Below are 72,089 nucleotides of genomic sequence, written 5' to 3'. Positions count from 1 at the left end.
TATCAAAAAGCGATGGTTTAGACAGTGTTGCGTTAACATGTCGCCGTCATCTTTTGATAATTACTGAAACCTGGCTTCACACCGATATTAGTGACGATAACATCACGCCTCAGGGTTACTGTATCTACCACAAAGAGGAAAGTACTCCAGGCGACGGAGTAGCAGTCATATTGAAGGAAACCTTACAAGTTGAAATCTTAGCCGGTATACCGGATCTTGAGTGTGTTATCATGAAGGTAGACTCGGGTAACCTTTAGTTCAAAGTCAGCGGACTTTACCCCCCATGTCCCTGGCACAGACAAAGCATTCTTTGATAAGCTTCATGAATTTATTTGTGCGGTCCGCGGTTGCTCTAGCAATATAATAGTAGGTGGTGACATAAACGTGCCTTCACTTACATGGGATACTGAGTTTCCTTTACCGTCTTTAAATGCAGCCAAACGCTTAGTAGGTATAGTCATTTTTCATGATTTAAGCCAACTAGTTAAGCAACCCACTCGCATCCAGAGTACCACTGCTTCAACTCTGGACCTTTTTTTCGTTAGCAACACCATGCTGCGTCGTGAAGTAGAACTACTAGACACATTAGACTTACATTTTTCTCGATTTACTTTACTTTCTGAATGTAGTACTTGTACTGTTGATGGCCCTTGGCGTTCCTTCAAGAAAAGTGGATGTATGGGCCAGTTGGTGATTCATGATCGAAGAGTACTGCGCGGTAGACAACACGGGTAACAGGAAGACGGGGACAAGCGCAGACTATCGATTGAAGCATTCGGACGGTTGTCCGTGTTGTCTACCGCACAATATACTTCGTTCTTCAAGAACCTTATATTGCAGTGCGTTCATGATTTTGTAAAAAAAGTGACAATATGAATAAATGTTAGCCCGTGGATTACTATGCCAGTTGTTCGCGCACAGAGTGAAAAGACAGTATAAAAAAGCAAAAGATGATTATTACAACGCCACTTTAGAAAACTTCTTGCTTTCGCCTCCAGCGAAATTCTGGCAGCATTTTTCCTCTAAATAGAAGTGTTTTCGTAACGTATGTGTAAATGCCACCATCATTACTAACAGAGAAACTATTGCTGAATCATTTAATACGCTTTTTGCTCGGTCTTTACTGACTACGATAGTGGAATTCCATGTTCAAAAACGGTCCATGATATCCCACCAATAAGCGACATTTCAATATCAGAGGAAGGGATCTAGTCACTGCTCCTTAACCTTGATCCCAAACAGACGCCTGGTATGGATGGTATACCTAACGCGTTCCTTGTCAGGCATGCTGAATGGTGCTCTAAGTACTTGTGCATCGTTTTTATGAAATATTTGTCAGAGCGCGCGCTTCCAAACGACTGATAATTTACAAAGATCGTTCCTATCCATATTTAAAATTTTTAGCGCGCACAAAAGACAAGGACAAGAGAGAGACACACTCTCTTTCTTGTCCTTGTCTTTTCTGCGCGCTAAAAAAGTTTAAATATGGATACATACCAACTTGCGCAGTTATCTGTCTTACTGCAATCGTTCCTATACCCGAATCACCTAACACATCTCTCGCTTCCACCTATAGACATATTCCTCTGCCGTGCTCATACCAATACCCGGAAACCCTGCCGCTCCGGCGTCCCGTAGAATTACGTCATGATTACGTCACCGACACCATCTTGAATAATTCGCTAGTTCGGTGACCTTTTAAAAGGGGCCCTAACTGAAGGCGGAATTGGAGCTAGGGTCGATGGAGATTCAAAATTAAGGCAGCCAATGGCAGCCTGCCGGGCCCGCCTCCGTGCCGACAAAGCCGTGCGCCCCGCGCCGGCCGCACGCGCGCCGCAACACTAGTTTGGAATTCCTCTAGAGATCCGTTGTAGCACGAAGCGAGTGTCGAGAGCGCGCACCAGGCTGGCCGTGCAGGCAGGCTATGCTTGGCGGACACCTGCAAGTCTCCCGTTGTGGTTGGCGGGTCATTGTTCGCTCTCGAGACTTATCGAGTGGTCGTTATGTCAGCCGTGCTCCGTCGCCGGCCTTGATATGAAGTTTCGTGATGCTCCGTTACACGAAGCGAGCTTTGGCCGGCGTGTGGAGTTTTTGTGGTGTTTGCGAGTTGTGCGCTCTTGCCGCCGTGGTGGTTAACGGCACGCACCATTTGTACATCATGCAACGGTGTACGGATACTTAAGACCGGCCGAGTTCCGCAAGATTCTTCGAGGTTCCTAAAAACTAAAGGTGAGCATGCGGCTTGCGTTCGCAGCCACATATATCCGAGTTGCAGTTGGACAACACAGTTATTGTTTTTTTTTAAATATGGCTGAATCATGAAGAGCACGATGTTGCAGTTAATATCGCTGTTCTTAGAAGCAACGAAATTAAAGCACTTGAGACTCATAGTTTAACTTTCGCGTCTATGACAGAACTGCGTGGTGCGTTTTGCTTTTTTTGCCTGCTTATCACTCGCCATCGTTTAAATACGCCTTTCTGAGACTCAATAGGCAGTTTTCGAATAGCGTACGCAAAGCTTTGCGTTGGCTTTTTGCGCAACTGTGCAGGCGTCGTACGCTAACATTTTGCGGGCTCCCGTTAAGTGACGGAAATAGCGAACCACAAACGCTAACTTAGCGTACGCTATTCTAAAACTGCCTAATGTATCGCAGCTTGCACTGAGCCGAGACGACGAAACTACGTTGTACGTCATGCGACTGCGTAATTTGTATCCTTGGAATCAATAGTTTTCAATTGCTTTATTTCAGGACGGAAACGTTTTCGGAGTATTCGAGAAGGCAAGAACTGATGCGTTTGCCCAAGGAGGGGTTAACAGCTGTAGAATCAGCTCTCTGCGAAGTCTCAATCCTGCTTCTATCCAGCTTTCTATCCTGCCCCCAGTGCTTCTTCTCGGTGCGTGAATATGCTATGTACTTACGGCTGAAGAAGTACTCTGCGTGCTTATGTATTGTCTCTCTTATTACCTATGAAAAAACCGCTCTAAGAATTCATGCGTAGAATTTTAGTGTTTGTGTTTATCACAATGAAGTGCTCAGTCTAACCGACATGACGTCCTCCCTTCAGTGGCGTTATATCCAGCTATTCATTGTATTCGCGGTGAAAGAAAAGCTGCGTATAGGCTTATTTCACCTTGTTGGGACTTCCTTTTCTTCGTCATTCGTCTACAGAAGACCAAATATCATCATTATGGATGCTCCTCACGAGCTGACGCGTGCTCACGTGGCAGCGCTGGCTCGCCCTCTTCTTTTCTTTTTTTTCTAGTTCCACTAAAGCGGTTCATCTTGCAAGACGTGTTTTTGGCTCGATGTTAACCGCGCCGCAGTTGGAAGGCTTAGAGGTCCAACACATGGTGCCAAAAACCCGGGACCTTTAGACACCGCTGACATCATCGACGCACGGAGCCGCGACAGCTAAGAAGACGCGGCGCCTGCGACCTCGGCGAGATTCCCTGACTGCGTGCGACAGAATGGAACGACAGCTTAGACGACGCAACAGCCTGCGGTCTCAACTCGATGTCCTGTTGGCCGAGGCGGAAGGCAACTTGCGAGAGAATCGAGAGGTCACGAAAGCTACTGTAAGTGTACTCCTCGATCGAATCAGCTCCTTTTACGGACAGATAGAAAAAGTTGATGAGGCGATTTTTGAAGAGACGCCAGACGACCTGTTAGACAGCGAAACGTTAGACGCTGGAAAATACCGTGACAAGGTTGTTACCCTGACAGCGAACCTACGCGTCAAACTGAATGAATGTATGTCGCCTCCAACCCCACGCCCTACTAACGTTCACCCGTTACCTTCCGGCAAGAGCAAGCTTCCGCAGCTAGAACTCCTAAAATTTGACGGGAACCGCAGACGGTGGCCGCGATTTTGGACCCAGTTTACATCAGCAGTTCACGACAACAGCGAGCTGAGCACAGCTGACAAGTTCAACTACTTGAGCAGTCTGGTGACCGGAGCAGCCGCCTCAGCTATATCGGGATTGCAAGCTACCGAAGAGTGCTATGCAGACGCCATTGAAATTTTAAAGAAGCGTTTTGGAGATGAACAGATCATCGTTCAAGATCATCTACAAGGTTTGCTGGACCTCAAACCGGTGTCATCATCAGCAGACGTCCATCAGCTGAGGAAACTGTACGACAAAGTACAGGTTCATATTCGAAGCCTCAAGGCGCTCGGCACGAACTCGACAACTTATTGCACTATGCTGCGAGAAATCCTGTTAAGAGTTCTCCCGACTGACATGGTACTTCGGTTTCACGAGGCGCGCAAGGCATCATCATCAGCTGCAGCTTCTTCGAATACAGAAGATAACGAGCTTCAAATGCTTTTGGAATTCTTCGACCTTCAACTGACTTGTCGGGAAGCTGTGGCCGAACAAGAGATACACAGAAGTCGTCGCACAGCAGAGAAAGGAGGATTAAAGCCCAGCCATCCACGAGATGTTTCCACGACAGCTGCTCTACAAAGCTCAGCTAGTAGTCCGCAGAAGTGCCTGTTTTGCCGTTCCGAAAAGCATTCTGCTGAAGTTTGTGATAAAAAGGAGATCAGCCTCTCGCTAAAAAAGGAGATGCTTACCAAAGCCGGAAGATGCTTCCGTCGTCTAAAGCAGGGCCATATGGCGAAAGATTGCAGAAGCCGGCTGAAATGTGGAAAGTGTGCGAGAAGGCACGCAACATCCGTTTGCGCATCGGAAGAGATCAGAAGCGACAAGGAGAAGGTGCTATCTGCATCGGTAAATCTAATCTCCAAGCAGCCAAGCTCAGTCGTAATGCTGCAGACTCTGACGGCCACCATATCAGGAACCAAAGCATCTGGTCGCTACCAAGTCCTTTTCGATGGCGGAAGTCAGCGGAGCTTCATTACGGCGAAAGCTTCCCAAACACTTGGCTCCGAAGTAATAGAAGGGGAGACGTTGACCGTAGGCGTGTTCGGTGGTGAAAACGCGCGGAAAACCATGCAGAGGGTGCGAGTATCGATTCTCCCTGCGAAAGAGGAAATTCCGATTTCAATCGATGCGCTAGTGGTGGACACAATATGCAGTGAATGCATTCCGGAACCAGAAGAAAACGTTTTGAGAGAAATGAACAAGATGCAATTGGATACGCAAGCTCTCTCTCTGCAAGGAGTTGAAGACAAACAGATTGCGGTCCTAATTGGTTCAGACTATTATTGGGATCTAGTAACTGGTACCGTGAAGCCTGTGCAAGAAAAGCTGGAAGCTGTCGAGACAAGACTGGGCTGGACTGTTCAAGGGCCGTTGTTTGCTACAACCAAAGTAATACAGAGTACCAGTGTCGTAGTCCTTCGAGCAACGGTGACAGAGCAAGACATCTCGAAAATTCTGACTCGGTTTTGGGATCTTGAAAGTATCGGGATCAAAGCCGAACACGAAGAAACGAAGGTCGCCGATTCAGTGCTGGAAAAATTCGAGAACAACATCAAGAAGAAAGACAATCGGTACGAAGTCGCGCTACCGTGGAAGGAAAGGGTCGACCTGGCAGAGAACTATGCAGTTGCAACCAAACGTCTGCATAGTTTGATGAAAAAACTTGACAAGGACAGCGAGCTCTTGAAAAGATACGATGAGACTATTAGACTGTACCTCGATGAAGGATCTGCTGAAAGAGTACCGGAAACAGAAGAGCATCCACTTGGACCCCTGTATTATATGCCACATCGAGCTGTAATACGAGAGGACCGATCTACTACGAAGGTACGCATCGTATTCGACGCATCCTCTCACGAATCTGGTTCAAAGTCCTTGAATGATAACCTGGAAGCTGGCCCAAATCTAAATCCTGACGTAGTGACCCTACTGCTTCGTTTCCGACGCTACAAGGTAGCGATGAATGCCGATGTCGAGAAGGCGTTCCTACAGATTGGCCTGAGAGAACCAGAGATGCGCTCCGCTTTTTGTGGTTCAAAACTTCCCCACAAGTGAACAGCCCAATGCCGGAAATAGAAGTTTGGAGAATGACTAGAGTGCCCTTCGGAGCTACTTCAAGTCCTTTCTTACTGACTGCTACTTTGAAACACCACTTCAGGTCCGTAGAAACCCTCTATCCTGTGACAGCTCGACGATTGCAAAGCTCGATATATATGGACGATCTTCTGATTGGAGCCGACACAGCTGAAGAAGCTATCCAGATGCACAAAGAAATAATTGAGATCTTCAGGCAAGCTTCCATGAACATTCGCAAGTGGGCCAGCAACGATCCTCTAGTGTCTGCCGCCTTCGAACAAGGAATCACTTCACAGGAAAAATCTCTTTGCTCACCTTCTGGACCTCTGAAAGTACTGGGACTTCATTGGAACAAGAAGAGGGATACCTTTTCCTTCAAGCCCCAGGATATCCTCCAGTTCATACAGGAGCATCGGATTACAAAACGCTTTGTGCTTCAGGCTGTTGCAAGGATTTACGACCCTCTGGGGTTTCTTTCACCTTTCTTAGTACGGGCGAAAATCTTCTTACAAGATCTATCGAAGGAAAACCTCGACTGGGATGAGACATTGCCACCCAAATTGTCTGCTGTCTGGCTGAAATGGAGCAAGGAGGTAACCATGCTTAGTGACCTCAGTATTCCAAGGTTCCTAGCAGCCGGCGGAGAAGGCCCGTACCGTTATGCCAAAAGGTTGAAGAAGGAAAATAATAAGTCTGAGGAGCCGCCTGCTGAGGAAATTCAGCAAGCGGAGTACTATTTGCTTCGAGAGGAACAGAGAGCTAACTTTGGTAAAGAAGCAGACTGTGTCGCGAGCAAGAAACCGCTCCCTTTACAAAGTCCACTTGGGCATTTTAGACTGTTTATAGACGAAAACAGGCTTCTTCGGATACAAGGAAAAGCTCCCAGGGCTGACGACTCGTACAGTTCTCGCCATGCCATCCTCCTACCAAAAGACTCACACCTTAGTATGCTGATAATCAATCGTGCTCACGCAAAGGTCTTCCACGGGGGAGTTCGAGACACTCTGACTCAAGTTCGAGAACGATTTTGAATTCTTCAAGCACGACAGTCTGTGAAGAAAACGATAAGACGGTGTGTCATCTGCCAACGCCTACAGAGTAAACCTGTTGAGCAATCTTCACCTTGTATGCCTCAGGATCGTGCTACTCAAGCCCCTCCGTTCCTCGTGAGTGGAGTTGACTTTGCGGGGCCACTATACATCAAAAGGCATCCCCACGAGCGCTCCTACATTGCTCTTTTCACGTGCGCGGTGACAAGAGCTGTTCACTTGGAACTGGTTGAAGACTTGACCACAGTGAATTTTCTTTGCGCCCTGCGGAGATTCGTATCACGGCGGGGTCTCTGTCACATTATCTACAGCGACAACGCACGAACATTCGTCAAAGCGTCCAAGGACCTACAGAAGCTTTGGCGAACGATAAGACACCCCGACGTACTCGCCTTCTTTTCCTCCTCGAAGATCCAATGGAAATTCATTTGCCCGAGCGCTCCTTGGTGGGGCGGGTTCTACGAGAGACTCGTTCGTTCTGTAAAAACCTGCTTGAAGATGCTTGGGCGAAGGCTTGTCAGTCGGACAGAGTTAGTTACTCTACTAACAGAAGTGGAGGCCGTGGTGAATTCTCGACCTTTGACTTACGTGTTCAACGACGTGGATGAACCGTACCCCCTATCTGCAGCAGATTTTCTCGTAGGAAGGAGACTGACAACGCTACCACATTACGAACTGAAAATCAACACCGAGTCTACCAACGATGCACTGAAGAAACTTTGGAGCAAGCGAGAAGATGATTTGCAAGCATTTTGGTCTCGTTGGTATAAAGAGTACCTTAATGAACTCAGGAACTTTACATATAACCAAGCCAAAAGAAATGACTCTTTGAAGAAAGGCAACGTAGTTCTACTCGGGGATAAACAGCTTCCAAGGCAACTGTGGAGTTTGGCCCGCATAGAGGAACTGATCAGCGGACGCGACAGCATTGTCAGGACCTGCTCTTTATGCTTGCCCGACGGCTCTGTTGTGAAGCGGCCCGTACAGCTACTTTACCCGTTGGAAGCCAACTAACGTCATCTGTCGGCGCGGGAGACTGTTGTGACTTCCTTTTCTTCGTCATTCGTCTACAGAAGACCAAACATCATCATTATGGTTGCTCCTCACGAGCTGACGCGTGCTCACGTGGCAGTGCTGGCTCGCCCTCTTCTTTTCTTTTTTTTTTCTAGTTCCATTAAAGCGGTTCATCTTGCAAGACGTGTTTTTGGCTCGATGTTAACCGCGCCGCAGTTGGAAGGCTTAGAGGTCCAACACACCTTGTCGTTGAGTACTACGCTTTTCTTCGAATGTCATGTGCTGCTGCATAAACTGACCATGGCGTGCATCCCGTTGCCACCAACTAACTCTCAAGCAGTGTTCAAGTACCGCATATTGTCTTGCTCTTTTTAGCGCAATGTACTACTTACTGTGCTAAATCTGATCTTTTCCAGTTTGTTTATCTGGTGAAGGTGTCCAGCATTTCATGTATATTTGTGCAAAATCTGAGCAAATATGTAACTGGTTGTTTTGTGTTTCCTATCAGTTCAACGGTTAATATAAGTAAATCATTGCATTATTATTTCATATTTACATATTTTGTACTTCGTTATGTTTTTGTCATGCACTGACATTTCTTTAAACTACATGATTACCTCTCATCAGAGGCTCCTCTGCACTTTGCTCGGTATTGCACCAAATGAAAATCGTGTTTCTTATTTGTGTGTACGTCAAGGGGCCTACACTTTTCAATGTGTTCGATTTTTAATTTCTAAATTTTACAATGAACTTTTGTGTTTAGTCTTGCACACACTGTGAATTCTTCCCTTCTGTTGTTCTCCTGAACTTGTATCGTGCCCCACTACATGCAAATCTTGAGTTTCGGAAACAGAACAATAAAAAGAGGTCACAGAAATGTTGTAGGTTGATTCATCCTTTATGCTCTAGCACATGCTGGCTGCGGGCAAACACGAATGCGCGGACAAGCACAGCACGCGCGCGAGCGCAAGCAAGCACACAAAAAAAAGAAACGGTACGCGGCATGGGAGAGGAGAAAAAGCAAGCGCACGAAAAAAAAAAGAAAACGGCGTGCGGAGAGGGAGGAAGAGGGGTGGAGGAGAGCGGCTGTTGTTACTGCTGCTCTGACGACGTAAGCAACGTAATCGCTACGTCATCGCCCCTCTGAGCTTGGCGACCTTCTGCAAGGGGCGTAACTCAATAGCGCTCTCGGCGCTCTCGGCCCTTGCATCGGCGGAGCGTTTGAATTTCGCGTCCTATGGGAGGTATACGAAGAGACCCACCAGTGCTCATACGCCAAAGTGTTCTGGATGCGGGTGGGTTGCACAACTAGTTGGCTTAAATCATGAAAGAGGACTATATCTACTGAGTGTTGAGCTGCATTTGAAGACGCTACAGGAAAATCAGTATCCTATGTAAGTCAAGGAACGTGAAGCCACCGCCTACTAATATATTGCGAGTAACCGCGGACCACACAAAGATATTCATTACGCTTATTAAAGAATGCTTCGTCTGTGCCAGGGGTATGGGGGGTAGTCCGCTGACTATGATCTAAAGGTTACCTGAGTCTACCTTCATGATAACACATTCAAGATCCGGTATACCGGCTAAGCTTTCAACTTGTAAGGTTTCCTTAAATATGATTGCTACTCCGTCGCCTCGAGTACTCCTATCTTTGCGGTAGATACAGTAACCCTGAGGCGTGATGTTATCGTCACTAATGTCGGTGTGAAGCCAGGTTTCAGTAATTATCAAAAGATGACGGCGACATGTTAACACAACACTGTCTAAATCATCGCTTTTTGCTACACTACTACGGGCGTTATTATTTAAGTATCGAAATATCCTGCTATTGATCGTGTCGTTTCATTTGTGGCGTGGTTGTCTGGTAAGCGGTGTGCGCGCAGAGACCATTTCACGCTGAACCTCATCTAGTGTTAGTAACCGATTGCCAATCTTAATTTTGTCATCCACAAGCTTGACCTTTGTCCCCGATTTCCTAATACCTGAAGTGCTGTTCCGCAGTAGCTTTCTGACGTGCCTCGTGCTTGCGGAAACATCTTCCGAGATAGATATTTCCTTTCTTTTCAATTTGAAGGAACTTTCCAAAATGTTAGCCTTTCCCTGTGGTCGAAAGACTTTAAGATCACTGGTCGCCTTTTACCGTGCTGCTTACGATACAATGTCAAGTGAATATACTCTGCCCCACACCTTGTTTATTTGACCTGTGCTATTCGTGCACATTCCTGCACATCACGGAGGCAATGCAAAGCAACGATGCCACGTGATGACTTCATCGCGTGACACGTTACGTGACGTCATGATGACATCAAAATTTCGGCGATATGTGACGTCATATGGTGACGTCATCACATGAGGATGATTTTTTGCATTACTTGTCTTGACGCCGCCGACGGTCAATTTTTGCGTTTGATGAGACATCTAAGGCTTCCGCCTTGAGAACAGTAAAGAAGCACTGCGAAAAATGCACAGTATTGCATGTGTGACCGAACTTCAAACGCGGCACGGCGCCGTAGTGATAAAACAACGGAAAAGAAAACACCAAACTACTGAAAAGCGGTATAAAGTGTTCCTTGGTGCTCCTCAATTGCTAAATTCAAAGCACTGATTCATTCAAACTGGCTGTTGGTTCCATATGTACGAGGCTACCTTAAGATATCTTCGTATACAAACACCAGGTGTATAGACTGAAAGATGTCATATGCGCGTTCAAGATTTGCAGCCACTCTACATCCGCGACGCCTTATAGGGACAATAAAGGCAAATAACAATTTGTCAGAGTGAAAGCTCAATGTATGACAACGTGTAAAACGACAATATTATCAACAGCAGTGCCCTACTTACTCAGTTAAGCTAAATGTGTCACACGATGAGCGCCACAAGCGGGACATTTTGGAAGAGATCCCGATGACGTGAGAGAGTCTGGCTACAATTATTCACCCGTAATCAAACTAGCTGCAATAAAGAAAAAAAACCTTCCGTGCATCAAGACGCGTAATAAAATGCTGCTTGTTCGTTTCTGTCTGATTTATGGAAAAAATGCTTTGGCGTTGCCATGGGGAACGGCGCGCGTGCTTCAAAGGTTCCGTTTTCGCGGAACTGCTCTTCGCCCAGCGCCCAGCTTCGCTCACGAGGTCGCGTCTCAGTGGTAGTTTCGGTATCGCGTACTGCCGCGTGTGTTTTGCGCGCTCGTGAAAGTCGCTCTGATAGAAAGTTCGGCAAACTGCCGTATGCATGTGATGTTGAAGGATGCGCGAATGGCGGACGACGCCAGTGCACGGCGCCGCACAGTAAAGGTGGGCAACATTAGGCACGGCAACAGTGACGTGTTAAAGCCCGCTTTTTGATGGGTGATTTGAAGTGCGCTAAGGCGATGCGGACCACTAAACCGTGATTTTATTTTAAAATAAGCACTTTTGGCACAAACGTAGCACTACGAGGATTCTGGACAGCTATTTTGAACAATCAAATTCGACTTATTATTTGCCTTTAGTGTCCCTTTAAGATCCGCCAGAGCCCTTGAAGGACTCTGGATCATCCGCAGATTTCCACTAGATGCTTTAAGAACACGGAAGAAACATGCTTTTATAGCGGTAGTGCTATATCGCACAGCGGAGGCAGCATGCGTTCGTCGCCGACGATTTCGTGCTGCAAGGCCTCATTCGACGCTAAACTGCACTGTATTCAAGCTTTCCTGAATGTACCTGAAGGTAGTATTGCTCTGAAGATATAATCAACGTTCACGGGTACATTAATTAAGTTTTCTGGTTCTGATGCGTGTCGTAGAACTGCAGCGCCGGCTCTGCAATGATGCCCCCACACGGGCGACGGCGCCCCTAGCAGCTGCTCCTGTCCCTATATCAAACTTGCGCGGAAGGTTCATGACCAGTAAAAGTATTGAACGACGCTGTTAATACTCTTACTTGTGATGTACTCAATGTAGTGATATGTTGTCGTTCGCACCTAATTCACGCTTATCGGTATGAACTTAAAGAGGCTAGGGAAGCGGGCTTGAGGGTATAGCTTCGTTGTGACTATTTGGAAGCACAAACAAACGAGAAAGAGTGCAACGCTACGCACACAAGCGTTATTATCACGTTTAAGTACGAACTTAGGGTGATAACGTTCATTTCGACAGATTGTCACTTACTCGTTTTTATACACACGTTGTCTCGCTCCAGACAACAGCAGTTGACGTTCCAGCTGAAACCTACGGGCTTACACAGGCGCTCACTGACGTGGCTACTCTCTTCGACTCAGAACAGTGAAGCTTATATATCCTAAAGGTGCATACAGAAGCCGCACGAAATGATATTGCGTGCGTACTTAACAATCCATCGCTGTGACAAGGGATGAGGAAAGAGGCAAGAGACACGCCGTGCTTACAAGGGCAGGAAGACATGTATTGTTTAGGCTTGGAGGATTTACATCGGTTTAAAATTAGTATAGACAGAAGAAAAAGAGACAGTGGCACAATTATTTGAACAAACCAAACAGCACACATGTCTGTTGATGTGCATGATCTGCTTTTCGTACGAAAGCTCTGACGCCATGCTAACACGTGTCTCATCTTTTTGTGAACCAGCAAAGCTTCCATATACCACTCGCTTAATCTGCTCACGGTGCGCGTACAATGGCTAAGACTTTTCGATATGCGAGTTACATTTTTGCTGCGTGATTCTTCTATCTATCTATCTATCTATCTATCTATCTATCTATCTATCTATCTATCTATCTATCTATCTATCTATCTATCTATCTATCTATCTATCTATCTATCTATCTATCTATATATCTATCTATCTATCTATCTATCTATCTATCTATCTATCTATCTATCTAGCCGCCTGCGTCTGGGTGCTCCCATGGTCGCCTCTTTAACTTTGTGTAGACAAAAATAGGCATCAGAGGATAAGAAGATTTGACGAATATGACTGTGCAGCCGTGACATGAATAACGTGAAAATCCTGTCGAGCACATCGTCAAACCCTTTCAGCCAGACAAGTGTGGCACATACCCGTTCACCACGGGCCGAGGTGTACGGGTATGGGCTACAGGTGATTCACAGTTTATATCTACTCAGGAACGGCGAGAACAGACATTGGTAAATTAATTGCCAGAGCTTAAAGAATAACCCAGAACGGCAGCGTTGGCCAGACCGAAGGGAAATAATAAAAATAAGGGTCCCAGCAAGAATCGAACGCAAGCATTCTGCGTGGCAATCAGGCATTCTAGCACAGAGCCACGCCAGGTCTATCAACTGATTTGGAAAAACAGCCTATGCAGGCGTAATGTTGGTGCAACGGCGATTGTGGTTGTGGTGCTGGCCGTCCAATTGCACAAGAAAGCATTAAACACTACAAATACACTCCTACGATACAGGCGTTATATCAGATTGATGTCGGTGGTTTCAGTGCGAGCTCCACATTTAGAGCACTCTAATAAACATTAAATTTTATTCCTATGATTCAGCAAGCTAACTGAAGCCCTGCTAGGCCCCAAAGGAATACATTAACGAAACTTAAGTATTATACTCACTCTATTGCACTATAAGTGCACATAGTTTCGATAATACTGGCGTATTTACAGTAACGCGATGGGTGACGTTACTTCGCACCATAACTTACACATTAAACGCCAGCGTTGTTGACGCACCTCGCAAGCCAACGATGTGCAGACAGCTACCACACTCACAAAAAAATCACAGCATATCCACGTGGTGAATGATGATGAGTGGGGCGAAGCGAACTCGCGCTGCAGCACGGCGATGGCACTGGCGCGAGCGTGGTCCTTCTTGATGGAAGATATTGTGACTAGATTGTTTGAGACCCACAATCTGTTGCACACACTGCAACTATGACAGAAACTATCTTTAAGGAAGTCCCGCTGGAAGCGCGCGTCGGCGCCTTCGGGCAGAGCCCGCCTGATGCGTTTTGCAGCCACTTCACGTGTCCGCACAGCCTCGGGCTCTGCCTGCCGGTACGCGCGCTTTCTCGCCGCTTCATGGTCCTTCACATTTTGAAGATCCGATTCGCGCCGCAGCCGTGCAGTTTCGGCCTCGCGGGCTCGAACGGTGGGGTCTTCGCGCCGCAGCCGTGCAGCTTGTCGAGCAGCTTCGGCCTCGCGGGCTCAAACGGCGGGGTCTTCTCGCCGCAGCCGTGCAGGTTGTCGAGCAGCTTCGGCCTCGCGGGCTCGAACGGCGGGGTCTTCTCGCCCCAGCCGTGCAGCTTGTCGAGCAGCTTCGGCTTCGCGGGTTCGAACGGCGGAATATGCTTCGCGGCGTCGACGTGGAGCTTCGGCCTCGCGGGCTCTCACTTCAGGATTCTGTCTGCGAGCGCGCGCTGCCGCCGGCTTCCGTGCCCTCCGTTCCGCAGCCTTGTCTTCCATCTGGCGACTCCGAGCTAAAGATGATGATGATTATGATGTCCTTGTCTTGATGGCGCTCACCCACAAAGGGGGATGGGCCAAGAACCGGGCGGCAGGATGCTTAAGGTAAACACCAATGATACTAAACAAACCTTTAAATTTAGGTTAAATAAAATGTAATTGTTCAAGGAGCAAGCGGTCACACTATCATTTCGGTAGTTTCTAAGAAAAATAATAACAGATTTCGAATCAAGATTGTGCACAGAGAGAAATAGACTAACACGGTGATCTTTTTGTTTCCTTCATGTAATCGAACACAGCAGAGCAGACATCCCTGTGGCTATACCCTAACAGAGTGCCGCCAAATGATAAAATTGCTGGAACATTCATTGCTAATCCTAACTTCTTAAATGGCGCTACAAGGTATCTTTTTCACTGATTAGAGTAGCGGCGACAAAATAAAAAGAAATGCTCTATTGTTTCAATTTCATTGCAAACCATGCATAACGAGGACGCCTTGAGTCCAGCTTTATCTAGGTAATAATTCAATTGCGGAATCCTACATCGTAATCTGCTGTATAAAACTTCTAACTGGCGAGAGAAACACCACTGTTTATTCCAGCAATATCTTAGACGTGCGAAGTCTTTAAATTTATCCAATGCGAATTTGCCTATTTCGCTTTGCACCCCCCCCCCCCAAACAAGCATTTCTGAATCTCAATGCTGTCGCGTAAGCCGTATCTTGTAAAATTGGGATGAGGGGTCTACTCAGGGCGATTCTGGCTAATGAGTCCGCCGTTTCGTTCATAGATAATCCGCGGTGGCCTGGTACCCATAGCAACTGAACGTTTTGTAAGTTTGCCGGTATTAGGTGACTAAACAAACGAATGAGTGTTGAATTTGTTGTCGCAGAAAGTGCAGTACATACTGAGAGATAATCTGTAATTATCACTGCTGTTGATTCACTTGAGGGAAGTTTGCGTAATGCTAGAACAATTGCCAATAATTCTGCAGTGAATATAGGAATATAATCTGGAAGTCAAACCGAAAAAGACCAGTCAAGAAAAGGAGAGAAGATGCCAACCCCAGCCTTTTCCTTTGATACTGATGCATCAGTCACAATTATATTGCTTATTTTCAGGTGAGTTATATAATCTTCTAACTGGTTATTTAGATACCGAAATGGTATTTGTTTCGCATTGGAAGGGAAAATATCGTGAAATTGTGTGTGAAGATTTGAATTAGGATTACCTGTTGAGCCAATATGTTTAAATTATACATTCAGTGGTCCTAGCAACGCTTGTACAAATATAATATGTGGGGTGTGTAGTCGCGACCAATGTTTTTCAAAGAATAAACTTGGTTCTTTAGTGAAAACGTAAAATGATCGCCTCTGGGGCGAATCGTATATCTTTAGGAATGTTTGAACAGTAAGTAATTTGAATCTATTAAACAAAGAAGGTAGTCGGACCTCCATATACAACACATTGTTACAACAAACTTTGGAAGTCCAAGGCACAAACGTATAGCTTCCCTTTCCAATAGTACTAGGGGTCTCATTGTATAAGTTGCGCTGCCAGAAAATAAAACGCACCCGAATTCCAAGATAGGCCGCAAATACATTTTTTAAATCATTATCAGCGTATCTCTTCGCAATCCCGTTCTACGGTTACCAAGCTTCCGCAGCCACCCCATTGCACGTGTTGCCTTAGAGTAGACTTCCTCAATATGACTTTGGCAGTTTAATGTTTTATTATATATGACGCCCAAATATTTAAGGGAATCTACCTGTGCAATGAGCTCTTGACTATTCATCAGCGAGATGTTGGGACAGGCTCCTTAAAAGAGAACGCAAGAAGCGCGCTTTTCTTGACGTTCAACGTCATATGAATATTTTGAAGCCATATTTCTAGCGTATTGAGATAATTTTGTAACATGTGATACAGTGAGTGCAGGGCATTATTTGACGCGAAGAAAGCAATGTCATCTGCGTGCACATACAATTGAATATCCTGATGAGTAGGAATGGAGCTTAAGAATATATTAAACAATACGGGCGACAGCACGGCCCCTTGTGGGACGCCACGTTTCTGCCTAGATGAGCAACCATCTTTAAAACAATAAAATTCCGTTTCTCTTAAAAACTCTGAAACCCACGCTGTTATGTAGTTCAGAAATAGGTAATTTTCCGTCTGTTTAATGAGTATCGAATGCTTAACCTTATCGTACGCTTTAGCTAAATCCAGAGTAACTAACGCACAGTATTCTCGCCGACGCCGAGCCAGCTGTATGTGACTTTCTAAATCAACATGCGCACACCATATTGAGCATCCAGATCTAAAGCCAATTTGACTGGGGTTTAGTATTGATTGATCATCTATATATTTATTTAACCGGACATTCAAAACTCTTTCTATGAGTTTAACCAGGTTAGACGTGAGTGATATTGACCTTATATTGTCAAGGGCACATCCAATTTCCTGTTTTTTAAGTATAGGAATTACTTTGGATAGCTTCCAATCTGCAGGTATCCAAGCATTTTTCAAAGAATAATTGACCAGATTAAGGATTTCATTTGGCGATATTTTGAATATTACTTTTATCATTGCAGAGGTCACCCCATCTGGTCCAGGTGCCTCAGGAGCTAAATGCCTTATTACATCCGCCAGTTCTTCTACATTAACCTCATCAAAATCCTCACCTGCAATTGGGTTCACAATGTATTTTGGCATAGTTGATGTAAATCTATCTTCTAATCCTTTAGCAATATTTTCTAATAATTCAGAGAGTTCACGGGATGAAAGAATTGAAGAATCCATATTTTCTGACGGTGGAGTCATCTTTCGAAAACGTGGAAATCTAAAAAGCGCTTTTTTATTCTTAGCCCGAGAAATATAACTAAATTGGTTAATATCGCAGTCATCTTTAGCTTTTCGTATAATGCGTTTGCAATCAGCTGCTATGAATTTATAATCAAACCAATTTTTGGGGCATTGGTTGACTAGCAGTTGTTTCCACGCAGCTTTTCGTTTTCTATACGCCTTCATACATTCTGCGTTCCACCATGGACTTAAAGATCCTCCTGTGCCCGAGTGTAATTTAAAAGTTGAATTTTTTATGATCTTTTCAATGCTGCACACAGGCTCATAGCCCTAATATCTTCCTGCATGTCTTTGCGAGCAATCAAAGTAGCCTTTAAGTCTTTTTGTAATTTTACATAATTAACGAATGAGCCAACTTTTTGGGCGAAACATATCCTCGGAAAGTTAATGTCAAAGGTAATAGGCAGATGATCATTATTTGTAGCGCAGTCTAAAGTGTTCCACGAAGATATACTTAAGGAGGAGCTCGAAAATGTCAAGTCAATTGCCGATTTAGACTGACCTCTAACAAAAGTAGCAACGTGCAAATTCAAGCAGGATAGATTGTTGCCAACAGCCCATTCCCACAAGCGCCTTCCACTTACATCTGTTGGGAAACCCCAAGACACGTGTGACTTGAAGTCCCCAGTTAGTAATATGTCCTTTCTGCAGGAAGCTAACATGACGTCTCGGCATCTCGTGTCTTGTACTCCTGCCGGAAAATATACGTTAACAAAAGAAAAAGGAGAACAGTCTGGCAATGTTACGTCTAACACGAGAATTTCACAGTATGTAGCCATACACTGGTAAGATATCTTGGCTCTGTGACTAAACTTAATTGATACCAAGAAGGCAAGTCCACCTCCTCTGCCACGTCGATCCAATCGAAATAGTTGATAATTTTTCAGAGAAAAATTTTTTACCATTTGTAAGCCAGGTTTCTTGGAGAGCAATGAGGTCTGGGGAAAGTTGCAAAGAAATGTATGATAAATCTGTGGCTGCCGAAACAATCGATCGGCAATTCCACTGCAAAATGTTTAGGGAGCCTATTTTCATGCTAGAACAGTAGCCGAAACTGCTTGATCCAAAATATTGGTTTTCAAGAAGTCCTTTTTAGGGAGGTTCTCAAAGTAATCTTTTTTTGGCAGGTACTTTTTTGATTTCGACTTATGAGGAGACATTTTTTCAGGGGGCGACCTAGTACGCTTCAGTGTCTTTTGAGAGTCCGCGTCCATATCTGCAATATCGTCGGAATCATCTGTTAGGGTTTCCATATCAGCTTGGGCCGCGTTTTTGGAAGGTCGTGCTTGAGGAGAGCCAGATCGCTGATGTGCTGTCGATTTTCCCATCTCCGTACGCTTTGGAGTCAAAAAGCCTGAGACTCCTGATCTCGCGTTGACACTACACCAAGGATTTGAGTCACTTGATTTGATAGCATTTGTGCGAAGGTTTTAAAAAGATTATTTGCAAGGCGTTCCATTGCCTTTTCAGTAGCCTTCTATATGGCCTCTGCTAAAGATTTTGCGAAAGATGCATCCATGGCAGCGGAATGACGCGCTGTTACGCCTGCATAGCCTTTTGATCTTTCCTGCAGTTCCGCAACTGCTTCCCTACGGGAGCAACGCCTGCGTTCCACAATTTCAAGAACCCCAAGTTCTCGTTCTTTTGCCACACAGTCTACAGAGTCAGCAGGGTGGGCTCCATTACATAAACAGCGCTTCTCTTGTTCAGAGTTGCAATCGCGGCTGTCATGATTCTCGCCACAGGTACGGCATCTAGCAACAGACCTGCACCCTTTTAGGCTATGGCCATAGCCGCCATCATTTCAAACACTGTAGGGGTTTTGGGGAAAGTGGCTCTACCGTATATATGAGTGGCCAGGCTTTAATTTCTGATGGCCTAACTGTTCCTACAAAGGTTACTATCACCGATTCGGCCGGTGGTTTCCTGTTGTCAATCATTCGGCTGCACCTGTAGACTGAAACTACACCGGCTACCCAGAATAAATCCAGTATTCCTGCAGGTGTCATGCTCCTATCTACACCGCGGACTATGCCCTTCGAACATGCAAGATGTGCTGGAATAAATGGGCTCACCGGATGCGCTGCAAACTCCGAACAATTGAGGAGTTCTCGAACGCATTCCTGATCTGCAGAACAGCACAGAATGCCTCCACGACCGAAGTGGTGAACCTCGGTGATATGCTGGTAATGCGAAGTGGCTTTACGAAGCTTCACTTGAAGCGCCTTTCGATTCTTCAACGGTATAGTACCCCCATTGCAGGAACCAGAGCCACAGGGACGTTGCTGGCTCCCCTGCGCAAAACAGTCAATCAGCCAATCCTTGGCCGGTATAGAGGCTAGCCAAGGGGAGTGCCCTTGACCAGGAGAAGAAAAGAAAGCGTGCCAAGAGTCTCACTCGTCAACGTCGTCTTCTTGTTCTACTGCATACCAGAACACGCGCTTCTCACGAGCTATAGGTGGCTACCACAACGCTACAAACAAACGGAGGATGGACAGACCCACGGCATAAGGAGCTTCGCCCCTAAAAACACATCGATCCACCTCGTAACGCTTGGCTCAAAGCCACAAGGTAGAGCATAGAAGTACTCGCTGACTGCTTCCTATGAAATCGATTCCCACAACGCGTGGGATCTTTCTAAAGCTTTTTTTGTTACCCAGCTTGACCGTAGTGAAAAATTTCGTATGTACGGAAGATACGGATCCGTACATACGGAATTATGGTATTACGGATCCGCATGGTACGTATCCGCATGATGCGGATCCGCACGATCCATATATATGGTTTCCGCATCAAAAGCTCCGTATACACGGCATCCATATAGATGGAAATATGGTGTTACAGGTGCCATATGATACGGATGGCCATGCGGAATTGTGGTCATGTGGATGCTGCATGATGCGGTTTTAATATATTTGGTTTCCGCATCGGATCCCATTAGGATTTCGTACCGTCCATTTGGGGATACTAAAATCTATTTTCTGTAATGCGAAACCTGACTTGTACAATAGTTTCTGATATCTCAAATTGAGCAAACAATATTTATTTTACATGTGTACAAGTAAAGACATTGTAGTCTGCGAAAAGACGCAATCAAGTCCTGGCACGCACAACCACATGAGCATCTTGTCGTCGTCTTCTTCCGCCACCAGTTGCAATGACATCCAGCTTGTCTGCCAGGTATCAGCTCACGCTCCGGTCACCGCTCTGCCATGGAGGAATGCCTTCCACACTTCTTCATGTGACATTCAAAAGCATCTGAAATACGCCAGAAGTCAATGCTACGTGAGCAGGCAGACAAATTAATTGCCAACGGGAGAGTTAGGTAGATGTGCTATTTGCCATAGTGCTAAAGCCATGACGCATAAAGTAGGCTCATCGCATTTTAAACACTGATATCTAAAATTTAAAAGGTGCAGTAGAAATAAGTGACTGTTTATTAAGTATCACATAATGATCTCACTTTTTGTTTGGGAGAAAAATTAAATCAGACTTCAGAGCATCATTATGCATATAAAAGCTTCAAGAGCACAAACCTATTAAGGAACAATAAAGTTGCAAAGTGCAACTTTAACAACGGCTGCCATGATTATAACTAAAGAATCAGGCTCAACACAGGCAACGTTTGATTTTAAGGCCTATGTTCACTCAGCTTTGCATGAACTGCACTGCAAATTGCACAGCACCATATCACAAAAATTGCAAAAAAAAAAGAAACACCCGTTTTCGTCATCTTCAATGCCTTTGAATTTGCCTCTATATACACTGCCTGTTATCCAGGTCAGTGGTTCTCAAATGGGCGTCCAGAAAGCCATTTCGGGGGCCCGGAATCTTTTTCTAGCAAAAAGGGACCTTTCTTTTTAGATGCACACTATGTCCCGTCACAGCGGCCTTCTGAATTTTAGTATGCTTCACCGCATAACGAGCACGCATTGCGGCCGAGCTGACTTATGTTTACACTTCTCCATGAGATGGCTGTAAAGCTTTCATTGTAGTTTTGTACGACATATGCACGCGAGGATACCTTTTCTACCCTTGCACACTTGAAAAGAAAACGTTGCCCTAAACACGTTGAATGTGGCTGCAGACGGCACAACTTATTGACAAGGTGTTGAGATCGAATTGACATTACACTTTAGTTTGAGCGTTGTTTGCCAGGGGGAAATAAAAGGCATCCATTTCATGTTGCATATTGTGCTAACCATACCCCCTGGCGGCACAACGGGAATTCGGTGCATCGGAGAAAAGCGTCCGATACTTGAGGAGCCAAAAGCAGCGCATCACATCCTGAAGCAACCAAAGAAAACTTCGTTTCGTGGACGGACTGCAGTGCACCCCGAACTGGAAACGGTACTCGCGGAGTTCGTCCGCGAGCTGCGTGCAAGGTCGCTACCCGTGACAGCGGAGTGCATCTGCGTGAAAGCTCTCGAGGGTGCAATTCAAGGGCTCGTCATTGTGGGTGCGCTGATTTATGAAGCGGAAGGGCTTTGCGCTGCGGCGGCGTACTTCCGTGTGCCAAAAACTGCCCGAAGATTTCGATCACAAGCTGGTAGAGTATCAGCGCTTCGTCGTACAGTTTCGGCGACAGCGTTGCTACATGATGGGGCACATGGGCAACGCTGACGAAACTCCGATCTGGTTTGATATGCCCTCGAACACGACTGTGACTGCTAAAGGATCAAAGAAAGTGAAGCTCTTGACAACGGGCAACGAACATTCGCGATTTACAGTGATGCTCCTGTGCACAGCCGATGGAAAGAAGCTGCCCAGTTATATCATTTTCAAGGGAAAAGGGCTACCGAAACTTTCCTCGGAATGTGATCGTGAGAGCGAACGAAAAAGGGTTCATGAATGAGTCCCTCATGCTCGAATGGATCCAGCTCGTCTGGAATCTGCGACCCGGTGCGCTTTTTCAACGACCGAGCATGTTGGTCCACGACTCATTTCGAGGCCACCTCACGGCCGATGTAAGGGAGCCCTGTCCGATGGCAAGACGGATCTTGTCGTGATCCCTGGGGGACTAACATCAATCCTCCATCCACTGGACGTAGTGCTCAACAAACCCTTTAAAGATCGCGTAAGCGAGCTCTACAATGAGTGGATGCTGGGCGACAATGCCAAGACCCCTGGTGGCCGCCTACGACGTCCACCTCTCGCGACTGTTTGTGGCGAGGTGTCGTCAGCATGGAAATCTCTCCCGGAAGAGGTGGTGCGCAAGTCTTTCCGCAAATGCTGCATCAGCAACGCATTCAATGGAACGGAGTACGATGCACTCTGGGACGTTACTGGTGACAAGCAGGTGTCGTCCGACTCAATTTTCTCCTTAATTTACCGAAAAACTTGCAGTGCACTTGAGTGAAACCTTCAAGAGTTAAACGCGATAGCGTAATCGGATCCCGTGCGCATCGCCTTCTCAATTGCTAGCGTCACCGACACCGACGCCGACACCGGTATTTCTGCTAAACGAGCTCTTTAACGCTGTCGCGTCAAAATTTTGGAGCCGGCGAGGACACACAAAAACACATCCATTCGCGCGTGACGCGCGAACGGCGAATAGGCTACGAATGGCCTTGAACCGACCAGCTTCGTCGGAGAGCGCGGTGAGAGGGACGCGCGCGTTTTTAGGGGCGAAGCTCCTTAAGGCGGCACCCGTTCGTCCCTCGTAGTCGTAGTCGTAGTAGTCGTAGTGCGTAACCAGTCTTACGCTTTGACCTCCAAGGTGCTGCCGGCGGGAGATTTTTCCTGTGCGTTGTTGAACAATAAAAAATTCGCAGCGTGCGCGTTAACTAAAAGCCGAATTCTTCTGTCTCTCATTCCCCATTAGCAGCCATTGGCATGTTCCAGTAGGAAACGTTAGTAGAAGTAGAAGTGTAAGTGTTAGTTAAGAGCCGACTTCTTCTGTCTCTCCTTCCCATTAGCAGCCATTGTTTACCTCCAAGGTAGTGCCTGGTGAGATTTCTCCTGTGCGTGATTAAACAATAAAAATTTTGTTCAAAACGCCGTTGATTGATGAAATAAACCAACGAAAGACGCCAGATGTTTTCTAAAATCAAAACGAAAGAACGCCAGATGTTTCTAAAGCAAAACGAAAAGACGCCAGCTGCTTAACGAAAGACGCCAGATGTTTTCTAAAGCAATGGTTTTCTAAACAATGAAAATTCACAGCGTACATGTAAAATTAAAGTGAGCTGCAAGTCGTCATAACTCATCGAACCTTTAGTATAAACGCGCCCGATCTCACGTCGGTGATGATGTACTGGGCAGAATTCACGGAAGATTCACGGTTTACCGATGAACCTCCGCAGCTTCGCCCACTCATCATCATTCGCTCCGTGGATATGCTGTGATTTTTTTATGAGAGGTAGACTTGTAATTTATCTTTGTGTTACACACCGCAGCATGCTATGAAGTATGCTTTAGAGGAGAAACTTGGCATTTGAGACAAATTTTAAGGGGGGATTTTAAAAATTTCTGTTAATATTGTCAAATCCTGATCAATCCTCTATCTAAAAAAGTTCGGCAGATCCCACTTACCGTGGGAGTCGATGTTATGCGAAACATGCGGCGGGTAGGTGACTGTGGCGTAACCTTTTTTTACTGAACGACACATTACAAAATGACGCTAAAGATTTATATAAATTTTATACGCGCACATATATATGTTGAAGAGCCGCATATGTGTTATATAACCAGTTGTTTACGGTTGGATAACGCTGCCAATGGCAAGGTCGGTATTACCAACACCAGAAGCGGAAAGCTGATATGTAGTGCTTATACGTGTCCCGAGAACGCACGCACGTTTCACGAACCCGTGCGCACGTGTGCAAGAAGTTCTTGAAAGTTCTTGAACAAGGGCATCATCACCGTGATCAGTGAGCACCAGCAGCAGGTCATGACTTGTTACAAGATCCGGTCGTCATCGTGGTGACGAGGGGTCCATGTGTAGTGAAGTATGTGGTATAGTAGGGCTGTTGGAATTCGTGGATGCGTCGGTCATTTGGTCGACAAATTGTTTCTCGACAGAGCCGGCGACATGTCGGAACCTGAAGCCACCCTTCGCGTTGGTGAGGTATAGGCCGTCGAGGCTGGTAGGCCTGGATTATGCTACGTAGACCAACATCAGTGGATGGTGTTTGTCGTATTCGTAGACTACCTGGGCGTATGTGGCCTACGCAGCCTAGTCCACAAAGCGGCTGTCAATCAATCCGGCATCGTCCTCGGTCAGCATGCGACTATCGCCCAGCCTCGTATGAAATAAAGAGGACACTGCGTCGTTCTGGTGGACGAAGTGCAAATTACGGTGTGGTGATGTGGATATCATATGTAACTTTTGTTAATGTGTTCCTCCGGGGTCGAGCAATGCTTCAATATAGCTTGCTGAATCATAGGAATACAAACGTAATGTTTACTAGACTGCTATAAAAGCGGAGCCAGCACTAGAACTACAGACGCTGATGTGATATGATGCCTGTGTCGTAGGAGTATCATGTAGTGTTTATTGCTTTCTTGTAAAATTAGATAGCCAGCACCACAACCACAATTGAAGTTGCACCGGTATTACGCCTGCGTAGGCTGTTTTTCCAAACCAGTTTATAGACCGGGGGTGGCTCAGTGGAAGAATACCTGATTGCCACGCGGAATGCTTGGGTTCGGTTCCTGCTGGGATCCTATTTTCATTCTTTCCATTCGTTGAGTCAACGTTGCCGATGTTGGTTTTCCTTAACGCTCTAGAATTCAAGTTACCAATATCTGTTCTCTCCGTTCCTGGGTAGATATAAACTGTCAATCACCTGTGGCGCATACCCGAACACCGGGGCCCGTGGTAAACGGGTATGTGCCACACGTGTCTAGTGGAAAGGGTTTGACGACGTACGCGACAGGATTTTAACGTTATTCATGTCATGACCCGGCAATCATATTCATCAAATCCTCTTACCCTCCCATGCAAATTTTGGTCTACACCAACTTAAAGAGGCGATCATGAGAGCACCCAGACGTAGGCGGCTAGATAGATAGATAGATAGATAGATAGATAGATAGATAGATAGATAGATAGATAGATAGATAGATAGATAGATAGATAGATAGATAGATAGATAGATAGATAGATAGATAGATACGTAGATAGAAACGTTCAAAGTGCCAGAGGTTCGCAAAGAAATGCTTCGCATTTAATCATTTCAGTCATGTTCGTTTATTCTGAGCCGTCTGTAACTAATTAAGCACTTCTTTTGGACCATAGTTTGACAACTTGATTTACCGTCACGAGGACATGACAAGCCGACAAGGACAGACCTTAAGGTGCTTCGCCCCTAAAATGTATGCAGCTGCACTCAACCTGAAAGCTGCAGGAAGTGTGGAGCAGTGATTTGCCTGCCCATCAGTGACGCCCGCGTTCACGGGCAAGCGCGCGCCGGCGTTCCAAACCAGCAGCCCGCTCGACGTCCATCGCGGGAAAGGAAATCTTCACGTGCGGTACAGTGGAGCCCTCTCCCCTGCTCCTTTCCCTCCTCCTCACCCTTCCAACACTCCTCACCCTCACTTCTCGTTTCCACCCCTTGCTATAATGTAATATACACGGGTCTGCTATGCTTTACCCTCCCGTCCTCCTTTCCATCCGCTTCAACCTCACTTCTGTTTCCCATCGTATGCTACACTATACCACACATGTCTATGCGACATAAGGCTGTGCTATACAAGGTTTGCCCGCGTGACGCCACACATGGCTAAGTTATGCTCTGCCCTCTTCTTTCGCTCATGCTCGCCCTCACCTTCCTTTCTCGCTCCCTTGCTATATTATACTGTGCATGGCTGTGGCATTCATGCTTTTGTCTTTGTGACGCCAAGTTCCATAAGATGAAAGCCTACGACAGCATACGACAGCCCCGGCTCCTAAAGTGCGCCGCGCTTCTAATTTATTATCCTCTTTGCTCCATTCCACTTCTTGCGCCTTCACTGCGGACTACGCGATGTCATTCTGGGCCGTTCTACGCATTCCTGAGAGAACATTTTGTCGGGCTGCCAATTAGTCCCTTTCACTCTTGACAGCGGTGGCTCACTTGAACATGAATTACGTTTTCGGGCAGAGGGACTGGTTTTAACTGTAGTAGTGTATAGTAGTATCGGTATCATTAGTAGTAGTAGCAGTAGCCGCAGCAGTAGCACCACTAAAAGCACCATCGCCACCAGGAATTTGCGTTCTTGACATTCTAGCGCTGCAAATCCCACCTCCTTCGCATTCTTGACGTGAAAAGTTCGTGCGCAGAGTCATGGAGGTTTTCCTAGCCGTGCGCGTGCGCATATGATACCCCCAATTCGCACGTCATCAGTGGTGGGATATAAAGGCAGCTTTAGTCGAAACAGCTAGTTGTTTCATTAGCTAGTCGAAGCAGCTAGTTGCTACCTTATTTAATGAGTAGGCAAATATGTACTTCTACATATGCGGCCCATTATTATACTAACTTTATATTTTGCGGTGAGATACATAGGCATTATTATCACTCCTGAACTTTCCGTTTTTAGCAATGGTATCGGGATATGCACTTAACGAGTTTTGATGAGAAAAGCGGTTGCTCAAAACAAATGTCTCGTCTAATATTAGATTGAAACGGTTGTTGAAATAAGTTATTTATAAATCTTTTTCTCGAGACGCTGCAATAAAGAAAATCGCATTTTCGGAAGTGCCCAGAATGCACATTAACTACGATCGGAGATTTTGACAAGTTATATAATGCTTTTTACTTGAAATGCATGCTTTTATTGAAGAAATATTTTGGATAGTGTTCATGCGAATATTGTACAAAGAGCCATTTCGCCGAGGTTAATGCTGATGATTGAAAGCTTGCGAGTGCAGTGCGATGGACAAGCGAGAGATACGCGCTGTGCGTGAATATTTTATTATAGGATAGAATAGAAAACAGAGTTAGTTGTGCCTGCGGAATGCGAAGACATCGAACACCCGGCTCAGTCCCGCGTAGGGACCGGCAAGCCCAGCCTCCCGGCCACCTGGCAGGCCCGATGGGCAGCCAATATTCCAATATTTCAAGAAATTTTAGGTGGTTTCTTCAAAGATTTTTGGGCACAGGCCATTATAATATGTCGTTATGGGGTAGGATTGCTGATCTATTTGTTTAACGTAAGCTTCAAGGCATTTCTTATAAGGGCCCACAGCAGATGAATCCCAGAGACGCAGTTCGTAGAGTGTTGCTAAACAAAGAAACAAAGATGTGCGTGAATTATTAGCTTTAAGAAATTGAATGTACAAGAAATTGCAACAATAACTTGAATTGTGCAAGCAGCTGTATATGATCACTGCAAATGCAGAAAACGAAAGTCATCATTGGAAGTGGGGCCAGATTTAGAGTATTTATCCGCAATTTTAGAGAAAAACCTAATGGCAATAAAGCGACGCTAAAAAGACTGCAATACAGTTTATAGTGTCGAACAGGCTTCGTATACCTAAAAATCCTTGTGATTGGGAGCATTGCTGGAGCCAAGGTTTCAATAAAACGTGGCTCCAGCGACACCTCCAGTTCCAGTATTTTGAATGTCTTCAATCCCCCACCTTCTCCTAAACTTCAAACACGTTTGCTCGCTACAAAAAAACTTCCCTAATCATTACTATAAAATGATCAGTTGGCCCAGCAATGCAATGCAATCCCTCCAAAAATTATGTCAGTCAACAGCATGAGACATTGACTTTGAGCAGCATACAAGGAGACATTAGCTCCCTTGACCTACCTTCTATTGTGTAAGCTATACAAAAGTGAAAAAAATAGTCCCAGTTTCGCCGCAAAGGCGAGGCAATGAATGTGATAGCAAGAAATTGGAATGTCACACGAAGAATGACAAGCAACTTGATGCTTACAGCGCGCCGCCACAGCATAAAGAAGAATGCCCGAAATGAATGCACAGGTATAGACAGGAGAAGCGTGAACTAAGAACTGTCACATTTGGTACCTCTCTGTGTTTGAGCAACGCGCTCCAAGTGTCGACAATGTTTCTTTGTTTGTTCGTTTGTTTGTTTCGTCAAAATTATGGCACATTCCCACTCTTGCGGATTGGCCAAGACAGCGTGACGACAATGGAAAACCACACGCCCTTAGATATTTCCTTTTCTTTTAAACTGCGGCGCGTTGAGTGACCAGGCCTCGGAAAGTCTCAAGTTCCAGCCATCGCCGAAGGGGGGCGAAAAAATCGACCCCGTCGTAGCTAAAAAACAAACCATAGTGGCTCTGTTCAAATCTGCCCTCGGCGACGCCAAAAAATCCGCCAGAGGCGCCGTAATAAAAGCAATATTTAAGAGAAATACAGCTATCATTGCAGCATAAAAGTGCTTTTTCTTGTGTAACTGAACGTAATGTTTGAATGATGAGTAAATTCGTTGTTTAGTGATTGAAAACATCTCTGCCTTATCGCTCACCGCTGACGGCCGGCGCGCGGTAGCGAGCAAGCGGACCATCGTTGTGACCAGTGACGAAGCGCAAAAAGTGCGCCGCTGCGTCTCGGGTGCCGCAGATAACGCGCAGAATATGCGCAGTTATCGTTCTATGGTTGGCAGCTGGTTTGTTGCTCCCCGTTTTCTTGCGAATTCTATCGTTAATGTTGTCTAAAATACGCATGAAGGTTTTTTTAATTCACCGATATAATCATATTGAAATTATGGTGGGCAGTCGGTGTGCTACTGTATGGTGCCGCAGGAGCTGCGATACCAGCGAAGGCGTCAGTTTCCACGGGTTCCTCGACGATGGCAGGTACACGTACTTTCAAGCTCAGCGTTTTTGTTTCTGCTTTGTGACCTCGTTAACATATCACACTTCACTGTTTTCGCTTTTGAGTATTATGCTAACACGTGTGGACAAAGCTGCTATTTCACTTGTACTTGCAAGGTCTGGTGGGCTCAAATGAACGAGTGAATTATGCGATGGCATGAGCACGACTTGGCCAGACTGTTGATGAAGCCTACTTTCCAGTGGCGATGTCACAATAAGAGAATGACCGGGATAGAAAATCGTTTCTCCATTCTCTGTATTTCTGGACCTCTTTGAGGCCTTGCATATATCCCATTTATGGGTTGTTTCATCGGTATCACGTGTTAAAATGCTCATGTTTTCTGCCATTCTGTAGGCATCCACTATAATGTGATTTCTTTGCGTGAACCTGCTTGATATTCTCAGCCTGACCGCAATGTGTGTTAATAACAACAAACCCGGGGGTCTTCAGGCGTACTCGTTGAAAGCAAGTACTGAAACTGTAGCAAAAAAATGCTGATGCTTTACGCCTGTCCTACAATACAAGTTGGTTATTGTGAGCGCTAGCTGACGGTGGAAACGAGCAACAAACGTCATCTAATTTGTTTTGTCTCTTTGAAGTACCGCGAAGGCTAGTCGTTTACGAGCTCACGATGTCTGAACAAGGGCCTTTTACCGCTTGCTCACTGTCAATAAAGATTATCGTTCCTTATACTCACTCGTGAATTGTTCTCACTGGTGCCAGTTGCCAATGTATGCCCTTCGGTTCCATGTAACCTTCGTACGCACAGGTACTGCGTTCCGAAGGGCGCTTTGGCGGGCTGCTTGGCGTATCAACGCGCTCAAAACAAGTGCGCGAAAGATAACGAGACCTCCGTAGCCCTACGCGAGTCCCGGCCTCTTTCGCCCACTTCTGTTTAAAAAGGATAGAATAAAAAATTGGCCGCGTATCTGCGTGCTTCGCTGCAAATGTCGTGTAAAGACGATAGAAGAGGCGCTGTGTGAGATATGGACGCCATCTGGCAATACGTCGGGAAACATGAGTGCTGTGTTGCGTGCTGGTAGTCCCGGCGCAGCAGCAGGCGAAGACCGGCGGTGACCAACGCGACCGGCGGGGACGCCAGCCAGCCCGAAAACGCGGTTTGGCGCGAAGCGCTGAAGCAGAGAAACGTCCGCACTCAACGAGTACTCTCCACACACTCTTTTATTTACACGTCGCCTGGGTAAAACAGGAACGCCAGAGCGGCGCCCACAACCGGCAGCCTGAAGGCCGCCCACAACGCTGCTTTTTCATTTTTTAAATATTTTTTTCACCTTCTTGGCCTTCTCAAAACTAAAGTTTTTCAACACCAACCCATGGCATTCGTACAGTGCAACAGAATCGAAACACCACAATGAGCTCGTGCGAAGGGCACGGAGGGAGGCAAATTTCAGCGCAGTCGCATTTTCAGCTTTGTTGAAACAGCGCTCACTAGACGACGACGAAGTAAAAACCGAAACACAACAATGAGCTCGCGCAGACACGGAGGAAGCCAAGTTTCGGCGCAGTCGCATTTTCAGCGCAGCTTAAGAAACTGGGGTCTCTAAAATTACGTATCTATGTATTTTCTATTAAAGGAACACACCACCTAATACTTACCTAGTGATGTTGCGCCTCAGATATGCGTAATGTTTGCTTTTTGATCAACCATGTACACAAGCATGAACCTAGTGAGCCGTCCACGATGGCTGGCCCTTGTGCAAGTGGTTCAACTTTGACCGAGTGGCTGAATCGAGGGACGTGCCGACAAACAGAAAGACAGACAGAAGGACAGACAGAAAGACAGACCAAAATTTCTGCGTTTAAGTTCCCCAAGAAAGACTATCGTCTTTAAAAACCAGCCGAGGCACCCGCGTATGCGCATACGCACCCGGCACGGAATAAAAAAGGCAGCCATTTGCTTTTTTCTACCTAAAAAAACAATAAATTTTGTTTTCCGCTTCCTGTTTACGCAGCGTCATCTCTTGGGTGCCTTCGGTAGTTCCATGCACTACCGCTACTTATCTTTCGTACCGTTGTCATCAAGGCTACAGTTTCCCTTCTCTAAACTGGTTCTTTATTCTATGGAGTGACCCCTCTGCGACTTCTGCCACACGGGGGCGTCTGATGCAAGGTGTGCCCGGTGTTTTTTTTTTTTCCGTTACCCCCATCACGAGTGGGTACAGAAAGGGGCCTCTTTGTCGTGCTTTCAAGTTGCAAGAAAAATGTAGGAGCGTTGCGTGATAGAAAACACGTTCAAGCTTCTCCGAGATCTGCGTACCACCCGCGGTAAATGACGGCCATAAATATCTCGCTGTTATTTCGCCGGCGCGTACATGGCGTGTGGTTGGGTTGCCTAACGCAGCGCGCTGGGAAGCGAGGGGTCGCTGGTTCGAGTCCCTGGTCGGCCAGTTCAGTTCAGAGTTCTTTCTGCTTTATTTTTCTTTGTGCCTTTTTATGTATATACATACATATACATATCCCGCGCATGGCTGCGACGGCACAAATCTGCGGAAAGTGTCGATTTAATTGCTTTTGCAATAAAAGACAAACTTCGGAGGGAAACGCGATAACGTTACCGGACTATAACTTACATACTCCTCCAACAACCACGCTATGCAATCAACAGATCCACGGCTCAGAACAAAGAATTCAAAAGCAGGCACCGGCTGGCAGCATTGAATAACCCCAGCCGCTAATGGTAGATGTGGTCTAGGTTGGGCTTGATTGCGGTTCGAAGCCAGATTTTTATTCTTTGCATCCATAGAAATTTTTCGCTCGCGGACAACGCCGATAAAAAAGCTCACAATCAATGCCACTGACACTGACACTGTCCCCAAATTTTCTGCGACAAGCGCTGTATGCCGTTATCGCGTTAAAATTGCGTTTCCCCTGCATGTACAGGTGCTCCAAAAGTAAAACGGAGCACGTGAGCTGTGGCCAAACGGGCGAAGCTGCATGCCAGCGCGCTCTATCAGAAGATTCGCTGCAGATACCGAGGGCGCGTCGGCGTATCCGGCTGACTAATCTCGATATTCTCGCCTTATCGCTGGCTCCCCGTCGGCGTACGATTCCGCGCACCGACTTCCGCACGCCGATTCCTCAAATTTCTGATCGGCGTGCGATTTCTTTCTCGCTCAACCGTGACATGTACAGTTCTGGTGACCCACGGGTCACCAGAACCAATCAGGACAAATTTGCTTTTATTCTGGTTAGAAGACGCCAAGTGCAAAAGTTGAGAGATCGCTTAGGACTCGACGTATTCGCAATGCACACAGACGGTCGCGCCACGTAGCGGCCGGCGAGAGCACAATTTCAAAGAGTATGGCGCATTGTAATGGCTGTTACAGAGTGGCTCCAGGCGCGTTTCTCGTTGGTTAGCAACCTCTATCTACGCGATGGAAAAAAAGTTAAAAGCAACAGGATGTGTTGCGTGCCTCAGTGCACGAACCGCGCGGTGAAGGATGAGATAAGCCTTCATTCGTTCCCGCTGGACGCGCGACTTAAGAAGGAGTGGGTGGTGAAGCTCCGGATCGGCAAGCCCGTGACGCCGCCAATGAAGGTTTGCAGCGCACATTTCATCTCCGAAGTCTTCTTCTGGAGCAGCATTGGTAAGCCAAATGCTTATTAGCTTTCAGTTACACACCTACCTCTCTGGGTAAATTTGCTTGTGTGCAGTGATGCCAGTTGGTCACGAAATGCGGTAACACTAGACGTAGGTTGGCAAAACATGTGGAGCTCACTCAGACTAACACATTAAATAGTATATTTTGCCTTTAGGGCTCACTTGGACTCAGGCTCATCAAAATTTTTTTTCAATCGGACTCACTGGGACTCAAATTCACCAGAATATTACTAACCGCAACTCACTCATGCACAGACTCACAGCTCCGAGTCTGAGTGAGTGCACTCGTGAGTGAGTTTGCCGACCTTTGATGCCAGATAATATTCAGAAATTCAAGACATACCAGGGTTAATTTTAAAGGATTACTCACATGGCTAGACTCGGTCATTGTAAACAAGAATAAAAATGTGGTGGTCAGTCCAGCTGTTTGCACTCATCTGGTGCTAGATAATGCAAACCACATATCCAACCATATAATGTATACTCATGTCGTTCTATGGCCAAGATAAAGCGGTTTTCAATCAATCTTGAATATACACTGGCTCAGGCTTGCATATTTACAGTATCGTAAATACACCCTGAGCTGTCACTGTTCCTGCATACTCTTTTGCAGTGTGGAATGTTTATGAATTCTTTCATTTCACTTTTGTGCAGAACCAACTACTCAAGGAACATGTCGGGAACCTGCCCGAGCTGTGCATGGGCTACCTTGTGAAGAGAACCCCGATGATGACCTATGTGATGTAAAGGCTCAATTACATGTTGTAATGTGTATTGCCATTGTAGCTAGATGCATCCAGGGAGATGCAGCCATACTTTGATCTGACCCTTTATGTATTGCAAGGTATACAGAAGGGAAATTGTACAAATCAGCTCATGGCATGCACAATAACTTGTGCAATATCATCAAACATGAAGTGAAGGTTTCCAATGCATTTCAAAGAGGCTCCAGGAAAATAAATTGCCACATTTCACTTCTTCCAAGTAGTCAAACTCTTGTTTCAGAATAGCTGTGTTGCCGCAGCATGTACCTGCAATTCTCTCGTATTTCGCTGTGTAAGCAAACATCTCAACATATCATGACATTACGGAAACAATGAGTCAGGTAGCTGATAAGATAAGTAGGCAGTGAAAAGCCACAACACTGGTAGGCATAAATTGATATAAACAGTATAAGATCTTAGCATCCCACTATAGCACGCCTCATCACCCAATATGCGGCTGTGCATACATTAGAGGTGTGCATGGGCTCCGGGTAGCCCGAAAGCCCGAGCCCGACCCGGCCCGCGGGCCGGGCTCGGGCGGGCCGACGTATTTACACCTCGGGCCCGGGCCGGGCTCGGACTACTTGGAATTTTATCGGGCCGGGCTCGGGACCGGCGCAACGCCCGACTCAAGCCCGAAATATAGAGAAGGAGCGGGAATTGTTTTCCAGCACGCATACAGCGCCTTTTCCGCGACCGCCCTTTACCGCTTCTCCTTTCCATTCGCTTCTTTAAACGAAAGGGGAGCAGGTAAAACACTGCCTCTGTTGCACTCCGACAAACAGAGAAGTAACACCACCTGAGCTGGTGACGGCACCACGCGACTGTTCTGCGTTAGATTTAAGGCCAAATCCCATATGAGTGAAAATGCACGCGACAGCGGCGAGCGACCCGACGTAGATCGCCTTCGTGCAAGCTGATGCTTACATGGGCATACCCCATACACGTGACGGCTTTGGCGAGTGAACTCCATTGTTGCTGGCATGAGGCCGTCTACTTGTATAGCAAAAGTGCCGCGAACAGTCTCTATTAGAGACTGTTCGTCGTGTGTCGTTTGATCATATTTGATACGCTCAATAAAATGCCAAATTCCTGAAAAACGAAGTTTTGTTTTCGCAGCGAACCTTCAAAAAGCCGGGCCGGGCCGGGCCGGGCTGGGCCGGGCCCGGAATTGTGTTTTCGTACGTCGGGCGGGGCCGGGCGGGCTCGCAGCCCTTTGCCTTCGGGCTCGGGTGGGCCTTCGACAAAGTCAGCGGGCCCGGCCCTGGCTCTGGCTCGGAAATACGGCCCGTGCACAGCTATAGCATACATATGACCCTATCAAGTATTTAAAAAAATTGCGCAGACAAATGAGCTAAGCTATTGCTTTTTTTATTGCAATGAATCCAAAATGAGTTAAATCAGTGTGACACCATTTCCGCCAAAATGCCGAAAATAGCTCTAAAGCAGAGACTAGTATATTAGAAGATTCGTAGATGTGTTGTATTCACTTGAATCGGTCCTTACGGGAAAACTTTCTTACGCGCAGGCACGACAGCATGGCCAGGAAACTGCATCACAACCATGTCCTAGTGGTGCAACAGGTACAGCTGCTTCCTCACTAGACCAGGAGGCTGCAGAAGCCCTTGATCAGCTTTCACAGTTCATGCAGAATGTACCAGACATGTGTACACAAGAGCATCCAGGTCGATGTGGACTCCTTTATGGGGAAGAAGTTCAGGCTTGTAGATGTACTCACATCAGACAACATTCCTCTTGCTTTTACTGGTCTATCAATGAATCTGCTGATAGCAATTAGTAATGAAGTAGGCAGAATTGAAGAGGCAGTCACTGAAATGTCAACTCTTGAACGCGTTATTCTCGTTCTTGTACGTTTTAAAACGTGTTTACCCTTTATGTGTATGCCCCCCCCCCCCCCCCCTATTTTGTGTGAGCAGAACAACTGTCTCTCGCCACTGTTACAGCACATTCATAACCTTGCAGCGGTTCTGGAATCTTCTATTCCATGGCCAGATAAACAGGAAATTGCAAGTAATCTGCCACAGTGCTTTGAAGAATACAGGGACGTACGTGTTGTGCTAGACTGTACTGAGGTCACAGTTGAAAAATCGCACTGTGCTTCGTGTAGAATTCTAACGTATTCGCATTAGAAAGGAACGCACACAGCAAAGCTTCTTGTTGGTGTCTCGCCTGCTGGTTTAATCACTTTTGTCAGCCGTGGTGTTGGAGGCAGAGCGTCAGACAGAGCCTGCGTTGAAAAATCGGCAGTTCTAGCGAAACTCAACAGTTTTGAAGATGACGTAATGGTTGATAAAGGTTTCAACATAGACGTATTATGTGAAAACCTCGGGCTGGGGTTTGTGCAGCCTCCATTTCTTCGTGGACAGCTGCAGTTCACCGCAAAAGACTCAGAAAAGACATTAAAAATAGCCAGGGCACGTGTGCACGCCGAGCGGGCAATCCAAAGGATGAAACTTTTTAAAGTTCTGAGGGAACCTGTGCCTTGGGAAATGGTTGGTGCCCTTGATGACATATTTATTGTGATTGGTGGAATTGTAAATATCTCCACTCCTATTCTCTCCGAGAAAAGGTTATAGTGAAATTATGTACAATTCTGTTGTGTCCGCAAGCGATTTTTCTGCTGCTTCTAGCAGAAGTGACTCGGAGGATAATGTCAAATCATGGAAATATAGTTTGTATGATAAAAAACCGTAGAACGAGCCAGGATTGTAGTCAGGTGTCGATCAGTACGTTACGCTTTCTGGCATATCGATTTTTTACTCAGATTGAAATGTCGTGAAAATGTTAACAATATTATATCTTTTCTTTGTAGTGTCGCAACAGTATATGGTAAAAATTTGGTGACATAACCGTCAACCAGCAGAGAGATATTCAGTCCAAGAGAGCTACCTGGCCGTGACCTCAGAGCAGTGTTGCACCGTGAAGCGATATGTGTCACAAGGAAAATCGGCGTTTCGGGCATCTTTTTCACCGCGGAAGTGATAAGCAGGATTTGTGCTAATAAAAATGAGAGTGCGTGGTTGCAAGTTTTATATAACCAGTTTTATGCCAAAGTTGATTATTCTTGGGAAATGGTCACGGCCGTAGAAATGAGGAATTTCATTTGCCTGCTGATCTTATGGGCATTATCGAGCTTCCACGACTATACCTCGCCAAAACAAGTACATTCAGAACAAGTCCTACTGATTGACGAAGCGGAGAAAATACAAAAGTTGCTAAGAGGACAAGAAACTTGACTGCACAAATGCCACTTGTAACGCTTGTTTTGCCCAGTGGCACACCAACCTTGGAAAAAAAAAATTTTTACACCTCAGAGCTTTCAGGCATGGCTCCACTTGCTTCGATAATGTCATACATTGAAATGAGAATACTTTTTGTAACTTACAAGTTTAGATTATTTTTATTGTGTGCGGGGAAGCCGTGCTCAATGCTACCTTTTGCTATGTGATCTTTTCTGTGCTGCTTTTTACCATGCTTTGCTAAAATACCTATGGCTGAATAGCAAATCTATTCCTCTTCTCAATTATCTTTATTGTATTGCTGTGTTTCAAAAATTTATGGAGGGAAGAAATATAACCGTGTAACCTGATGGAGTAATGCAGTTTTCAGTGTGCACAAAAAACAACTTGCAAGTCATACGCTTTTTGAGCTACGCCAAACTTTCCTTTAATAAGAAAGCTGTTGGGCAAATATTTTGCTATCTTGGATTAGTTTTCGATTTTTTCCATGTTCGGTGTATAGCATTGAAAATATTCTATGCAACGTTCAATAAATCTTATTAGAGCTTGTTGGGCTAGTGGGTTACTTGTCATATTGAACATACTTGGCGCAACTTCGCACTCAAAAACACTCACATTTCACTCAAGAACACACCCCACACACAGCGCTTGACAATAAAGCTTGTTTTTTTAATAATGCTCTTGCATATTATACCTTAAAATGAACTTTTTGAAGTAATATCACTGCAAAGTCGAATCACTTCGCTCCATATTGATATATATTGCCACACTGTATCTATCATGTTATTCTTAACAAAAAATGATTACTGAAACATACAAAATGTGGCCAATTTTCCCACGGTCACGAAAAAGTAAAGAACTTAGCATGGCAGAGGAGGTATACAAGGCCATATGCTACTGTTTATCCTTAAGCAAGTTCTGCAACTTTGGGCAAAACGTGCTTGAAATACGCGAATTGAAGCTTGCGGACCAGGTTGTCGATGTGGTCATCATTTCTGTGCACAGTTAATATCCTTATGTCGCCAACTTCTTCTCTTTAAACTTAGTAAGCTTAGTCTTGACCCTAACCTGTTTAGATGGCTTGAGATTTTCCTCTTAAATCGGTCACAGTACGTTGCATCAAACGGTCATACATCTTCATTAAACCCTGTGGACTCTGGTGTGCCGCAAGGATCAGTTTTAGGCCCTCTTCTTTTCCTCATCTACATTAATGACTTACCAAACGCTGTTTCCTCTAACATTTATTTTTTCGCAGATGACTGAGTTATCCTCCGCGCAATCTCGGATAACAACGATAACAGGTCTGTACAAGATGATATTAACGCCTTCTCTAACTGGTGTGACGTATGGTTAATGCAACTTAACGTGACTAAATGTAAAACAACGCGTGTAACTCGTAACAATATTCCATTCCTCCGCTAAACTATTATCTTAATAAAATTCCCCTAGAAGCCATAACATTCTACAACCTTGGCGTCTACATAACCTCGACACTATCCTGGTCCTTACACATTCATAAGCTAATTAGCAATACTAACTGCATGTTAGGATATATCCGGCGAAATTTCTCATCTGCTCCTTCCTCAATAAAATTAACATTATATAAAACACTCATTAGGAGTAAAATAGACTACGCATCATCCCATCTGGGACCCTCACTCCGCAACTCATATTCAATCGCTTGAACTAATCCAAAATAATGCCACGCGTTTCATTTATAGTAATTACAGCCGAACACTAGGCACAACATCCATGAAAAACTCCTTACTACTTCCTCCCCTCTCATCCCGACGTAAATGTTTTCGCCTTGCTTTATTCTTATATTTCTACAATTCCTACCTGCGTGATAACCTTATATCATCCCCTTTTTACATTTCCTCTTGCATTGATCATATCCATAAGGTTGGCATAATGCATTGCCATACCAGAACCTGCCACAAATCATTTATTCCCAGGACGTCTCAAGAATGGAACCACCTTCCCGGCACGCTTGTGCCTATCTTTGAAACATATTTTTTTTTTGCTTTGCTGCTGTACTTCTCGGTGGCTAGTTGTTCGCAGTGTTTACCATAACGCGTTGCGTTATTTCCATAGAAGCTTTCGGAAAGCATTTTTGACACCTTGCTTTCCCAAGACTTGGCAACTATTGGTATGTATGTAAAATAGGCGTGACATTTGCTCCCTGTTATCCTCACTTTTCGTGCTCTTCGCCATTTTGTGTTGTCTTGATGCCTTGTTTCGGTGCACATTAGAAAAGCCTCCTCTTCAGTGAGCTGAATGTGTGCCTTTAGAAGTGCAGCTCCTCTTTTGCAAGGTCATTCTGTAAAAACTTACACATTCCCATCGCTGCTGCATCTCGAAATGCCACATCATGGAACATTAGTTCGCTGTATTTTTTCCTTTCATTCTTCATGGTGTGCTTGATCAAAGTTCGGTCCTCAAGGGTGACACGCTCGTGAAATGAATTGCTCTCATTCTGATGCATCCTGCCCCGCTGATGCAGCGTAAGTGCATTCTGTTGCGCTGCGGCAATCAGCCGCTGCCGTACTTCCTCTTGTCGTTTCGGGTCCAGAATTGGCCGCGGTTGCGGCTGTACATGACACAGTTCTTTAAGTTTACAAGCCTCGTATAGTGGACTAGTCTTTAACTTGCCCCAGGCTTCTGTCAGATCAGTTGACGTCAGCAGGTCCAAGTTCTGAATGCCAGTCCTATCAATAAAATAAAACAAACCACAAAGATCACTTGTGATATCTTCTGCTCCTTTGCAGTGCTGCTTAACAGAATACTTGGGATCAAGTGCACCTTCTAGAGCATGTTCTGCAAAGTAACATGTAAAGGTTTACTGGTATGTAACCTGCGATGTTGCTTATGGCTCACTTTCCGAGACATGCCCATGCTGTTCCATAGTTATCTTGGACATTTTATTGCGCACATCAATGTTGCTGGTCTTGATAACTTCTGTTTTGCACAGTATCAACACATCTATAGTAGTGATTCCAGCATAAACCTAACAGCATAAAGAAACCATAGTGAACCATAAAAAGTCACAGTTTCACCGCAAGGGCGAAGCAATGAATGCGATAGCAAGAAAAGCGGCCCGTGATGGACGCGCTGCAACTACCGTGCGTCCATCACTACCCGGTAGCTAACAGTTTTAATTTCACGTACGTAGGGACCTCTCGTACGCGAACGTGAAAAGTACACGTAGGTTACGTGCACGATATCTGAAACGCTTTTAGCTACACGTACACGTCGCGCGGTGAGAGCTACCACGTAGCTCCATCTGCTGAGAATAATGAACACTGCGGTAGATTGTTCGAGCACCCGCGCGAGCAGACAGCGGAAGGGCAAGGTTCGCCCTGCGCAAATATAAGAAGCGAGAGAGCTGGCTGACGCCTTTAAGTGCGCCCGTCGTCGCGCTCCTAGCGCCATCTCGCTGGTAATGAAGAAACGCTTATAAGCGCCTCCGTCTCGGAGGACTGCAAAGGGTAAAGGGTGTGTATATAACGCTCGCCGTTAGCTGCGTGAGGGATCTACGCTTTGTGGAGTAGTGCTTAGCGCACCGCGCTACGCATTGAGAGGTCGCTTGTTCGATTCCGCGCTTCGGAAGCATTTCGCTGATTTATTTTTCTTTGGGATATTGATGTAGATATACATACTTATAGATATACGCAGCATGACGGCGGCGACGGCAAAAACCAGCCGAGACTGTCCATATAATTGCTATCGCAATAAAATGACTTCATTCACTCATTTGTAATTTTAGCTATTTATTACAAAACATGAAGTTAAGGTTACCTGAGTCTACCTTCATGATAACACATTCACGATCCGATATACCGGCTAAGCTTTCAATTTGTAAGGTTTCCTTAAATATGATTGCTACTCCGTCGCCTCGAGTACTTCCCTCTTTGCGGTAGATCCGGTAACCCTTAGGCGTGATCTCATCGTCACTAATGTCGGTGTGAAGCCAGGAATCAGCAATTATCAAAAGATGAGCGTGATATGTTAACACAACACTGTCTAAGTCATCGCTTTTTGGTAGAATACTACGGGCGTTAATATTTAAGCATCGAAAAATTCTACTATTGTTCGTGTCGTTTTATTTGTGGCGTGGTTGTCTGGTAAGCGGTGTGCGCGCTGAGACCATTTCACGCTGAACTTTATCTAATGTTAGTAACCGATTGCCAATCGTAATTTTGTCAGCCACAAGCTTGACCTTTCTACCCGATTTCCTAATATCTGAAGTGCTGTTCCACAGTAGCTTTCTGACGTGCCTCGTGCTTGCGGAAACATCTTCCGAGATAGATATTCCCTTTCTTGTCAATTTGAAGGAACTTTCCAAAATATTAGCCTTTCCCTGTGGTCGAAACACTTTTAGATTACTGGTGCCCTTTTACCGTGCTGTTTACGATACATTGTCAAGTGAATATACTCTAAGTGAATTGACCTGTGCTATTCCTGCACACTACAACGCATGTGTAGCATGTGCTATTCCTGCGCATTCCAACGCATCGTGTAGATCTCGCACCGTGTAGTGGTACTTGATGAAAGCTCAGACGTTAACAATGTGGATACACAAAGCAGGCTGTGCAGTCCAACTCGCGTCACATGAATACTGGGAGCCGTGGTTTAGCCACGGAATATGAACGTGTCTTTATAGTGATTCTATGTAACCATACTCCGCGCAGACCTTTCGTTTTGGTGGACTGCAGAACTTACAAGAACCTTTCTTTGCTTTAGAGCTCTGTGATTGCTCTTCCGATGTTTAGTTATATATATAAATTTATTATATAAAGTAAGGCTATATTTATTACTGCGATTACAAAATAACATTCCTGATATAAAATAATAGCGAATGCAATAATAAAGCAAACAATACTGAGATGTTCACCATATAAGCACCGAGTCTATCAAGTAGCCCCATCTGCAACAAGCAAAAGAAGTGCAATGCTTGTCCCTCATAAAACTTCTCGAAGTAGCTCGCCCCACAATAAGATAAGCGTTTTTTTCTCGAGATAAAATATGTGGAACATATATGTATACACAACATATGTGCAAGAATCTTAAGAACTGAGGATAGTCCAAACCCGACGCGGCCCGAGCCCGCCACTTTAAACCCGAGCCCGACCCTATGCCCGGAGCTTCAGGGCCAAGCCCAGCCCGGGCCCACCCTGAAAACTACTTTACCCGCCCCGGCACGGCCCGGCCCGTGGGCCGGGCCGTGCCGGGCCCATGACCGGGTTTTTGGGTAGGCCCGAGCCCGTGCAGTGCTCTACCCCCAACCACCGCGAGGTGCCGCCCACCACAGCAAGCCCGTCTGCCCGCGCGCTCTACAGAGACGTGGACGGAGCTGTACATGGTGGCATAGCCCTCGTGCAGTAGAAGCAAACATAGCTACTTGATGACAAGGGATGCGAAGTCAGAATTTTTTATGATTCCCGGTACACTGAGGTTCACTGCAGGACGAACTGAACACCGATGTGGAATTGATGGTTTAGATGTTGGGCTAAAGCGGAATAGGTCAACATTGTTGCGAAGTATGATACGTGCGGCTTTTCTGGAGGCAGTGTTCCGCAGTGGTGGCAATGAGCTACGGTGGAAAGTTTAGTGTGAGTTCTCAAGGCTTCCACCATAATGTGCATTTGTGTCAGTTAGTCCCGGGTGATTGCAATAGTCGCCTCTGTTGAGACAAGCTTTACCAAACCAAGGCAAGAGCTGAGTACCTGAGAACCCGCAGCCTGCAGAGCGCGAAAATTTGTCTTACTTGTGTTGGTTAGTAAAGGCACACTATATGTAAAAAAAACTCGTGAACTTGTGCTCTCTATGCTTGCAGCATTGCGTCTACCGATATACCCCTTTTCCACAGCAGAACATGAACAGCTGAACGATTGCAGTCCTGTGCTGTTTCATTCTGGTCACGTAAGGCCTCCAATAGAAGTGTATCAATTACTATGCCCAGAAATTTGTGGGATCTGGCATACGGAATAGTTACCCGCCATTAGAAATGACACAGGTCGTGATTAGTCTGCGTGTGAACGCCTCTAAAGACATTTTTTCATGGGAGATTTTGAGGCCTTATTTGCTGTGGTAGCTCGCTGTAAATGTTGCAACTTTTCAAAGCCTCTCACGTATTTGAGGACCTGTAACAGCTTTATGAATATTTTGATTATGCTTGGATATCTTGGTGATATGCTAGAATGATATCTTTATCGTCCTTGGCAGTTATTCTGCAAGTTCAGTCAGAGCGAGATTGAATAATGTGGAACTTTTAGTCCGCCTCGAGGAACTACTCCGTAGTTGTAGCGTCGTAGGGTTGGGCCGTCGTCAGTCGGCACAAAGACTGATCTTGCAGCCAGTTAGCTTGCAATCTATTGAAAAACTCGATTCCGAAGGCCCACTACCCCAAATGATATGTTTGCAAAATTATAGCTAATCATGGCGCCGGAAAGCTGCAATCACAAAAACTAAACTTTTTGCATGAGCTGTAACGCCCAAGGTAATATTACAAGAGGATAAAACATGCTTTGTGGTGTGGACAGTCGCGCTAAGTCGATGTTAATGAACACAGTGAGAGACGAGCTCTCAGCAGATAGAATGTCGTACTGACCAGTCCACTGTGGCTCTCTCGTTTGATAAAATATATCATCAACGGTAGGAGCGTAGTAAGCGTGTCTGCGTGTTGGCTGCCATCAACCGAATTAGATATTCCAATAGTGAAGCACTCCGATTCTGATCCGAAGCCTACGGGTTCGATACCGGCCGCGGCGGTCGCATTTCTATGGAGGCGAAATGCTAGAGGTCCGCGTAATACGCGACGTCAGTGCACGTTAAAGAACAACCGATGACCGCAATTTCCGGAGGCCTCCACTGCGACATGCCTCGTGGCCATAGCGCTCGAGTCACAGGCTCGAGAACGCAAGACAAAAAAGTACACCATCGCCCGCTCAAGCTAACCATCTCCCCGCTGCTTCGCATCCACACATGGTTCCCTTTAGCGGGAGGTGGTGTAATTTTTTCCTTATTTGCTATTTATGGTTTTCTAACACAGAAGCGTTTTATACCGGGGTCCACCAAGACTTCAGTGACGTATTTACGTCACAGATATGAGGATGATAAAATGGACGCTAACGGATCACAAGAAAAAAATATGAGAAAAAAAATCCACAGCATATCCACGGGGTGAATGATGAGTGGGGCGAAGATGAGTGGGGCGAATGATGAGTGAATGATGAGTGGGGCGAAGCTCCGGAGGGAATCATCGGTAAACGTGTAAACCGTGAATACTCCAAGCGAAAGTGAAAGCGCGCCAACAGCGAGCAGATTTTATTACAACGGTCCCCCTAGCGTACGTCGCTGCACTAAATAGAACGATTGCCTACCACCAATGACACGCGCCATATGTGAATCTTCCGTGAATTCTGCCCAGTATATCATCAACGACGTGAGATCGGGCGCGTTTATACCAAATGGTCGATGAGAGTCATGGCGACTTGCAGCTCACTTTAATTTTCATGTATGCTGTCAATTTTTATTGTTTATTCACGTACAGGAGAAATCTCACACAGGCACCTTGGAAGTCAAAATGCAGTGCCTATATATGCGGGGTGGTCAGTGAAGGGTTGTGCAGAACAACCAGTCGGTTTTTCAATAAAGAAATTCGCTAGCAGACGCTGCCTGCGTGGGCCTCGCGAGGCGAGGAGGGGGGGGGGGTACTAGAGCACGCATCTGCAACATAGCGAGCGCGGAGCGTCGGCGTCGCGAGGCGAGAGAGGGGAGGGGTACGTTACCGATGGGTGCTCGCCCGCTGCCCATCGGGCGAGGTGGCTCATACTACTACTACAGAGGAGGGAACGACCCACTCCCTAAGGAGCTTCGCCGCTACTAAAAGATCCGCCACCGGGAATGGAACTTAAGGCCTCTTGGTTCGCGACGATAAGCGCCCGGCGCACTGCCGATTAAGCCACCAGGCACATGCACGACACTGCACAAACTGCCTTATGGCTGTCACACATTCGCTCTCGCACGGCGCTCTTTGCTGCCGGGGCTAGGCGGGGAGGTGCCGCCGGTTTTGAGTGATGACGTGAAGTAATGTGTCAGACACTTTCTAGTGCCGTTAGGGAACGATTCAGCCACGACGCAGTCACAGTATGGCCTCCGAGGTCATGGTTAAAGCGTCTTGATACCAGCGAGAAACACTGGCCGAGCTGCCATTAGGGAGTCGCCCTAGACGCAGTAGCCCAGTTACGTTCTTTGCCTTCCGCTTCGTTAGTGTGTCACGGCTCGTTGTCGGAGTAGTGCAACTTCTATATGCACCAACGGTGTTTCTTCGCCACCGACTGATTCGAGTGCGTCAGCACCGACTAATAAAAGTAATAAAATAAGAAGAATAAAATAAGCGCTGCAGAAAGGCAACGCTGTCGGCGGTGATTGTCCTGCCTTGGTGGAGCGAGGCAGAGGCCAGTGGGACGTGGAACGCCTGCGCCCGTTCGCGACTCAAGCTACGAGTCTATGCCTGCCGTGCTACTGAAGAGAGAGAGAGATAAGATTCTTTAATGAAATGCCCGGAGAGCTCAGTGTGGTAACGTATGCATGAGCACAAGCGTAGGTTACCCTATTACTCGGGAGCGCACACCTTGCCGCTTCTGTCCTAATTGACGACGCTTTGAAGATGTGCGTAACGAGTACCAGTGTTTATTATTTAGGGGCGAAGCTCCTTAAAGCGGCACCCGTTCGTCCTTTGTAGTCGTAGTGCGTAACCAGTCGTAACGCTAGTACCAGATCTTGACCTCCAAGGTGGTGCCGGTGGGAGATTTTTCCTGTGCGTTGTTGAACAATAAAAAATTCGCAGCGTGCGCGTTAACTAAAAGCCGAATTCTTCTGTCTCTCATTCCCCATTAGCAGCCATTGGCATGTTCCAGTAGGAAACGTTAGTAGAAGTAGAAGTGTAAATGTTAGCTAAGAGCCGACTTCTTCTGTCTCTCATTCCCATTAGCAGCCATTGTTTACCTCCAAGGTAGTGCCTGGTGAGATTTCTCCTGTGCGCGATTAAACAATAAAAATTTTGTTCAAAACGCCGTTGATTGATGAAATAAACCAACGAAAGACACCAGATGTTTTCTAAAATCAAAACGAAAGAACGCCAGATGTTTCTAAAGCAAAACGAAAAGACGCCAGCTGCTTAACGAAAGACGCCAGATGTTTTCTAAAGCAATGGTTTTCTAAACAATGAAAATTCACAGCGTACATGTAAAATTAAAGTGAGCTGCAAGTCGTCATAACTCTCATCGAACCTTTAGTATAAACGCGCCCGATCTCACGTCGGTGATGATGTACTGGGCAGAATTCACGGAAGATTCACGGTTTACCGATGAACCTCCGCAGCTTCGCCCACTCATCATCATTCACTCCGTGGATATGCTGTGATTTTTTCTTCTTTATCCCATCTTTGCGCGGGATTCACCATACGCTGTGTCCAGGCATATTAACAATTTCAGCTTAGAACACTGCACGCGCTCGGGCCTTCCCAAAGCCCAAGCGGGGCCGGGTAAAGTACTTCTTCCGGCGGCCCCGCGCCAGGCTCCAGCCTGAAGCTCCTGGGTTAGGGTCGGGCCCGGGATTGAGGCGGCGGGCGCGGGTCGGGCCTGGCTTGGACATTTCTCAGTTTCCAAAAGGACACTAACGTGAAACAATAAATTGTTTAGGACTGATAAAGTGTACTACGAGAACACTAACGTCATTAATTTCCTCATCATAAATTTAATTATAAAGGAGAAAATGAAGGTCACAATTCCGCTTTTACATTTCGCGCCGAAAATTCAGCGCGTGACATAACGAATTTCAAACTGCATTCGCCGTATTTTGAGGACATTGGCTTGAGAAAATTCCCTGAAACTTGGTACGTTCAATCTATGACCCTCTCAGAGGTCAATGTACTTTATTATTACCAATTAGAAAGTATGTAGGCCCCAATAGACGCCATACGACGTCACGGAAGAGAGCATACGACGTCACGGACCTTTATGCGCGATTTTCAATGAGGTGTCGCCACCCGCATTTATTTTTTGCGCGTTTCCTCGTTTACCAAGAGTCTTGTCGGAGCGACCGTGGCGATTTCGGAATTCTAATAAAGTAATTTAGTCATCATCGAAAAATCGTTTTTCTCTTTAGTGTCCCTTTAAGTTTGTTTGGCAAACGTTGTGCAGTTTCGGCTCTATGAGAGTGACCAAGACGTGCGGCGACTTGCCCATACGGCAGCCACTCACAACAAAGCGGGTAGAATCGCTTGCGTGGAGGTCTTCAAGAATGGCTTGGTCCGTGAAGTCGTCGAAGGCGTCGTAGAGTATGCCCCTGAGGACATCGTCTGGCGGAGGGGCGTAGAGTTGGACGGTGAAAGTGTTGCCAGAAACCGTTAGGGTGGTGATGCGCAGCTAGGCTTTAGCACGAACCGAATCCGCGACACTGTGCATAAAAGGGTTGTCGGCTGGGTGGATCCACACCGTATCGCCAGATGCGGGCAGGAGGGCATGCAGGCACGCTGCTTGCAGCAAGGCGGTGTACAAGTGCCAAGGCGGGAGCTTGGTAAGTTCTGCGGGACTTTCTGGGCGACCGACGATGTGAATCGTGTCGGCCGGGAGACGAGGGAGCGGAGCGTGGCGGCGGTGCTGCGGAGGCTATGCACTTGTCCGCTTCGACGACGGCGATGATGACAGCAGGGAAGCCGGCGTGTTAGTGGGCTTAGCTGTGTAGTTGGCAAGCCGCAAGACTGCTCGGCGTTGCTCTCGGGCGCGGAGGCCTGGCGACTGCCAGGTTTCATCCAAGAATTCATCGGGGTACACTTACTTTTCTTCGACAGTGTACTCCATAGCGGTGGACGCCTAGGAGATGGACCACGAGGCAGCGGCGGGAGGCCGGACGGTCACCCCGTTGTCGATGAGCTGGCGTGCAAGCGGCCGCTCTCGACCTTAGCTTGACAGGATCAGCACAGTGGGCGGCGTGGTCCAAGCATTTCAAAAGCTCTCTCGGGCCACCCCGGGCGAGTTTCGCGATAAAGTGGGTGCCGAAGGAATCCAGACTATGTGCTCCAGCCAGCTGTGAAGAAATTATGCGGATAGGGTCGAAAGGAGCCGCACCAGGGTTGAAAATTTGCGGAGGCGAAGTGATGTGCTACTGCTATCGACGGTGATCCGCTCCTTTTTTCCTTCCTGAGCCAACGCACCGTCTTATTTGCCACTCGGAGAAGCGCACGTGGCGTTGTCTTTCGCGGCTGAGCGCGGGTTCTCCAGAACTTTTCCTGAGCGAACGCGCCGTCTTATTTTTCCCTTTCTTTACCGTGATGGGCGATGACAGGAGACACCGTGACAGGCTGGGTAGACAGGAGACGCCGACAGCACAACCGCATAACGTGATTCGCACCTAAAAAGCATGGCGAGAGTGAGCAGTCACTTTTGCAAAGGTTGCACCTAACATAACGGGCATGGTCCTTGTGTTGTACGCCACTGTCACAATACACTGCGTAGCGCGTAAGCAAGTTTCGCGTAGAGAGCTGTCGTGCAGTCTCCTGTTTGCGTGATAGGCACGCGAAGTGCATAAACACACGCCACGGGTATCAAAGAAAAAAGCTTTTGAAGCAAGGAAGATTGGCAAATGTTTGAGCCCTACTAACGTGAAACGTGCGCAGGAACGAAGCATGCAGTGTGCGCCAGTGTTTCAGCTTCATCCGCCCTGCGTCGGCGTTGTCTTTTGCCGGCGAACGCGCGTTCTTGCTCCTTGAGAGGTTCCCGTTGAGCGTTCATCGCAGAAAGAGCGTTTCCAAAACCAACGTGCACCGTTCACTGTCCCTCGTCCCACGGCGCGCTGATTTGGTGCCGGAGACCCGCTGGTGGGAGGAGCAATGGCGCCGTAGCAATGCAGTGGCGCGCTCTCTAGCGCTGAACAGGTTTTAATCATTTGATTGAGAGGCAGACCAGCCGTAAGTTTTCTTCGTGTAACACTCCGCAGCATGCTACGACGTGCGCTTTAAAGGATAAAACTTGGCATTTGAAGCCAATTTCGAGACGGAATTTAACAAATTGCTGTTAATTAAAGCAATTATTGCTGATTATTCTTTTATATTAAATTACTTGTATTCATGTTAGTTTATTCTGAACCGGTTGTGACTAATTATGCACTTGTTGTTGACCACAGTTTGACAACTTGATTTACCGTGACGATGACAGGACACGCCGACAAGCAGAGACTTAAGGTGCTTCGCCCCTAAAATGTATGCACTCAACCTGAAAGCTGTAGGAAGTGCGGAGCAGTGATTCGCCTGCCCATCAGTGATGCTTGCGTTCACGGGCAAGCGCGCACCGACGCTCCAAACCTGCAGCCTTCTCCACGCCCATCGCGGGAAAGGAAATCTTCATGTGCGGTACAGTTTAGCCCTCTCCCCCGCTCCTTCCCTCCTCCTCACCCTTTCAACACTCCTCCTCACCCTCACTTCTGTTTTCCACCCCTTGCTATAATATAATACACACGGGTCTGCTTTGTTTTACCCTCCCGTCCTCCTTTCCATCCGCTTCAACCTCACTTCTGTTTCCCATCCTATTCTACAATATACTACGCATGGCTATGCGACACATTGCTGTGCTATACAAGGTTTGCCCGCGTGACGCCACACATGGCTAAGTTATGCTCTGCCCTCTTCTTTCGCTCATGCTCGCCCTCACCTTCCTTTCTCGCTCCCTTGCTATATTATACTGTGCATGGCTGTGGCATTCATGCTTTTGTCTTTGTGACGCCAAGTTCCATGAGATGAAAGCGTACGACAGCATACGACAGCCTGGGCTCCTAAAGTGCTCCGCGCTTCAGATTTATTGTCCCCTTTGCTTCATTCCATTTCTCGCACCTTCATTGCGGACTACGCAATGTCATTCTGGGCTGTTCTACGCAATCCTTAGAGAACCTTTTGTCCTGCTGTCCGTTAATCCCTTTCTCTATAGACAGTGGTGACTCACTTGAACATGAATTTCTTATTCAGGCAGAGGGACGGGCTTTAATTGTAGTAGTGTATAGTAGTACTGGTATCGGTAGTAGTAGTAGTAGTAGCAGTAGCAGCAGCAGTAGCACCACTGAAAGCACCATCGCCACCAGGACTTTGCGTTCTTAACCTTCTAGCCCTGCTAATCGAACCTCCTTAGCATACGTGACGTGAAACGTTCGTGCGCAGAGTCATGGATGTTTTCCTAGGCGTGCGCGTGCGCATATGATGCCCGCAATTCGCACGTCATCAGTGGTGGGATATAAAGGCAGCTTTAGTCGAAACAGCTAGTTGTTTCATTAGCTAGTCGAAGCAGCTAGTTGCTAATTTAATGAGTACACAAATATGTACTTCAACATATGCAGGCCAATAATATACAAAATTTATATTTTGCGGTAAGATACATAGGCATTATCCCTCCTGAACCTTCGGTTTTAACAATGGTATCGGGATATGCACGTTAACGAGTTTAGATGAGAAACGCAGTTCCTCAATACAAATCTCTCGCCTAATATTAGACTGAAGTGGTTGTTGAAATAAGTTATTTATGAAACTTTTGCTCGAGAGGCTGCAATAAAGAAAGTCGCATTTCCGGAAGCGCCTGGAAAGAACATGAACTACGACCGGAGTGCTTAACAAGATATTTAGTGTTTTTTTATTTGAAATGCGTGCTTTTATTGAAGAAATATTTGGCAGAGTGTTCATGCGAATATTGTACAAAGAGCCATTTCGCCGAGGTTAATGCTGATGATTGAAAGCTTGCGAGTGCAGTGCGATGGACAAGCGAGAGATACGCTCTGTGCGTGAATATTTTATTATAGGATAGAATAGAAAACAACGTTAGTGTTGCCTACGGAAGGCAGAGTTATCGACCACCCGACTCAGTCCCGCGTAGGGACCGGCAAGCCGAGCCTCCCGGCCACCTGGCAGGCCCGATGGGCAGCCAATATTCCAATATTTCAAGAAATTTCATGTGGTTTCTTCAAAGATTTTTGGGCACAGGCCATTATAATATGTCGTTATGGCGTAGGATTGCTGATCTATTGCTTTAACGTAAGCTCCAAGGCACTCCTTATACGGGCTCACAGCAGATGAATTCCAGAGACGCAGTTCGTAGAGTGTTGCTAAACAAAGAAACAAAAATATTCGATGAACTATTAGCTTTAAGAAATTGCATCAGTACAAAAAATTGCAATAATAACTTGAATTTTGCAAGCAGCTGTATGTGATCACTGCAAATGCAGAAAACGAAACTCATCACTGGATGTGCGACCAGATTTAAAGTATTCATCCCTAAGTTTCAAGAATAACTTAATGGTAATAAATCAACCCTAAAAAGACTGCAGTACAATTTATAATGTCGAACAGGTTTCGTAGACCTAAAAATCCTTTTGATTGCGAGTATTACAGGAGCCAACGTTTCGGTAAAACATGGAGGAATGAAGAAATTGAAAATACTGGAACTGGAGGTGTCGCTGGAGCCAATGTTTCGGTAAAACATTGGCTCCAGCGACACCTCCAGTTCCAGTATTTTCAATTTCTTCATTCCTCCACCTTCTCCTAAACTTCAAACACGTTTCCTCACTACAAAAGAACTTCCCGAATGAATACTACAAAATACCCGTTGAGTCAGCAATGCAAGACAATCCAACGAAAAATTTAGGTCAGTCAACAGCATGGGACATTGATATTGAGCTGCTTCCAAGGAGACATTAACTCCCTTGACCTACCTTCTATTGTGTGAGCTATACAAATTCTTTTTAAAAAAGTCACTGTTTCGCCGCAAAGGCGAGGCAATAAATGCGATAGCAAGAAATTGGAATGTTACACGAAGAACGACAAGCAGCTTGATACTTGCAGCGCGCCGCTGAAGCACAAAGGACGCCCGAAGTGAACGCACAGGTATAGACAACAAGCGTGAACTAAAAACTGTCACAGCTGTTACATATTTGTGCTTGAGCAACGCGCTGCAAGTGTCGACAATGTTTGTTTGTCGTTCGTTTGTTTGTTTCCTCAAAATAATGGCACACACCCACTCTTGGTGATTGGCCAAGATTGCGTGCCGACAATGGGGAATCAGACGCCCTTAGATATTTTTTTTTCTTTTAAACTGCGGGCGTGGAGTGACCCCTCTGCGTCTTCCGCCACACGGGGGCGTCTGACGCAAGGTGTGCCTAGAGTTACTATATATGCTACCCTTAGGTAGCATAGTTGCGCATAGGTCTGGCTAGCAACCAGATTTATGCGGTGAAATCGCACTCCGTTTTTGCAGGCGACATACCTACCGTGTCACCGATTGACATGGCTGGCGTGTCGAAGACCTGCGACAGACATTGACTATCGATGACTAGTGTTAATTCAGTTCTGTGCAGGGGCGGCGTCGAGAAATACAAAAAAAACATGGTTGATCCCTCCGTCATAGGAATCGAAATAACATGAAAGTAAAGCGTGCCCTTACCGAAGTAACTGAATATTTACCTTACATTGATATAAGATAGTTTACACAATGTATATTGATGTCTGGCAGCTATAACGCCGTTTAACGTGGATGTGCCCACTTTGATTATTGGTGGTACATCTCCATCCCGACGACTAAGGTCACTGCTAAATTATCACACAAACCCTTGTGGTAGCTGTAGTAGTTAACGGTGAATGCGTAATCAGAGAAGTAGGTGTCATACCCCGAAGAGCGTCGCATATTGGACGCAGAACTTGGTCGCCATCCCGCGGCATGTTAAAGTGTGATTGAACACCACGGCCGGACTAGAGGGAAACGCAAAGCGCTTCGTGCCGCCCCGGTAGCCCGGTCGCGATTTTTCTAGGGGCGAGCGCGTGAGCGGAGAACGCGGTGTTACAGCCAGGTGCGGCAGGCGCGCGTCGCAGAGCTATGAGCGAGGCCGACGCTTTTACGACGCTTAAAGTCACTGGAACGGGAAAGGTACCGCGTTCGTTTTCTCTTCGCCACCGAGCCCTTTCGGTGGCTTCGCCACATAAATGGTTGAGCTTGCTCGCCTCGCTAGTGTCTCCCGGCCGCCGACGCACGGCGCTTTGAAGGGCGATTGTTTTTGTAGCCTCAGAAAAGCGTGCAGAGATATCACGACATCCCGTATTGTCTTGACACTTCATCACAAGCCTGTCGAGGCATCGAAGAAGGCATGGATGCGGCGCTTTTGAGTCCAGCAACCGGCGGGAAACGGGCAAAGCCCTCTTTGCTATTCCCAGCGGGAAAAAGATGCCAAGCGACGGGCTGTGTGGCTGAGTGCCCAGAATACGGCGCGAACAAGTTGTTCCCACACTCACAGCGGCAAGAGAGTGCTAGCAACTGTCTTTGCGAGAGTAAACGCTTGTCCCATATTTCACTCCCTTTTTAGGAGTGCTGGGAACTCTCTGATGCACAGAGTGGGCACACTCTCTCGACAGAGTTCTCGTACTCTGGCTGAACGAGAGTGAACAAGTTCCCTCGCCAGAGTAAAGTCACGCTTCTGAAATGGAGTACACACACTCTCGGCTGGGATTGCGCTACTCCCTCGCAGTTTTACAACGCTGGTTGGGCTAGAGTGTATGAACTCCCTCCAAGAGTAGAATCACTCTTGCTGGTAGGACTAACGTTTAAAAAAAGGGGAAAAAAGAAAAACTTCGTGCGTTTTCTACAATGTAACAGTGAACCTGGCTGAAATGCCTCAAGCTTACCTCACACACACACAATACTCGCATCCGCACACTCATTCATACACAACACGGCAACACAGAAGATATGCACTACTAACGCTGCACACAAACATACACACAGTAACCGGTATATATATCCATCGTGTTTTGCCCCCCTTCCAGTGCCAGTGGCAATAGCTCTGCTGTGCGTATTTCCACAGCAAATATACAAGGAACACGCGTAGAGAGAGAGAGAGATAATAAAACGACAGAAAGGCAGGGAGGTTAACCAGAATTGTAGCATCCGGTTTGCTATCCTACACTAAGGGAAGGGGGAAAGGGAAAGAAATATGGAAAGGGCAGCGGAGAGAAGAGCAGGCGCGCGATAAAAAAAAGATATAAACAAAAGGAACACATGTAAATATCTAATGATCTATTGGGATACTGTTGGCACATCGACCTTTTACTATAAAACAGCATAATATTCAACACTGTTTTCATTCGTAAATTCCAAATATCAGCTGGGACTCTACGATATCGGCTCAATGCCGTACAGCCGCTCATGCCCAAGTCTGAGAGTTGTAGCCACGCGCTTACAAATACATTTGCGACGATCTTTTACCAGGGCTGGCTGATGAATACTTTACGACGTTACGATCTGGCGTCCGATCGGACATGCGGTGCCGCGGCAGGCGCGGCATGTACGCCAGAAAAGCAACGCCGGTCAACATAACCACAATGCAAACGCATCTCTGGCGATTCTCGCACTTTCGCTCAACCTTGGTTGCATTTTACTGTAACAGTGAAAAGCTTTCGACGATAAAATGCGCATTCTTCAACATTTGTCAGCCACTTGCGCCGAGATCGGTCGCACTCAATATGACCCGTACGAATGTAGGCCTAGCGCAGCTGCCGAGTCCGTGTGTACATGCTGTCGGCGCTTCTGGGTTTAAGGATACGCAATTCCGGCGTGTAAAAATGAGTGTACAGTAGAGCTTTATTATCGATTAACCTGTATGAACCATTTTTTCTTGCGTACGGTGTTCGTACAAGAAGCGATGGGCATCATTACGACGCCGCTTTCAGCAAACGCAGCCCGGCAGCCACCGAAAGCCGCCGGGTGCACTTGCCGCTACTCCGCAGACATACACTTGTCAATCAGTACGCCTTGTTGAACTATCATGATGGCATACTTTCTGGCACGTTGAATTTGGTGTTTGGCGATCGGTTGTGTATGTAGTTGCACCTATCGATTCAGATGCAAATCAGTACACTGACACAGGCGCTGTGCGGGTGTGTCGTCGATAGCGCGAGAAAATACACGTTAATGAATGTCATTTGTGGTCGTCAACTGTTTTGTGTGTTATGAAGACGCGAATTTTATTTGAAAAGGAAGATCGCGTCTATCTTCAGTATGCGACCCGTAAAGATGAAGTCGAGCGGTGAGCTCTCTCTTGACTAGTCTTTTTACTGCAAGAGGGTTGCGTTGCAGCGTGGCGTAGTGGTGGCACCCAATGACTTGTTAATTACTAAACGTGTCGTGCAGTTGCGGTATGCCAAAGCTTCCCCATCTCTGATTATGGAACCGACATTTACGTGGTCTAGTATGGCAAGCAAGAGAACATGAGAAACGCAGTCAAGCGTTTCTCATGTTCTCTTGCTTGCCATACGCAGACACCACCTTGACTGGCGTCGCAACACTCAACCACGCATCGCAATTTGTGTATATTAGTCACAATGGAACGTCCCTTGACGCCACATGTTTGGTGAGGCCAGATTAATTCTTTGATGACACCCTGGAGTCGCGGCGCTAGTACTTTTACAAAGACAAAGATAATTATTGGCAAGAACAGGCCAGAGCAATTCAGTTGAAAGCGAATAGGTCGAAGGGTAATCACCTATAAATGTTCTCAAGAGCTACGGTTTACAATTTATTCTTCGCCTCGAAACTGTGGTACGTGATGCAGGTATTGCATTGTTCACGGGCAAATATACAGAAATTTCATCGTGTCTTCGCTGTTTTCGTGTGGGCCTCTAGTTGGGAATGCTGCAGTCGAACCAATCTGTTTAGACGAGTAAAGAAAGGAGGTCTGGGACTGCCTCATCTTTTCATACGGCAAATAATAAACAGGTTCTTCTTTTTCCGTAACGTGAGTGGCCCTTTCCTGCGCACGGTTTGCCAACTGAGGGTGGTGAGGGCTCTACCTGGTACAGATCACATAAATGGTGCAGTCTGCGGGTATCTCAAGGAGGTCATTCTAAGTGTTCGCTTTTTGTCTGTTAGATTCTCTAATGAGTATCTGTTCTCAGTGACACGTAAAAAGCTGTACAAAGATGTGTGGGATGCAATTTTACTCGTCCCTCTGTACAGGGCCATACACAGTAGAGGCCAAGGGCAGGACGTGCTAAAAAGGGTTAAAAGAATGCAAGTGGCGCCTTCCACGAAGTCCTTCTTTGTTAAGCTTCACACAGGCACATTGCATGTCAAGGTATTCTTTGAGGTGCGTGGTTTTTTCTTACTATGGGGCTCAGACTGCCTTATCTGTAATAAGCCAGAAACTATTGACCATGTTTTCTTATATTGCTGGGAGGGCTTGTACTTTTGGGATGTACTACAGAGGACAATCAAGAAGGAATTCCCGTTAGATCCATATGGTATCAGGTTTCTCCCAATAGATGATGAGGATGGATTGCTGTTAGACCTAATAACGTTAACCGGCCTCCACTGTCTATGGCGGGCCCGTATGGCGGGATTTCACCGCGATCCAGATGCAAGGCCCGCAAGAATGTACTTTCGAGAGTGTATGTCGAAATTTGTTGAATTGCAGAAAACGCTGGAGTTTGTACCTGAGTGGTTATTGAGGGTGGAACCCTTCACAGTGCTGAAGGAATTTTAAAATTGATGTCTGTCCAGTAGGACGGACACCATTTGTTGTTATTTATTCTATGTGCTTGTGATGTACTTCATGTCTGGAAACAGGCAATAAACCAAAAAAAAGCATGGCGTAGCGGTAGAGACCTCGTCTGAGAATCTGATGGTGGCAGGTTCGATTCCTCCTGCCGGTGGCTTTTTTTCTTCACGGCTCATTTTTTATTGCAATAATGCTTTATTGTCTACCTTATTCCAGTGGCAATTAGTTTGCCTCGTAAACTAAGTTGTCGGTGCGTTAGAAGTTGCGGATGTTCGAGGCTACGAAGCATGCGTCTGTTGGCGTTTGAGAAAAAAAAAGGTTTACGATCACAAACACTTTCTTTTGTTATTACTGAGAGCTAACCTATTAACTTGCACATTAAAGTGACATCTGTGGCGTCTACGCTCGGAGGATTTTGGTTAAGAGACAGTTATATATCGCTGTGCGGCGTCGGCCAGAAGCTCGCGCTAGTTTGTACTCCGTCTGCTTAGGAAGGAGTTCCCAACCCTGTTCACGCTACGTCGGGGCGGGAGTTCCGTGGATCGGGAACTCTATCTGAGTAGCAGAGAGTTCGCGGTCTCTTTTACTCGGCCTTCAAGGAAATAGTGAGTTCCGCGGCTAACTCTCCACTACTCCCCCACGGCGTTAAAGAACTCTGATGAGAGTAATACAGCCGCTCTACTTTTGCAGTACTCCCTCTACATCTGTGAGTGCATAACTGATACCCGCCTTCGTGAGGCAAGCATTATTTGAGTATTCGCAAATGTTGTTTCGAGGAATGTTTGCGTCTCCGCTGCACTAGTGCAGCTTGTTTCGCGTGGTTGCTGCAGAAGGTTCATGCACAATAATGATTGCCGGGCAGCTCTTATTTATGTTTGGAGCAAAATTGGCGCCTACGGGCTCAAATATGACGATCAGTGCGCGATGAAAACTGACTGCTACAGATTGGTATTGCGTGACGTGACTGTATGACGAAGATAAATAACATTGTGTAGCATGAAAATAATGGCACGCATGTCATGTAAGGCATATGAGTTACATGCCGTGTTCATGGTGCACTGGCGGCCGGTTCGCTGGCTCCATATGCACCAAAATCGGTATTGCGTGACGTGACTGTATGACGAACATAAATACCAGGTTAATGAAAACTAACAGACAATAATGCTAAGGAAAGTATAGGGGATGTTTTTAGTAGTAAATGTAAGGTAAATGTGAAGAAAGAAAAGTGGACGAAAAGATAGCTTGCCGCGGGCAGGGACCGAACCTGCGACCTTCGAATAACGCGTCCGATGCTCTACCAACTGAGCTACCGCGGCGGCCATCCCCCCGTCCACTTTATAGGGTATATATGTACATTAAACGTGGGAGCGTCAGTCAGCGCCGCCAGTAGCCATGACGGCGAGTGTGGAACACTCTTTTTCTGCCTGTTGGCGTCACGTAGCACGTGAACTTATTACGAGCTGGCAGCTGACCAATAATCCCTCGCATACCACCTGAAAGCGTCAAGTCTGCCAGAACGAGGCCCTCGCTATGAATGAAGGAAAGAAGTGTTAATTTCAAGGGCTCGTTTTCTTTGTTATACACAATATTAATGAAAACTAACAGACAATAATGCCAAGGAAAGTATAGGGGATGTTTTTAGTAGTAAATGTAAGGTAAATGTGAAGAAAGAAAAGTGGACGAAAAGATAGCTTGCCGCGGGCAGGGACCGAACCTGCGACCTTCGAATAACGCGTCCGATGCTCTACCAACTGAGCTACCGCGGCGGCCATCCCCCCGTCCACTTTATAGGGTATATATGTACGTTAAACGTGGGAGCGTCAGTCAGCGCCGCCAGTAGCCATGACGGCGAGTGTGGAACACTCTTTTTCTGCCTGTTGGCGTCACGTAGCACGTGAACTTATTACGAGCTGGCAGCTGACCAATAATCCCTCGCATACCACCTGAAAGCGTCAAGTCTGCCAGAACGAGGCCCTCGCTATGAATGAAGGAAAGAAGTGTTAATTTCAAGGGCTCGTTTTCTTTGTTATACACAATATTAATGAAAACTAACAGACAATAATGCCAAGGAAAGTATAGGGGATGTTTTTAGTAGTAAATGTAAGGTAAATGTGAAGAAAGAAAAGTGGACGAAAAGATAGCTTGCCGCGGGCAGGGACCGAACCTGCGACCTTCGAATAACGCGTCCGATGCTCTACCAACTGAGCTACCGCGGCTAGGTAGTAACAGGTAGTAACCAGGTAGTAACATGAAAATAATGGCGCGCATGTCATGTAAGACGCGACTTTGTGTGCTAGAGTTGCACCACAGTCGCATATATGGCCTTGTTCGTCTTTGAGGCAGATGAAGTCATTCATGTCATGACATCTAGTTCACTATATATCTCATGTTTGTCACGCATGCATTTATGTAGAATCTGGTATCACAACGCATGGCCTCCAAAAAACGGCAGGAAGTGGAAGATGGAAGCTTGCGGAAATCAGTTCCAGCCTTGAAGAAGACAACTCCACTTGTCGAAACGTCGGCTCGAGCACCCACCGCCTGTTAACGCATGACCTGTAATTTATGTTCGTTACACAGCCATATCATGCCATACCAACTTTGGTATACATCCGGTTAACAAAACGGCCGGAAGCGCACAAAGACAGTGTAATGTAAACCATGCCGTATATGTTATGCATGTGATGATTTTCACGTTACCACCTGTCATTCGTGTTCGTCATACAGTCACCTCGCGCTATATGAATTTTGGTGTATTTCAAGCTCCCGAACTGGCCGCGAGGGCACCATGAGCGTGCCAAGTAAGTGATGCTGTACGTGACATGCAAGTCATGATTTTCATGTTACCACCTACCACTAACGTTCGTCATGCATAAATATCTCGTCATATCAATTTTGGTATATATGCATTTCATTAAACGACCGCGAGCGCCCCGAGACCATGTCATGTAAATCATGTTTTACATGGTATGTCTGCCGTGATTTGCAGGTTATGACCAGTAACTTATGTTCGTCGTACACTCTTGTCACGCCATATCAATTTTGGTGTGTATCAAGCTAGCGAAGCGGCCGCACCATGAGCGTGGCATGTAAGTCATGCCGTATATGGCGTACATATTATTATTTTCATGTTAGCACCTGTACTTTATAATCGTCCTGCAGTCATGTTATGCCATACCAAATTTGGTATATATCCCATTAACGAAACGGCCAGGAGAGCACATAGTCGTGGCCAGCTAGATAGATAGATAGATAGATAGATAGATAGATAGATAGATAGATAGATAGATAGATAGATAGATAGATAGATAGATAGATAGATAGATAGATAGATAGATAGATAGATAGATAGATAGATAGATAGATAGATAGATAGATACTATGTTCAAACTCGCAGGAGTTCGCAAAGAAATGCTTCGCATTTAATAAATGCCGACAGCCGAGCGCGTCAATGACGCGCAGTTCGCGTTTCTTTATCACGATATTACGCGTGCGCACGCGTGTAGGCAAGTGAAAAGTGCTGCTATTTCTTTCTTAATCAAGTAGAGAACAATGGTATGCTTCATTCGGGGCTGCAAAAGCGCACGCATCGCGTAAAACGTGCGTTACTCCGCGTGAAATCAACACCGCACCACCGCAGCTTCGGCCGCGCTGGACCAAATATGGCGGCGGGCAGGACGGTCGCGGTACTTTTCCCGTTCCAGTGACTTTAATGACGCTTGGCTAAGGTTGCCACCTGGCGGAGTGTTAAGGCATTGACCAAATAAATTTCTATTGTAAACGCTCCGAATGGGAGGGACGTGTATCGCGTTGCAGGTGCTAATTGCGGAGGCCACAGCAATGAAGAATTACTTTACCGCTCCCAGAGGGCAACACCACCCCGCCAACCGGGAGAGTGGCAGATATAAAAGGCGCGTTTGTGAAGTCTCTAGAGTCTGTGACCGTGATGCAGTGGATACCGTGCCCGGCATCTGTTGTTGCGGACCGTGCGGTCGTGAGTTCGATGCCCGTTGACGGAACTTTTTTCTTTGCTATATGATTGTGTATACTTTTTCGACGTCATTTCCGTGACGGAAATACGTCACTGAAGTCTTGGTGGACCCCGGCATAAAACACGTTCGTGTTAAAAATGGCCCGAGTGTCAGCTTCTCCGCAATGCATGGTTGATAGCGGCGTTTGGAAGACAGATGTGCAACTCTGCAACCTCAAGGTAGCATATACAGTAACTCTAGATGTGCCCGGTGTTTTTATTTTTTTTTTCGTTCTACATCACGAGTGGGTACAGAAAGGGGCCACTTTGTCGTGCGCCTCTCAAGGGCACTTTTCATGTTGAAACAAAATGTATTAGCGTTGCGTGATAAAAAACAGCCTCAAGCTCCTCCGAGATCTGCGTACCACCCGCGGTAAATGTTGAAAATAAATAGCTCGCCATTATTTCGCCGGCGCATACATGGCGTGTTTTTGAGTTGTCTAACGCAGCGCACTGGGGACGAGGGGTAGCTCATTCGAATCCGCAGTTGGGTACTTCAGAATTTTGTCCCTCTGCTTTATTTTTCTTTGTGCTTTATTATATATATATATACATACATATACATACTCGGGAATATGGCGGCAACGGCAAAAATCTGCCCAGAGCGTGTATATAATTGCTATTGCAATAAAAAGAAACTTGCACGACGCATAGGCTTCGCGTTCGCAGGGGAACGCGATAACGTTATCGTGCTATAACTTACATACTCCTCCAACAACTATGCTATCTTACCAACACAGCCATGGCTCGGAGCACAGAATTCATATGCAGGTGCCGGGTGGCAGGATTGAATCACCCCAGCCGCTAATGGTATATGCGGCCTAGGAGGGTTTCATTACGGTTGGAAGCCTGACTTTAGGAGACGGCTCGCCAGGTTCCTAAGCTGGGGCGAAGTCCCGCGCCGTAACCGTAACCTTAGTTCCAGAGTCGACCGCGACAGGCGCACCTCGCGCGAAAGGGAAGTCTTCTTCCTCTTGTTCTTCGACCGCCTTGATGATGTTATTAAGGCAGGCAAAACCACATATAGCATAGCCAGCTGTTGCATGCGCGTGCTCGCGCTAAAGAGAAGTCTTCGTCCTCTTGTTCTTCGAGCGTCTTGATGATGATAATAACGCAGGCAAAACCACACATAGCATAGCATAGCATGCGGCACTCGCTCCACTCCGGCGCGTGCTCTAGTTTGATAGGAGACCGCTAGAGGGCCACAACTGCGCACTTCCTCTCTCTTTCGACAGTCGTCAGTCAGTCCGCTTCGATACTAACAACATGGACGAAGAAGACAAGGCGGCGGAGTGGAGGGCTCGCCAGGCAGCAGCAGCCCGGCCTCGCGGCCAAGACTTTGCGGTGAGAGCTCATGAGGCAGCAGCTAGACGTCAGCGTCGTGCGCACCCCGAGATACAACCCGCAAAGCCGAAGCAGCGCGGAAGCGGCGGCAAGAGAACCTCGAAGATGTACAGGTGCGAGATGCAACGGCCAAGCACCGAAAGCACCTGAAGTTCGTGGCACCGACGCGCGCTCCATGCGCGATTTCCTCGACCGCTTGTGGTTTGACAACCTGACCACAATGGCTACTATAACAACGTGTCACGTCTTATGACAACGCGTCAGTAGAGGAACTGTACGGAACATTCACGGTTTGCCCGATTATCTCCGAGCCAGCGCCTCAATCATCACTAACTTCGTGGATATGGCGTGCTTTCTTTTATTCTTTGCATCCATCGATATTTTTCGCTCTCGGACAACGCCGATTTTTAGCTCGCAATCAATGCCACTGACACTGACGCTGTCCCCAAATTTTATGCGACAAGGGCTGGATGCCGTTATCGCGTTCAAATTGCGTTTCCCCTGCATGTACAGGTGCTCCAAAAGTAAAACGGAGCACGCGAGCTGTGGCCTAACGGGCGAGACAGCATGCCAGCGCGCTCTATCAGAAGATGCGCTGCAGATAGCGAGGGTGCGTAGGCGTATCTCGCTGACCCATCCCGTTATTCCGATGCTCGCCTCATCGCTGGCTCCCGGTCGGCGTGTGATTCCGCACACCTACTTCCGCACGCCGATTCCTCAAAACTTCGGATCGGCGCGCGATTTGTTTCTCGCTGAACCGTGGGATATACTCTGGCGACCCGCGGGTGGCCAGAACCAATTAGGAAAAATTTGTTGTATTCTGGCAAGCAGACGCCAAATGAAGACGATGATAGATCACTTAGGATTCGACGTATAGCTACACGGGCGCTTGAGGAGTCTGTCTCCAGTCGTAGTACGCTTGGCGTATCTTCCCCCTGCCGCCGCGCGACAACGTGCGATAACGAGTGGTGGTGAACATTTGAAGCTTATATTTGTTGTTTTTATTTGCCTCCTGTGGAGCTTCCTTCGGTGAACAACGTGGCAAACATTTGTCTGCTGATTACGTCATGCCTCAAAGCCTCTGTAGACATGTGTACGCCCAAGTTGAGGCGCCTTTCAGATTTGTTTTACAGCGAAAGCTGTTATGAGATCATTTCTCCGGCCGTTTTTGGCGCCGTAGTTGTCCGCCGCCGCCGCCGCCGGTGTCCGTAACCAGTATCGCTCGAAATAAGAAAAAAACTAAATAAGAAAAAAATTCCAGGATGGAACGAGGTTCGAACCTGGGCCCTCTGCGTGGGAGCCCAGTATTCAACCTCTGAGCCATGCCGGTGCTTGAAACTGCTTTGCAAAAAGGTCCTATACAGGCTTCATGTCGGGAAGGAACCACATTAGCATATGCAATATAGCGTGGTAGAAGATTAAAATAAGCACCAAGCGTCGCACAACGCGAATTCTGAAACCAGGCGTGAAACAATTGCGAATTGCGCAACGAGTAGGTTGTTGAATGCTTCCAACCCATTACAAAAGGGCTCTGCCATAATTCTTCATCGTCATCAGGCGCAGAATCAACAAATTGCGCATAATCCCTTACATGCGTTTAGCAGGTACCAACGCTCTCTGTAGAATGACGAAAAATGGCACAGTGCCTGCTGCCCTACTTCTAAAAAATTACAATTATTTATGGCGTAGTGGGTTCCTCGCAAGTGCACTTGTATTAGTTGCCAAGGAAGCCCATAAGCGCATGATCCACTTCCTCGGGGTCTCAGTAAGATTACAATGATTTATAGCGTAGTGAGTTCCTCGCAAGTGCACTTGTATGGTTGCCAAGGAAGCCCATAAGCGCATGATCCATTACCTCGGGGTCCCAATAAAGTTCTTCGCCCCCCCCCCGTCTCTCTTCCACGTCAACGTATACAGCATGACGGGAGAGGGAAATAGCGACCGGGCGTCACCCAATGCAAATTACATAACTGGTGGGCCGTTTAAAGATTCGAACCCATTACAAAGGGCTGAGCCATAATTCTTCATCGTCATCAGTCGTCACGTCAACAAAGTGCACATAATGCCTTACAGACGTGTAGCTGGTGCCTCGCTTCTCCATAGAATTACGAATAATGGCTTAGTGGGTGCTTCCAAACTTCACAAAAAGTTTGATTTGTGGCGTAGTGGGTACCTTTCTAGTGTACTTGTATTGTAGCCCCAAGAGAGCTTAACGGGCTCTAGAAACGCCGCTCTTCCAGCTTTCGCTGTGACTGTGCTGCGGTTTCAGCGCAGGCCTGGCGTTTTTCTGCTGTAGTACATATCTCGCATTTATGCTGTGGCATGCGAGATATGTGGAGATTGTAAAGATTTGCAGAATACCAAGATGGTTTCGGTAGAGCTAGCTAGATCTCTAGAGGGGATGTTTGATTCAGTTAGCGCCATCGGGGCACATGTGTTCCAAAAACGCCTTCGATGTTGATGGAATGCACTGATTAAATAATGATAATCTTGATATTGCTTTTTGTCTGATCGTTGTTAGTCTCATTTGATGTGCAAGCTTACTTCTGTCTTTGTTGCAACGCGTTTAAAAGGAAATAAATAGGCATGTATACTTCATTTCGCTGTTTATTTCGTCTTAGGCTACATCTTCCTTTTTCACGCCTTAATAATTACATTACGTAGGAGGTCTCTGTTGCGTCTGTACAGCTACTTGTGGCTGCCGCTGATTTATTTTTACACAAAGAAACACGAAACGTTAACAAGCGCACCTTAGGCGTTGGAGTCACAGCCGGCTAACGTTCGACACAAGAATGACGCCCGTGCCACAGCGCCAGTGCATTCGCGCGCGCACTTCGTTGTCGTCGTCTTCAAGCGAGACATGTCAATTCCCCCCTGAAACGAAAGTCTACATAGCGGTCTGGAGGCCACCTAACCTCTGGTATTCGCAGTTGCCGGGTGGTTCCTGCTTGTGACGTCGAGGTCGACGGTGGCGAGGCGGTGTTGTTTTGCATGTTGAGCGAGTCAGGCAGTTGATCAGAAGAGCTCGACGGCGTCTGTTCTAACGTTGTGTCCAAGAAATCATGTGGTAGGCTCCAATCTGTCTGTGATTGGGTTGTGTTTCCGGACTGGCTCGTTTTCCTCATGTCATTGAGGTGACGCCGAAGCTTTCCGTGGTTGCTGTTTGCAAGCCAGGATCGTGGTTCTGACGCGGCGCAATATTTTGCCTTCAATCCAATCTGGCTTTTTTTTTTTTAAACTGCCGGATGAGCACTTTCTCCCCTACTGCGAAGCTATGTGATTTTGTCACTGTCTCCTGTCTCTCAAGAATTTGTATCTCCTTCTCCCGCTTGAGAAGTTCGAGAGGACATGGAAGCTCTCGTCCAAACATTGTTTTTGCTGGTGACATTCCTGTAGCAGTGTGAATGGTCTTGTGTTCCCGATACAGGAATCTTGCAAGTCGACACTGTATGGACCTGTCTGTATCCCTCAGGAGTGCTCTTTTCAGTTCTGCCACATACTGTTCGACTTGGCCGTTTGTTACAGGGTGGTACGCTGGTGATTTTGTAGCCTGTATGCGATTTGTCGTATAGAACTGCCTTATCTCTTTGAAAATGAAGGCCTTTCCGCTGTCGGAGACGACCTTTCGGAGAATGTCAACCATCGGAAAGATGCTTCGCAGCACACCAATGACAACAGCGGATGTTGCTTGCGCTACGTGCCGGACTTCTACCCGCTTTGTGTATGCGTCAACAACAACCAAGTTTGTGCGCCCGAGTAGTGGCACAGCGAAGTCAACATGCAGCGTGTGCCATGGTGCCTTGGGACGGTCCCAGGAGGAAATAGGAGCTTTGAGTGGGCTCTTTTGCGTTGAAAAACACTCATGGAACTGTCGCACCGTTTCCCCCATCGCCTTGTCGATTCCGGGCCAGCATAAGTACCTCCTTGTGCACTTCTTCATGGCTACCATACCTCGGTGACCAGCGCGCAGAAGTGCTAGAACGTGGGATCGTACTGAGATCGGTATGAGTACCCGTGATCCAAGTGTGAGGCACTCGCGATGAAATGCTAGTGCGGTCGCTCGTCATCTCTAAGGAGCGAACTCGTCTCCGGTGAGTTTCTCTACTGTCCCTTACAAAAATAGATTTAGGCAGTCTATAGACTGTCTAAATCCATTTTTAGACAGTCTATAGACTATCTACATACATTTTATTAAGGGGTGCCATCCTGCACTGCCTTGTATGTACAAGCTCTGCAGGATGCTGTCTTGTTGAGTCAGACGTGCTATCTCTGTAGCAGTGAACGGAAATCTCGTCAAAGCTTCAAACAATAGTACGTCGCCTGGTGGCCAGGGTTCATCTAGCCGTTATGGTAGTGGTAATCGGCTCAAGGCGTCTGCGTTTTGATGGTTCCTGTCATGCCTGTAGACGATGTTGTAGTCATAGGCCGACAACATGATGCACCATCTGGTCGTCCGTGGGGAGAGGACTTGAGCCGTTGACTTCCCTGTACCCAGTATGCCGAACGGCGGTTGATCGTCCGTGACGAAACTTGTGGAACCTTGTGGTATACTTGTGGAACCTGATACACTTGTGATATACTTGTGGAACCTGTGTGCTGCAAGCACAACGGCAAGTCCATTTCTGTCCAACTGAACATAATTGCGTTCCGCTGGCTCTTGCGTCCGAGATGCGAAAGGGATTGGCGCCTCTCTATTCTGGTCATCCAGGTGTGACAGAACAGCTCCTATGGCGTATGGCGAAGCGTCGCATGAGACGAGAAGCTCCCTCTGTTTGCCGTAGTGGGCCAGTTCGGTCTGACTGAGAAGCAATCTCTTAAGTTTATCGAATGCTTCTAGATACTTGGTCTCCCATCTCCACATGGCGTCCTTCTGAAGGAGCTGGTAGAGACAACTGGCAATTGTTGTCCTGTTCTTCAAGAACCTGTCGTAGAAAGCCAGCATTCCAAGAAACGATTGGAGTGCTTGCTTGCAGTTTGGTGCTGGAGCCTCCGTTATTGCTCGAACTTTCTCTTTGTTGGTGAGGACGCCTGTCTCGTCAATTCGGTGTCCCAGAAAATAAACTCCTCCCACTGTAAAGCAGCACTTGCTTTTGCTGAGGCGAAGGTTGCAATTGCAACTTCAAAAAATTCTTCCAGTCTCCCGGCGTGTTACGTAGCGTCTTTTCCACTGATGATTACGTCATCCAAGTACGCGCAAACGCCTGGGATGCCAGACACCATACTCTCCATAAAGCGTTGCAGTGGCTGGAGCTGCAGAGATTCCGAAAGGCAATAGTTTGACCCTGTAATATCCTTTCGGCGTGTTCGGGGTCAATGTCTCTGCTATGTCTGGCGTTACGTGAAGTTGCTGGCATGCCTGTGCCAATTCCAATGTGCTGAAGACTTTGCCTTCCCTCAAGTGGCTAAGGACTTCCTCTGTTGAAAGTGGGTAGTCTGCCTTCTTCGATGCCTGGTTCACTGTGCAACGGTAGTCGACGCATAGTCGCAACGAGCCGCTTTTCTTTCGAACAAGTACTACAGGCGTTGCCAAGTCCGAATGCTGCGCAGGTTCGATTATGCCTTGGCTTTGCAGTCGATTCAATTCAACTTCTACAGCTGACCGCAGCGCGAAAGGAACCGGCCGTGGTTTTAGGAACTTTGGTTTCACTCCTTCCAAACCTATCATCACCTCTTGTTTTCTTTCCTCCATTCATCCCGAAACCCCCAGCATTCCTTTGGGCGAGCCATCGTAGCGGCCGTGTGTCGTTTCCTTTTGTATTTCTTCAACGAGTCGTGTACCCGTCGATGGATATGCATTCTTGTAGCGATTTTTGAAGCGTCGCTTTCGAATCGTTAGGCATTGTTTTTTTTTTTTTGTTAACGAGAAAAGGGGTCCAAAGCTAGAAGCCCCCGCCACCTCACGGAGAAAGTCTTTCTGTTTGGATCCTTTAAATATGCAGCGAGGTGTCTCACCGTATCTCGCGACACGGTGCGGCCATGTCGCCGCAAGACAACCGCCTATCGCCACTAGAAAAAAGACCTGAGGGATCACCTGAATGAAATTACTGCTGAGCTTTGACGATCCGTAACCTCGAATACAGAACATAGGACTCCATTCTTCCGTATATCAGGGTTTCCAGGTCGAAAATACCAAAAATAGCCAAGAACATGCAAAAACTAGCCAAAAAATAGCTAACTTGACCCAAGAGCAGTAAAAGTACCCACAAGTAGCTGCGTGTGTGTGAAATCAACTGTGACATTGTTACTTAAATTGCAAACCTCAAGAGCCTTTTGGAGGAAATGTATCGATAGGTACAGCAAGAACCGTTCAAAATCATACTATCTGAGGCATGAACTGTTCACTTTCGCAATGAGTTCGTGTGGATGACGAAGTTTCTTGCACTGTTGCAGAAGTGACACTCTCTTCACCTGGCTTATGTTACTTTTCTTATTAAATAGACTAGAAGTACCAGCCTTGTGGCGACAGCAAAAATGAGTACCCCATGAGTGTGCTCAAAACCAGTTTCTGCGACTGAAGCATAAGTTGTAGTCACATTGTTAATCGTTTCTCGCATGATGGCAGTGCCCGAACATTTAATACTACCTAGTCGCAGTCCTTAACTAATCGAATTGACATAAGCAGTTCTTCGGATATCTGATTTTTAATGCCGATGAGTGTCGAGCACCTTGTATACGAAGGACTTCTGATTGTCCCGTTCCCTTCCATATAATGTCGTGTCTGCAAAATGAGGCCCCATGCAAGCTTTTCCCCCGAGTCCCAGCAATATATCCAAATATCTTTTGTTTTGGCTAAGGCAAGCGCCAAATTGAATTGAATTTTGAGTGCTGTCATGGGAGCTGGAAACACACCTTGGTTGCCATGTTTTAACACCGCGCATACTTGACCGCCAGTGGGTTTTACGTCACAAGATATCGATAATTTGGTTCATATCGAGGGAGCAAGAAACTAGCCAAAAAGTGGCCAACTAGCCAAGACGTTTTTTTTAGCCGCAACCATCCTAAACAGTAGCCAAACTGGCGCAAAGTAGCCGAACCTGGCTACCCTGCCGTAGGTGAACACTTGGCACGTACGGCTGCGCGATAAAAAATGCATATGGTGGCGTTGAAAGTGGCTTACGGCAACAACGCTGCTTCGACGCCCTAGTTCATGCTGCCGAACGTTGCCCGCAAATATAAGGCCGAGGTCACAGTCTACGGCCAGCTTGCTGAAGAAGAGCGATAACTCCTCCTTCTGCAGATCTAGAACCAGTAGAGAACTAGCGGCCATCACTATAAGCTTCGACGGTCTCAATTACGAAGCCGGCTGTCAACGCGTTTCGGATTGGACTGTCATGCGCCTACAAGAACTCAGCATGCAAATTATTCGATAAAACGTCTGGCCGAACGAGATGCGTCGACGTATTCACTCGGTGTACTGCGATGTTAGAACCGGATCTTTGTTGCCTCAATATGCCCAAACGCGGTTTCACACCCGCACCAGCAAAGTAGCCAGTACCAGGGCACGGGCATCGAAATCGTTTGCCGCCCATCCATTGGTCGTTCGTCGACAGAGCACTGAAGTGGCTACTGGATCAACTAACAATTTTTTTACTGATTACAACACGGGCAACTACACGAAAAAAAATTAAGGCACCTTCGCACTAGGCGTGCCAAGCCTGAAGGAAGTGCGCAGATGCGCGGCCTTTTTTTGTTTCTGTTCATTTTTTATTTTTTCTTGCTCGGTTTCCCTGTTGTTCTCTCATCTATCAGTTCTTTTTCTTTTTTCTCTTTGTTTACTTCTGGTTCTTTGTCTCTCTCTTTATCTTTCTGTTTATTTCTGTTTCTCTCTCTTTCCATCTTTGTTTCTCTTTTTTTTACAATCTTTGTCTCACTCTCTCTCTATCTCACTTGCTTACTCTTTCTTTCTGTCTTTTTCCTCTCTCGCTTTCTTTTATTCTCTCTTTCTTTGTTTCGTTCTCTTCCAGTATTTCTTTCTCTCTTTGTTTCCTTCTCAATCTTTATATGATATGCTTTATATGATATTCCCGGCGCCTAATGAGGATTTTTTTTTGCAAAGCTTTTCTCTTTTTTATATATTTCTTTCTGTCTCTCTCTCTTTCTTTTAACGCGAAAGCGTTTTATGCCGGCATCCACCAAAACTTCACTGACGTTTTTCCTTCACGGATATGACGTTCTAAAATATACACTAACAGGTGACGTAGAAAAAGACTGAAGTTCCGTCACCGAAAATCGGACCAGTGACTCCTCGCTGCGCAGCGCGCGGCACGAAACGACTGGGCCACAAAGCCTACGTTCTGCAGCATGTAACGGCGAGCTATTTGTATACACCATTTACCGCTGGTAGTACGCAGAGCTCGGAGGCACTTCTTTTCGTTATCACCAGCGAGATGGCGCGAAGGGCGCACAGGGTGCGCTTTAAAGGTCGTCGCCCCGCTCGTTGCGATGCGCGCTCGCCCCCACCTGTACTTTGCCCTACAGGGCGTGGTCGCACGTGCGGGGGCGCTTATCTGGTGATGGGAGCGGTTTGTACGTCTTGTGCTTTCCCGAAAGTTTGCGTTGAAGTTGCAGAGCGCACGAAGGCAACTTCGCTCGCTGCACCGGTCGCGTTTACTAAAGGAGCGCGCTGCTCAAACACAAAGAAGTAACAACTATGACAGTTGTTAGTTGGCGCTCATCCTTTGTGTGTTCTTTTCGTACGTCCTTTGGGCTTGAATAGCACACCGCAAATTTCGAGCTGCTTGCTGTTCTTCGCGTGACATACCAATTTTCGCTATCGAGTTCATTGCTTCGCCGCTGCGGCGAAACAATGCTCAATAAACGCTCAACTACATCTGCGAAGACGCGTTCCACTTTCGTGTTATACCGATTCCTATGACGGAGAGATCAGCCATGTGTTTTCTCTCACCCATCAATGTTATTAAAGCCATGCTGGAGAAATTGGTGCACATGTTTTGGGCGCGAAGCAGACAATGTACACGTGGGTAGAGAGGAAGAAGAGAACAAAGAGTGCGTGCGCTCATTAATGGTGATGATAGCTTGTGTCCGCACTGACCTGCGCAAGGAAAAGCTTTAAGAGTTAAACTCGGCAAACGCAAAATGACGGGTTGGCTGTAAAAGATAAACTCCTGCAAATCCACAGTCAGTACGTACCACTATGATGTTGGGCTTCACCTCGGACTTTGAAGACACCACAGTTCATGTCATCGCTCTGGTACAAAAGGTTCTCCACAAACGGTTTTTCACCTAGAGATGGCCAGATGCATTCAAAAAATTTCCATCAAAAGAATTGCCACTTGCTACTAGGTTTATTCAAGGCGAGACGATAATGTTCCACATATCATTTTGTTCAGTTTCGCTTGAGAATGGAGCTCCAGCGTTGAATGAAAACAATAATTCCAGTTAAGATGGGAGCTATTGTACCAAACTACAAGTGCAGATTGATTTATTGAATAGGTGCAGGTGCCTCAGATAGGCTGGCCGACGTTTCTATAGGTGGACCTATTTTCTGAAAAGGCATTGCGACAAAGATAGGTCCACCAATGTAAACGCCGGTCAACCCGACTAAGACACCTTCTCAGGTTCATTGTATCAAATAAAAAGCTGAAGCGATCCTAATGGAAGACTTTGTAGCCTGAAGGTGCCACTCACACAGGCTGTGTTGTTGAACTTGTAATTAACTGTCAGCCATCTCCTTCTTCTCAGTCTATGTAGTGGTTAATGCCCTCCATCACCACCTCCCTCGGAAAGCTGTTTGCATCACACATGGTTTTGCACTGCCTCCGGGATTAGCTTATCTGAGAACACTCAGCGATTTCGTGCGATGACGTCATCACATGACGTCAATTTATGTGACGTCTTTTTGGAGTCATTATGACGTCACAACTTATGCCGATCTATGACGTCATCAATCTGTCAGCACCCTAACCCTCTTCTATTTCACTGTACCACGGTACACCCAGAACAGCAACTGGTGACAGCAGCAGGCGCGCGCTCTTATTGGGCTAGCGTAGAAGGAATTGCGAGGCGCGCGACACCTGGCGATCGCCAGAGCAATTGCACCCTACGCGAGCCCTGTGCTGCGATGTACAGTTGACAACAAAAGTTTACGCCTCTGAAGGCGCGTGGTCAAGTGCCTCTTTGCGATATTTCCGCTACGCCAGCTGCGACAGACAGCACCGCTACGCCCAACACGCATCCCTCCATTAATCATAGTAAGAAACAGCGCAAAAACAACTGGAGACAAAAGGGAACGACACGAGACAAGCGCTCTTCCCGTGTCGTTCTTCCTTTTTGTCTCTAGTTGCTTTCGCGTTGTTTGTTAGTATGAATACATACCAACTAGCCCAGCTTACCACTTTCTTCAACTTTACTCCCTTAATCGATTGCCTGGCCATTATCTCACTGGACCAAATCTTTCCATTTTTTCCAGCTAGCTCCTCT

This window comes from Rhipicephalus sanguineus, chromosome 11 (genome assembly GCF_013339695.2).
Source record: "Rhipicephalus sanguineus isolate Rsan-2018 chromosome 11, BIME_Rsan_1.4, whole genome shotgun sequence".
Classification (NCBI taxonomy): domain Eukaryota; kingdom Metazoa; phylum Arthropoda; class Arachnida; order Ixodida; family Ixodidae; genus Rhipicephalus; species Rhipicephalus sanguineus.
Note: the sequence above shows the minus strand (reverse complement) of the source record.